Source organism: Jatropha curcas, chromosome 5, assembly GCF_041381405.1.
Source record: "Jatropha curcas cultivar XTBG-Jc1 chromosome 5, XTBG_Jcur_1.0, whole genome shotgun sequence".
NCBI classification, from domain to species: domain Eukaryota; kingdom Viridiplantae; phylum Streptophyta; class Magnoliopsida; order Malpighiales; family Euphorbiaceae; genus Jatropha; species Jatropha curcas.
In genome coordinates, this window is record NC_143155.1 from 21,779,203 (window position 1) to 21,851,291 (window position 72,089).

The 72,089-nt window shown below is 28.4% G+C and overlaps 6 protein-coding genes across 9 annotated transcripts in view; 3 read left to right on the top strand and 3 right to left on the bottom strand.

Moving 5' to 3' along the window:
• The window catches only part of LOC105650675 (NADH dehydrogenase ubiquinone 1 beta subcomplex subunit 10-B-like protein (Complex I subunit NDUFS6)), a 6,009-nt gene extending 4,468 nt beyond the window's left edge, over positions 1-1,541 (top strand). Inside the window, exon 3 of the mRNA XM_012237613.3 lies at positions 1,287-1,541. The gene's annotated coding sequence lies outside the window, so the exon portion shown is untranslated. The remainder of the gene's footprint in view (positions 1-1,286) is intronic.
• Positions 1,542-14,000: 12,459 nt separating this feature from the next.
• Positions 14,001-15,997, bottom strand: BBX16 (B-box type zinc finger protein with CCT domain-containing protein). The gene is made up of 2 exons (XM_012237612.4): positions 14,808-15,997; positions 14,001-14,473 (listed from the first exon to the last, which is right to left on the bottom strand). The coding sequence occupies exons 1-2, from the start codon at positions 15,876-15,878 to the stop codon at positions 14,249-14,251; spliced, it is 1,296 nt and encodes a 431-aa protein (XP_012093002.1). The 5' UTR covers positions 15,879-15,997; the 3' UTR covers positions 14,001-14,248.
• A 3,766-nt stretch (positions 15,998-19,763) lies between these two features.
• On the bottom strand, positions 19,764-24,323 carry LOC105650721 (lysM domain-containing GPI-anchored protein 1). 2 transcript variants are annotated; one of them, XM_020676705.2, is made up of 6 exons: positions 23,578-24,323; positions 21,754-21,868; positions 21,511-21,672; positions 20,461-20,492; positions 20,230-20,364; positions 19,764-20,032 (listed from the first exon to the last, which is right to left on the bottom strand). In XM_020676705.2, exons 1-6 carry the CDS (start codon positions 24,239-24,241, stop codon positions 20,019-20,021), a joined length of 1,122 nt encoding a protein of 373 aa, XP_020532364.1. In that variant the 5' UTR covers positions 24,242-24,323; the 3' UTR covers positions 19,764-20,018. The 2 variants fall into 2 exon arrangements, with proteins under 2 accessions (XP_020532364.1, XP_012093052.1); XM_012237662.3 differs by having other exon boundaries at positions 20,204-20,364.
• A 3,366-nt stretch (positions 24,324-27,689) lies between these two features.
• LOC105650672 (DNAse I-like superfamily protein) lies at positions 27,690-34,185 on the top strand. 3 transcript variants are annotated; one of them, XM_037636117.2, is made up of 14 exons: positions 27,690-28,101; positions 28,440-28,570; positions 29,685-29,750; positions 29,832-29,884; positions 30,278-30,359; positions 31,084-31,130; positions 31,399-31,486; positions 31,743-31,835; positions 31,949-31,990; positions 32,099-32,196; positions 32,597-32,729; positions 33,021-33,106; positions 33,190-33,274; positions 33,763-34,185. In XM_037636117.2, the coding sequence occupies exons 1-14, from the start codon at positions 27,780-27,782 to the stop codon at positions 33,829-33,831; spliced, it is 1,395 nt and encodes a 464-aa protein (XP_037492045.1). In that variant the 5' UTR covers positions 27,690-27,779; the 3' UTR covers positions 33,832-34,185. The 3 variants fall into 3 exon arrangements, with proteins under 3 accessions (XP_037492045.1, XP_012093000.1, XP_012093001.1); XM_012237610.4 differs by having other exon boundaries at positions 27,694-28,101; positions 28,407-28,570; XM_012237611.4 differs by having other exon boundaries at positions 27,694-28,101; positions 28,407-28,570; positions 31,949-31,981.
• Positions 34,186-37,127: 2,942 nt separating this feature from the next.
• On the bottom strand, positions 37,128-39,263 carry LOC105650671 (uncharacterized). Its single transcript, XM_012237609.4, has 3 exons — positions 39,107-39,263; positions 38,659-38,881; positions 37,128-38,515 (listed from the first exon to the last, which is right to left on the bottom strand). Exon 3 carries the CDS (start codon positions 38,303-38,305, stop codon positions 37,436-37,438), a length of 870 nt encoding a protein of 289 aa, XP_012092999.1. The 5' UTR covers positions 38,306-38,515; positions 38,659-38,881; positions 39,107-39,263; the 3' UTR covers positions 37,128-37,435.
• Positions 39,264-58,971: 19,708 nt separating this feature from the next.
• LOC105650670 (uncharacterized) lies at positions 58,972-60,563 on the top strand. The gene is made up of 2 exons (XM_012237608.4): positions 58,972-59,676; positions 60,257-60,563. Exon 1 carries the CDS (start codon positions 59,191-59,193, stop codon positions 59,581-59,583), a length of 393 nt encoding a protein of 130 aa, XP_012092998.1. The 5' UTR covers positions 58,972-59,190; the 3' UTR covers positions 59,584-59,676; positions 60,257-60,563.
• The last annotated feature ends 11,526 nt before the right edge of the window (positions 60,564-72,089 follow it).

Here is a 72,089-nt window from a genome sequence, read left to right on the forward strand (position 1 = left end):
GATCAAAAGCAAAGATGTGCACAATGGGAACTTTAGTTTCTAAATCAAAAAGTAACACCGTAAACACAGGTTAGGGCTTTGATTGAGTGAAGCGCCACGTTTCACTTTACCCCATAGAATAGTCAATTGAACCCAAGTAGTCATTAGGGTCCGACAAATACTATTTTATTATCTGATTTTGGCCAAATTAAAATTAGGGTACGATTTTCACAAAAGTTTGCAATTGAAGAGCTGAGGGATTAAGTTTATTTTAGGTTGTAATTGTTACAATTCGCAAAGTTTGGGTCTATTTGATAGTTAGGATGCTTTTAAATATTGATTTGATTTGTAGTAAACATAACTTTTGAGACAATAATTTTCACATTTTTCAACTATCTAATAAGTGTTTATTGATTTGATTTTGCAAGTTGAAGTGTTCAACAAAAATGATTTTATAAGTTGAAATGTTTAATAGGTGCAATTTTATAAATTGAAATGTGCAATAAGTCAAAATAAAAGTTTAAGATGCTATAAAGTAATGAAATTTAGGGGTGAATTGATAATGTATTCGGCCTATATTTGGGGGGGAAACATGAGTGTGAAATTTTTATGCGCCATAAATAGAAACTTAGGAGTCAGAGTTGTTCCAACAATGTTTAGTTTGGTAAAATTTTTATAGTGAAAAATCAAGTAATAAAAATTTTAACGAAATTATGTGGTGTGATGTTAATGTATGGTGGCAGTGGAGTATGTTTTTGTTAGCTTGTACTTGATGTTTTTTTAGAAAAAAAAGGTTGTGCAAATGCAGCAGCCTCGCTTGAATTGGATCCTATTAGTTAGGATTCGGAGAGGAATCTAATTATTTTCAAAATAGAAGTTGAATAAAAAATGTAGTTTTGGGAATCAAGAATAATAAGATTCTAATTCTATGATAGGGAGATAATAGTATATTAACTTGCTCTTCCTCCATCTCTGTCAAGGAGATGCATTCCACCTGGTATGTCATTTTCTGTGATAAATCATATTTTTATTATATTTTTGGAGTCATTTTCTTCTCATTGTTTTCGTTGTAATCATAATATATTGAGTTGATGCAGCCATTCGATGTGAAATGGCTTAAGAAATTGGTTTGTTATAATCATAGCAAGGAAATAGCTTAGATTAATGCGTGAACAGCATCATCTTGATTTTGAAATTGATTACTTGGCAAGTCTTATTAATTTTTCCCATTATAGTACTATTAAATGTGAAGAAATGATAATTTACATTTTAATAGAAGATGAAATAAGGTTTCATCCTTCTTGCAGGTGACTGAATTTTGGAGATTTATGCTGAAAGTGAGGGGCGCCTGAGGCATTCATGTGTATTAATTTAATGCGTTGAAGCTATTTTAGTGCTTTATATGAATTCCTGTAATCTACTGTTTTTTCTTCTCTTTCTTGCCATGCATGAAGGCCAGAAATAACTGCCTTTGGATCTTATTGGCTATCCAAATAATATCAGTGATTTGGACAGGGACAATGAAAGAAAGTAACTCAGATGATGAAATAAGTTTCGTGACATTGCCTCTTTTGTTCAATTGTGATAGATTATGATTTTGTAGTCTCGCTAAATTGCTTATTCAGCCCAAAGGATAAAGACACCTTGGAATTTTTCTATGATACGGAATTGGAGGGTCCCTGGTATTGTTAAGATTCCAAGCTTTCACATCTTTTCTGCTGCTAGCTTATCAACATTTGGCTTAGAGAATTAGTTAATTTCGTTATAATGGCATTTTCTGGGTATGAATATGTATTCATGGGCGGTGGAGGCGGTGGTGGCTTAAGAATTGGCCAGGTTGTCATATCCTCCTGTCATCTTCTAAGCTTGAATTTTGACTTATCTGCAACTAGATAATTGAGCATACAATTTGTTTTGGTGTTTACTTTCGAACTATAGGTTGATCGCTTAACCTTCTATGTTTCGATTGAGGATTTTCTGATAAAAAATTTGTGGAAATAAAATTTAGTCATTGATACAATGGACTGATATGATGACATTTGGTATATGGATTAAACTCATGGAAGATTGAAGAGTGTTACTTCACAAATATCCTCTAGTTCACATTGTATGTGGGATCTGGAGAACTCTGAAAATAACGAATTTTTGGTGAGTGATTTTTAACTCGCAGTACTGGAACTGAGTCTGCGAGAACTAACGTCAGGGTTTTGATTTCGGTACCTTTATTTTGAAACAGCTGAAACTATTGATTTTAGATTAGAATGTTTCTGAAATAAATTGGCAGAAGTTGCTGGGAATTTGTCAAAAATCGGTTGGTTTCAACAGCTTGATTTTCACGAATATATGTCAAATGATAAAAATATGTTTTTGAATAAATTTATGCCAACAAAATTTATTTTATAATTAATTTAAATAAAATTAAAAATTAAAATAATTTATTTCTCAAAATAAATTATTAATTTAATAGAAGTATGTTTTAAAAAAATTATAAAGTATACATCATTCTAGCATTAGCATATATATTGGCATTGTTTAGCAGCGTTGTTGTCAATTATTTTATCAGCTGTTAGCTAAATGCTTATTCGGGGGTTAGCCAAATAATTAATTGAAACATTAAACTCTATTTTAAAAGTTGGTGATGAACATGCTTGATGAGTATTTGGATATAAATTAGACATAATTTGTATAAAATTAATTGAATTATTATGTCTTTAAATATGAATAATTTGTTTTTATTTTTTTAAAAAAATTATTTAGTTTCAATAATTGTCTTTTCAAGCAATAGCGCGAAAATTCTCTCTTTTTTTTTTTTTTTTCACTTAAATAGCTTATTCATAAAACTTTTGCTTTTTAACTTTTTTTTTTAGTACGACTAAGTCGTAATTTATTAATTTTTTGCGCTTTATTGTGTATACTGTACTACACTACTCTTGTATGTTGATATTTTAATGCTTTTTTATATAATGGTTTAATTAATACATTTCACTACTAATTAAGGCGATTTGATTGATTTTGTGACTCACGCACGAGCCATAAATTTCGAAGTCTTTTGGAGAATTATCATTTCTATAAAAACAAAAAACAGTAACAATATTGGGAGACATGAAAAATGAAAACAGGATAAAAACTTGGAACGTAGTTTGATTGATATTTTAGCAAGTCACATGTCTGCCTCTTCACGTGGAAAATGGTGTATGGAATTTCATTTAGTAGTTGGTTTATAGACACAGCTCCAAGCTGCTTAATGACATCAAAGTAAATAATAATCATCATCAGGTAGGTAAGTCCATGTACAACAATTTACTCTTTTAAGTGCAAAAACAATACAGAAAGCGAACCGCTAAAAATATCTCATTCCAGGCAAGGAAACAATTGATCCTTGAAGGAGCTTTTTGTACTCTTTTATCCTGACTGAGCGAAAATTTTCACTATTCTTTCTTTGCAGGAGTAGCCCTCTCTCTTTTCCAATACATATGTCAGGAGCAAAACCAGAATTTATAGTTAAAATTTGTATGCAGTTGTTTACATATGGCTCATCGTCCACGATTCGCTTCTGCCTGCAAAAAAGACAAAAGGAAGAAAACAAAAAGAAAAGGCAAGTTAAACATTGAACATAAGCTACATAAAAATGAAGACTCACCCTTTTGATCATGGTTTTAAGATGATAAGATTAAAGCTGAGATAGAGAGAGAGAAAGGAGCTCCCTTCAGTCCAATGGGTGGGAAAAGCATAGGAGGAGTTGCTCCCATACCATGCACTTGGCCAAACTTGACATTAATTAACTTTTCCTTTATCAAATCTCAAGTATTGCCACAATGCATGAGATGGCAGCTCTATCCATGATCGTCCCTCCTTATTGGCTGAGGGGAGCTCTTTTACTTTTCTCTCTCTCTAGTCTCTAGTATGAAATATAATCTCACAAGAGATGTATATATAGAGAGAGAGAGAGTCACACAACCCCTATATATATTATATTATAATCCCTAGCCCTAGGATGAGACGTACTAAGGAATCTTTTTGGCTTCTTTTGGGTTTGAAGCTAGTCATATGAGGTTCATTATTGCTAGATTCATATTTCCTTGTATAACTATATGGGTTGCATAGATTCAGACACGGACACGGACGCGGACGCGGTAATTTTCAAGAAATAGGACACAGTATTCACATGACATGACATGTTATGCTAAAAATATATAATTTATTAAGAAATTAAATATATAAATAATTATCCATAATAAGTCATAAACATAAAATAAAAAACACTTAATATTCTACTTCAATATTATTAATTAATCCTTAACAATAACATCATAATTAAAGATCATCGATTTCACTTTTAGCTCATCTAAAGATAAATTGAAAATTTCAAGAATTACAACATCTTCGAAAGACTCAAATTAATCTCCTGCAACGTCTGACATTTTTATTTGTTTAATATAATATCATGGGCTTCTTCTTTATAAAAGTTGAAAGTTATTATGAACAAAAATCAGTTTTTAAATTTGGCTATAAAATTATAATTAAACCCTACATAATGATTTAGGGTTTTTTTCTTTTTATATATGTTGTAATTTTTTTTACTTTAAGTATATGTATTTATCTAATTTATATTTATGACCTCAATTTAAAAATTTTGTTAAAAAATTTATCTAAAAGTTTATAAAATTTCTATAAGTGTCTTTAAAGTGTCCAAGAAGTATTTTTGAAGTGCTGTAGAAGTGTTTGAAATTAATAAAATTAAAAAATAACTAGACATATTTCTTAAAGTGTCCGACAAATATCTAAAAGTGTCTATGTCTAATATGGATACGGTACCGGCACGCTTAACCTTTAAAAGTATCCATGAATAGTAGATAACTATAAAGCAATCAAAATTCACAAGTTCACAAAAACCACTACTGACAAAACCACCTTCATCAATCTATTACCTTTCTTCTTCAAAGTACAAATTAACTTCATCTTTACATCATATTGATACATTTTGCTGTTTATATTCAGTTACAATTAGAACAAATGGATCGTTTCAACCCATACTTCATCCAAAAAATTTTAGGGCGTTTTAAATTTTATAAAGGAGCTCTCACGGCACTAAAGTTCGAAATTGCCCTAATATGGCTACAAAAATAAAAAACACTGTGGGTAGTTTTTATTGTACTTTAAATTCAACTTTCTTCTTCTAATAATTTGAATTTCAATTTTAATTACAATAGTACCCTAACAAATAAAATGTCATTTTCGTTGAACCTATACTCTCTCGCTCATGTCCAGGTTAACCAAAAACTCAGTGTTTAACGCCTAAATAATATTAGTTAGAAATTAAAATTTAGAAAAAGTCAAGTAAAATAATATTAATCTCAAGGTATTTAAACCTAACTTTATTTCTATTTTTAGACATTCAATACATAGAATTCAACCGTCGATCGTTTAAGCCTATATATCTCTACGAACATGACAAACCTTTGGACCTTTTCAATGACAATAATCCATAGCATACTACTGATAATGCCTTTTTTTGATTGGTATTTATTAGGAAAGACATATTAATGAACTAGGTCAAATTATTTTTCCTTTTGGCCCTTTGATTTGTATGTTGCGAAAATTTGATCAAACGGTAATTATTCTTATTTTGGTTGATTACAATTGTCTCCTTGTTCCTCACTTAGATACTCAGTCTTATAAAATAAATAAATAATAATAATTAATTAATTAATTTCAACCAAAATAATAATAATAATAATAATTTAATCAATAAAGCTTTTTTTTTCCTTTTAAGTTTCTATTATGGTCAAAATGTACATAATACAATCTATTATAAAGTCATTTTCTTTAATAAAAAAATAATTTAAATTTTTCAATTTTTTATATTATTAAAAAGGGTTGAGGTAACCAATCAAGCTATATACCTATTAATCATGTAAATGTGCTTTTTATGTCATTCGAAGTGTTATTTTTAAAAAATTAAATTTATAAAATTTTAATCAGATATGATCTAACTGATTTTCTTATATTTTATATAAGATGTAGAAAGTGAAGGTCTCGTATTCAAATTATGTCCAACAGAAAAAAAAAAAAAAAAAACTAACATTAGTGAATGTTAATGTTTTCACAATCCATTTATTCTCCTAAAAAAATTAAAATAAAAATGAATTGAATTTATGAAATTTTAAATTTTCCTTATGAAGGCCAAATATATGGTGGATACTTAAATTTTTTTTTTTTTAGAAAAAAAATAGTAGCACCTCTAACTTTTAAGTTGATCTATACAATTTTTCAATTTATAAAATTAAACCTATAATTAAATATTCCAACTCATTAACTTGCATATTGAATACTTTTAATCAAAAAATTATATTTAATGAATATTTATGGAAATAATTAAAAAATATAAATATCATTATTCAACTATTTGTGTTAAAAGATGCCTAAAATGTGACGCTTATGAAACATTTACTTAGTAATTAAAAATTGTGTAAAATTATGTTCACAGGTGCAAATTTAGAAATTAAAACATACTATATAATTTTAATACTTGAAGAGTTTAATGGATTAATTTAAAAATTGAGGGTCCCGTTAAAATTTATTTTTCATAAAGTTATGTTTCATTTTATGTATTGATTTAATGGAATTGGAAAAAAGAAAAAGGAAAGAAAAGAAAAGAAGGAACTAATGTTTTAAGTTAATTTAAATTTACAAATGAATTGATGATTAATGTTAACAACTGAATAAAATAAATAAAATTTAGTGTACAAAATGTTATTAATTATTCATTATTTTATAATACTTACAATTCATTAGTTGAATTATTAAATATTTTACAATAATTAAAAAAAAAAAATAGAAGGTTGATTGCAAATTGTTTACAGCTAATCATAGCTACTAAAACAATAGATAGATAGTAACTCGTTGATTTAGTTTTTGCCTTTATAATATTATTGTAAGGACATATACAAAACTACAAATAAATCAATGAACAGAGATTTGCTGTACCACATTATTCCCATCTGATCATTTCTTGACTGACCTATTCAATGCAAACAGTTTTGGCAGCATTTTCGAATCTAGACCAGTACAAAAATTCATCAATTTTGAATATTTTACACGAAAAATCTTGTGCTACTGAAAATTTTGTCCGTGAATTTATACATTTTGTAATATATCACATCTTGCTATACGAATAATAATAGTTATTTTTAATGTTTTTTTTTTTTTACTTTTATATAAAGTATTAACTTGATTCATGGTTACAAGAATAATAATTTTTCACAGGTCTTAACTATACAATTAATGTTTAATTGATTTAATTTTATAGGTTGAATGTTCAATAGGAAAAATTTTAATTGAAGTGCTTTATAAATGTAGTTTGTATAAGTTGAAGTATTTAATAAGTTAAAATAAAGATTGAAAGTATTCTAATTTTTTTGTATAAAGTACATGAATGAATTTATAGTTAAAAATATTTTCTTTATCATCTTATATTTTTTATATATTTTTTAAACAAAGAATTCTAGGAAATGAGAATTAATTTGTATGCACTCAAATTTATTCTTTTATTCTTTTAAAGCATGCTGCATTTTTGATAAATTTTATGTGCAAAATTAAAATTTAAAATTTAAAATTACTATAATTTAAAAAATTTTATTTAAACATCACCTTCGGCGTAATCTCTTATCAAGGGAGTCTTGCAAAAACATATTGTTTTGAGTCTAAGTCGGAGAGATTATGGAGGTCTGCAAGTGCAATGCATGCAATTATCCATTTTAATTTAAAAGGAAGAGAAAGGACAAAATTCATAAATTCACCTAAGACCTTCTTACTTTAATTTTGTGGTAACTTCAATTTTACTTTTGACGCATTAAACACTTTAAATTATAAAATTATATTTATTAAACAGTTCAATTTTCAAAATAATTTTATTGAACATTTCAATTTGTAAAATTAGATCAATTAAGCATTGATTACAATTTATGAAAATTATTGTTAACAAAATTCATAACTACATATCAAGCCGATATTTTACATATAAAAGTTAAAAATTCTAAAAATTATTAATATTAGTATCAGAAGTGTATAATATTATCACAATTTACAAATTTAATTATATAATAAGTCATCATCAAAATTTAAGGTGTTATAAATTAAAATTGTAAAGTTCATGAGCAAATTTATATGTTCGGGCAAACAGAAGAGATGATGGGTGAGTTGAGTTGTTTGAGTCGCGAGGAATGACAACAATGTAATTTAGTATTTGTCTTGCATTTTGATTCTCTCTTTTGGGATTCTGATTCTCTCTTTTGGGATTTCTGATAAGTTTGATCGGAAAAATTTGTCTATTGTCCAACATTCAAATCAAAGTAGCCAAAGGAACAAGACAACCAAACCAACCTACAAATCATAAACCTAAATTTCTATTCAGTTCAATTCAATTTTAAGATCATTTCTAGAATCTCAGTTTGATTTTATTTTCTCCTAAAAGATTCAATCATTTTAATTTACAAAAATTTATATCAAATCGATTTAATTGATATGAATGTTCATCTTTAATCTATTTTTAAAAACTTTTAAATAAACTTTAAAAATTTTAGAATCTATAAATAAACTTTTAAAAACTCATAATATAGAAAATATAAGTCAAAAATTATAAATAAATAATCTATTTTTTATAATTATATTTTAATATGGTACACCTAGTTTCAAAGAATAGTTATCTTATATTTAGTTAATTAATTGATTTAACTAATAATATAATATAAAATTAGAATTTATTATATATTCTAAAAAATACCAAGCTATATTGTAGTGCATAAATATTTTTATATTTAGCGTGAAAGGTGAATGGTTTGAAAATTATTATAATAATTAAATAGTTATGACAGATGCTTGATATTTTTGTTATCACATTGAGCATATAATATTTGATCTAAATGATGAATAACTTAAACTTTAATAGTTATAAATTGATTTTTAAAGATGAATTCATTTGAAAATAATTTTTAATTATAATTATATCACTAATTTTTACTATAAAATTATCATGACTCTATTTTTAAATTTTTAAGAAGTAATTAAAAAATAAAAATCTCAAATTGAATACTTGATCCGGCTTTAAAAATATAGTTTTCTAATACTTCCTTGTTATAATTTTAGCAAATTGAGAGACGAATTTGGTTCAATATTAAAAAATTTTTTGAGAATAAATGGATATCAAGGCGAACCAATTTCAGTTCTGCGCTTCATCGATTGGTTCGAAACTTGAACCAGTCCGAACCTTTTTTTTTTTTTTTTTTTTAGTTTGACCAAGAACAATTATCTAGGATCACTACCAAATTGGCTGCTTCCAATCGGTTTCAGTTATTTCTAGCAAATTCTAGTTCAAAGATAGGAATTGAGAGCTCAAACTATCTGACTTCCGCCTAATTTGAAATCAAATTTTCTTGATCGATTCTAATCCGATTACAATTTCGAACTAAACCGTAACCATCTCTATAAACATTGACAATAAGTTCTTTCAAAATTGACTATTTATCCCTCTGTTAGAAGTGTTCCCGAAATGTTTGCGATCAAATAAATAGCTCTACGAACGAATGGATCGGATCGAATTGGAAAATGGAAAGATTTGTACAAATTATATCTTTCGTTACCATTTTGTGGAAAATCGTTAGGTATGAATATGTTAGATATATGTGACTCGATCAGTGAAATGGTATCTCTCTTCTCAAAAGCATGTTTTTTTTTTACCGCCGCACAAAGAAAAGAAAATATTTTATTGCAAATGAACAAGATATTAAGGAATTGTCCATACGTAAAATCGTAGTTCTTGATCATACCTTTTTTTTTCTTTATTTGATATTTTAATTTAATAACTTCTTATGTTCAAAGCGAGAAGAAATTTAGAACAAATTTCATTAGTAATTTTTGTTTATTTTAAGTTTTTCCAAAATATAGAATTTTTTAAATTTTATAATATTAGAGGAACTGGAATTAAAGCTAAAGCTATATTCAGGTCATTTATATAGTTACTATAGGTCAGGTCTTAATTTTTAAAATTTTGATATTATAATTTTTTTTTTCAAATATTAATGTTTTCAAGTTTTTTTTTTTTTTTTTTTTATTTCTAGTGGGTCCCTTGACTTGGGTTACTAATATCTAAATCCAACCCAAATCTTTTGGGTCTAAAATGGGTCTATCCATCCATTCTCAACTTTAAAAGTTTACCATAGTTTTTTTAACTGTTATATTGGGGTGAAACTACGATGAAGATTTTTTTAATTCATGTAAAAGTTTGTATTGACCTTTAGATTAACGCTATTTAAATATAAGCAGTAAATTTAAAAATATTTAAATAGTTTTTTACCTTTAAAAGAAGTTATGTTGATTTTTTAAAAAAGAAAAATTCAGTTGTATTTATTTGTTACGATTATTTTTGAGATTCAAAAAGATATATACTATATTAATTATTTTTAATAAAAAATCAAAGCATTAAATTAATGAAATAAATTAAAAATTTTAATAGCCGTACATAATTTTCTTTCACCATGTATTATATTTAGATTTAAATATTAATTTTATACATCTAATAAAAATTTCACTTAAAAAGTAAAAATAAAACTTTAAGATATCATCATACTTCAAAACAAATCAATTAAAAACTAACGAATAATCATTTTTTATTTTTTATTTTGTAACTTTTATAATGCTAAATTTGATTTTGATTTATGAAAAATTGTATAACTCTAAAATTTCAATTAACTTTGTAAATATATATATATATATAATTTAATCTATAAACTTTATTAAAATTTCTAAATCATAATATTCTATGGTATTTATATTTAATTTTTTTAATCAATTATCTTTAAAGTGAAATTGATTTTACATATTTTCATATGAGATTATATAATTAAAAAGTATTTGATAATCTCATTTTTAATTTTATACAAATCTCAATGGCATATTGTATATATAATTTTCTTTTTTTAAAATGAAGCATAAATTTAGAGTTACATATGTGCTTTCAAAGATAAATAAAACATTAAAAAATAATTTATAAAAGACATATTTAATGGGTAACCAGTTTTATAACAAAGAGGTGTCACTTGAATAGAGTTCTGTATCTATATAAAACTTGTTAAGCATGTACAATAATACGCCTTTTTTTCTATTATATTACAGGTCTCTCCTAATTTTGCTCCTGTCGTGTCAAACTCGTAAAGAAAAATGCTTCCAATGGAGATTTTCTTTATTTATAAGAAATTTTAAAACTTCAATATCTATAAATATACATTCAACCACACCACCATGCATGCATTTTATTTTACACAACAAATCAGTTACAATCCACGTGAACTTTGAAGATACTTTAAAAATGAAACACTCCACCCCTTGTATTAATCTAGTCCATCAATGTATGTAAATAATCTTTCACATCACATGGACTTTATATTGAATTATAAAAGCATAATACAACCCATTTTCCAATTAGAGTAATTACTAATTACCATCAAATAACTTTTCCTCCATTGTAATATTGAAAATGAGTTATTTGTACAGAAACCTGCCATATTAAAATACAAAACAACAAAAAATATTAGGACAACAAAAAAAAGAACACCGTTCTTCCAGAAGCTACATTTGCCGAAGTGGTGGTCCAAAAACAAAGGAACCGTTATTGTCCATTACGGTGACCCACTGACCATTATAAAATATGGTGCAAATTAATCACATATGTTATGGTTTGGACTTCATTTCATATATGAAAAGTCAACTTCTGTGGAAAAGCAAAAAGGTTTCGCTGTTTTTTTTTTTTTTTTTTTTTTTTTTTTTTTTTTTTTTCCTGTTTTAGAAGCAAATCAAATTGTGGGAAGTTCCTACACTTATTTGGGATTTTTCTCAATCTACGGTTTATATTATTATATTACATTTTAGTTCAAATTACGATATCTGTACAGTTAAAAATTCAAAATGTAGAAAAAGGCTTATAAAAAGAGACGATAATAATTTTCGAAAGAGATTAGTGTCGTATAAAAAGTTAAAGAATGTACTAGGGATATTGAAGGGGAAACGGAAAAAAAATAAAAAAACATTTGTGTTTCTGCGGATTATTTTCCAATATTACAACATATAATTATTTAACTAAGTTAATTAAGTATCTTTCTGATGGAGGAGGTAATTCTATTTACGAAATTTATTTTTCTCCTAAAAAAAAGCCCTCTTGCTGCTTGTTCTTTAATATTTATTTTAAACTAATAAATCAAGAAATTTCTTAAAGTTTGTAAAATTGAGATTTTAGATAATTTTACAATTCGGATAACTTTTTTGTACTTATATTGTTCGTTATTTAAAATTCAACCCTTAATTGTATATTCAGTTTTAATAAATACCACCTAAATTTTAAAAAACATATGTTAAAAATTTTCATATGAACTATGTGTTTAAAATGAATTTCATGTACTAACATGGAAAACATACATTTGTTTCTAAAACAAATATTCAACTGTGCCTGATATTAAAATTATAAATGCTTCGAAAAATTTCTATTTGAGCCTGATAGGCAACAAAACTTTTTAGGGATCGTTCCGTATTTTGACTAGAGTCAAAACACTATATCTATCAATTAGATTGTTGGGTAATTTAATATTTCTAATAACTATTAGAGATTAGAAAATGTTTCATCAAACGTTAAATCCTTAATATTTAGCCTTTTAAATTTATATTTTTTTACACTCTTATCCATTTGTTTTGTTTTCTCTATTCTTAAAACTTACAATTCTACTTGCAATAACACTCTTTTGAATTTGGTACTCTTCGTTATTTATTTAATTTTTCTTTTTCAAGTCTCAAAGGAATATAAGTCATTTTAATTATTTAATTATTTTATATCTATTGTCTTAAAACAAGGATAAGATCATGTTATCAAAATTAAATAACATTAAAAAAAATTGCTCGTCTTTTCATTTTAATTTTATAAGAAATAATCTTTTGTTATAGAAAAAAATTGAAATAAAAAATAAAAAAAATATGATAATAATTTAAACAAAACTTGTTTTTATATATATATCTCTTATTTTTTGACAATTATTCTTTCAGTTCTATGGCCATAATTTAAAATTTTAAGTTAACATTCTAATGTTCTTTCTTGTCATTTTAATTTTAAAAGTTAATCAAAAATCTATTTTTACTGAACTCTCTTGCTTTAAACTACTACATAAACACCTAACAGCTAACAACTAACATCTAACAGTTAAAAGCTACTACAACTAACAGCTAAAAGCTACTACAACAGCTAGTGTTGCCAAATAGACCCTTTATATCATGTTGTAAAAGTAATTTGAAATTAGTGTTTAACTATTTTTTTGAATTCTAATAATTGAAAATTATAAATTTTACTTAAAAATTAAAATTTAATGTTAATTCTTTCTTTCCAAACAACATTTAGTATCCTATGCTAGACCTGAATTGTTAATTTATTACTAAATTATGTGTTTCTTGTTATAATAAAGTTGAAAAGTAATTCAAAGAAATATCTGTTCTATATATAATTGAAATCAATTTTCCCAATAGAATAAGCATAAATTAAATATATATATAGGCTACATACAATTAATAAAGGATACCACAAGAACAAATGATTCATCAATTGCTTGAAGTAATTCAAAATATTTACACAAAGTATAGAAGACGAAAGAAAAGATTTAAGAATTATAAATTATATATTTAGTGAATCATAATAATACGTGATGTAATCAAAAACATTTCTAATGTAATCAAAAACATTATGCTTTGACTATATTACACTATATTTCATTACGGTTTATTAAATGTAGTTTAGAATATAGTTTATGTGAATTTGGCTAAGAATTAATGAACTAAAATCTTTTTTATGCTTTTAGCTTTACAATCTTAAGTAGAATAGAAAAAAATTAAACTTTTCCTAATTATATATTTTACATAGCAAAATTTCTTTTGGTTATGTCCAAAATTTCTCAATACAAATTTCTCAATACATTGACATATGCAATCATCTGTTTACAATTTAAGACAAAGAGATATTTATTGAACACAGAATAAGCATTCATTACATTACTGTCAGGAGATGGACAGCAGGAAGAAGGAGGAGGTAACTGCCTAAGTTACATCCCTTAGCTTAATTAATTGACCAAATAACTATATTAATTACTAGCCCTAAAAAATATCCATATATCCATGTTTGCAGAAACAAGAAGCAAACACTGGTATATGGTAGTTAAAACAGTTAACTTTTTTGTTGATGTAATTAAGGAAAAGTAGCTCCCATGAATGATGTCCTCTTAACAAACCTGCCTTGCAATCTAGGCCTTTTTTCTGCATTCAATTTTCTTACCTCGTACCTTATTTTCTTCGAAAACAACCGCGTCCTTCGCTTCTCTTTGTACCTTAGTACTCTTGCTTCTCTTCCTCCATTTCCTCCTCCATTGTGTCCTCTATATGGGTGATGATGACCATCCTTAGGGCATGTACCCTGCAAAAAAGAAAAAAGGAAGTAATTAAGTAGTAATCACTTTTAGAATTTTCTTTGTTGGATATAAGAATTCTTAACTGGAAAGAGGATTGTCAACTGTATTACGATTAAGGAAATAGAATAGTTAGAGTTTGAATCCCCGACTTCCTGCATTGCAAGTCATGCAGGAAGGAGAATTGCTAGGGTTTGAATCCTGATTTCCTATGGGGGATTTATACTAAAAAATTCTTAAAAGAAAAAGATAGTTGTTAATGTTTAAGTTTCAAAATTTATTACTGCGATAAGAAAGAGAATTGTTAGGATTTGAAGCATGACTAGAGAGAAAAAGACGTACCAAGCAGTCAGGCCAGCAATCATCAGGATTAAGCTCAGGTCGGGTTCCGGTAGTCCAGGGAGAGCCATGGCTAGCCCAAGCAGTGATAACAGCTTCATAATTTAGCCTCAAAGACACATCCCTTTTCATTTCTTTCTTATGTTGATCGCTACTCACCACTTTTACTGTTGTGTTAGTCACAGCGGGAAGTGCTACCTTCTCCTCCTCTTCTTCATCTCCGGTCACTAGCGATGACTGATCATAACTAAAACTCCAATCTTCTTTACCCATTTGATCAAAAGCTTGACCCAAATTGCAACCCCCCGCTACAATTTCTTCCATTTGTTGTTCATTTTTAACTTTCACTACTTTCTCCTCATCAAAATAAAATTTATTATTACTATAATAGTCACTTTCTTCTTGTTCCTGTTTTTTATTACAATACTCTAAGAACCCTAAATCATTGTTTCTATCAGGAGAATTATCGTCAAGTCCTGCTCCAAGTAAATTTTCAACATCTGCAGCAAACTCAGCAAGATCCATATCAGAAGGTAAATAATAATTATCCAAATTATCATCAGTACCCATATTTATTCTTTCTTGATCATTTCCAATGGCAATTTCATTTCCTTCTTCTTCATTATATAGATCATCCGCGCAAAGCTCTGCCTCGAAAGGATCAAACACTGGTACTCTATAGAGAAACTGATCTTCATCTTCATCAGCAGCAATACCATTTCCTTCTTCTTCATTACCAATTTCCGGAACAAGAGGAAGATTACTATTATTATTAAAGATTTTCTTATTGCTGTTGTTGTTGTGTCTAGGAGTTCTTGCTTTTCTGGTGAAGCCTTGATGCCATGCCGGAATATATTCATTAGAAACCGTTGGCTTGAAAGACGAAGACTCAAGCCGGACTCTTTCATGCCTTCGAGCTAATTGGTTTGCAGAATGGACCGATTCATCACAAGACTGGCAAAGAAAAGCGTCATCAGCTGCACAGAACCACCGCGCTCTCTTCCGTGAACAGCCCTCGCAAGCTCGAGCAGTCTTGCCGGAGAGGGCGTTTGCTGCTTTTCTTTCATTTATCATTGAAGAAGGAAAGAAACAAAGAAAGAAAGATTTTTTTTTTTTTTTTTTTTTTGTCTTTTGAAGTTAAGACTTTCAGAGTCAATGACCGTTGGAGGAAGTTGTTGGGTATTTATTTTTAGGGTAAATTGGTAGAATTATTGTTGATGTCCCTTGAAGAGTTGAAGTGGACATTGACCCTTACTTTGCTATAATAAGCTCATATGCACTTTTGGTGGGTTGCTAAAGAAGGGTCTGATTGCCCTTTTTGGGACCCATAAAATGCTCCATCTAAGTGTTCATTGGCTAAAGGTGTAAAGATAATCTCAATCTCCTGATTCTTATTGGTTGGGTGTCTAATGAAATGGATTTCAAGTGGAACAATGATAATGTCCAATGGTCCCATTTCCCTTTCTGGCTCCACTTGAAATTTGAGAAAGACTTATTTGTATGATATGTTCAATAATTCGTGATACAAATTTAAAGCTCCTGTTTGTGGTCCACTCAGGTACCTTTCAACACTCTCTCTTTCTCTCAACTAGAACAATACGTGAACTATGAGGCTAGTGAGGGCATGCCTTAGCTAAGCTGAGCTAAATAGGCTGTCAAAATTTGTGTTTCCTTTCCATAAGGTTTCAAATGCATTTGAGCCTTGAAACTTTAAAGGGTCCCAAATTAGTGTGCAAAATTCATTTTGGACCTCAAATTAGGTTTGAAGTTAATTTAAGCCAGTCATATAAACATTACATGGGTCCATGGAATATTAATTTGCACCTCAACTTTGTTTCTATTCCAGTTCGAGAATCTTGTTTTTATTATCAGTGGAGATACATTAAGTTTAATCTTAATGTATGGAAGATTAATGTGCAATATATAGATTTGGTATTGTAATGGCAATAGTGGTGGTAGAAGATGTGGCAGGTTGATGGAGGAATAGTGGTGGTTGGTGATCAAGGATTGACGTTGAAAGTCAAGGTATATATATATTTATATTAAGTATTGCATGAATTAATAATTAAGGCTTTTCGCCCCACTCTGTATATGTGTTTAGTGGGGTTCGAACCCGAAAGCTCTTTCCACATGTTCAGACTACATTGCCAACTCAGCTATAATCCATAGGTATACACAGTACTGTTTTAATTGTTATTACAAATTTGCTAACATCAAAACCCTAACAAAAAAAAAAAAATACTAATTTTAAAAATATAATTTTATTAATAACTATATTTTTATAAGATTCATACTTCCAAAAAAAAATAAATCTAAATCGACTATTAACTGATATGAAAAAACTCCAATTAATAACCATCACATGTTTAGAAATTTTATCAATTATCCGTTATTGATTAAAATTATAGCTATTAAATATGAATCAACTATCAACTGAATAAATCAATTCAAACAAATTGCCTGTAAAACAAGAACTCCCAATTTGTGATGCCAAAATATTTGGCTTCATTGAAATACATGAACAAAAGGTTCGTAAGACAAAAGTATGATAACTATGGGAAAAAGAAATGTCACTAAACCTAAACCTTATAAGGCCAAGTGTGGAACTACTTATAAGGTAGGGACCATGGCCCTCGATACTATTTCAAATTAAAATTTAAACTCTGAATTTTGCATAGATTTCCAAATAAATTTGTGCCAATAAAAAAAAAAAATCGATGATTAACTAGACCTGTTGTAAAAGGCCAATCTATTTAAGAGTGCATGCAAGACTTAAAATCTCCCAAATTTTAATTATTATGTTTTTGTTTTCAATCTTTATGCTTTAATTTTAAAACTTAAAATATTTATTTCATTAATTTTAGAGAATTCATCAAATAAAAAAAACATAAATTCACAAATGCGCAGAACATATTTTACACCAAAATCATTTTACTTCTATTGATATTGAATTCTTTATTATATTTTGTATTTGTTCAATGTGGAATTTATTTTCCAACTGAATTTTTCTCATTAAATATTTTATGAAAAAGTTAATTAAAAAATAACCAATAAAGTGTTGGTTAAAGTGGTTAGCAACCTCAATCTCAATAAAGATAAAGATAAAAGTTCGATATCTGAAAAAAGGAATTAAATCTTTTGATTATAAAAAAAAAGGAAAGAAAGTACACCTGAATATAATTGGAAAATATCCTCAAAGGAGATTTTTGAAAGATTAAAGTGTCTTCACTTGTAGAAAACTAGAGTAGGGTTAAGGTATGTTCACTTGTAGAAACTAGAATAGTTTTTTAGAAAAGTTTTTCAAAATAACTGGAAAACAAAATTTTGTATTCAAATCAGTGAATTTTTTATATTTCGAAAACTAAAAAACAGTTTTCCAAAATTTAACTAAGATTTGAAAAACAACTTTAAGTTGTTTTCTAAAATTTTCCTTTATAACAAAAATAATGTTTTCCACCTGTTTTTCACTTTTTAAAAATGACATTTCATAATTAAAATTATAATATCTAGAAACAATTTTTCTATAAAATATTTTCATTTGAAAAAATAAAAATATTTTATGTAAAATAAAATTTTATATTATGCTTTAATAAATAATTAATTTTATTATTATAAATACATTATATCCTTTATTTTTAAAAACTTTTACAAACAAAATTTCTAAATTTATTTTATAATATTTTATTTTTTAATTATGAAAATTATGAATAATATTTATAAAATTAAATTAAAATATATCTTTTATTATTATCAAGTGAACGTCATTTTCCATTCTATGTTTTCTAATTTTCATTTTCTAAGGAAACTATTTTATTAAAAAATAAAAACCAGAAAATTGTTTTCTGTAAGTAAATGCACGAAACGCACCCTAAAGTTTATTAAGTTTATCAAATCATATTGGAAATTTTCCATGATTTGAACCAATCATTCATTTATTAGAACAAAATTCACATATTCCATCTTCTAATTTGATAGAAATAACCCCTTAGACAATATTACATATTTCTTTTAATATATACTAACTAAAATTTTGTAAAAGAGAGGGGACTGCTGTATATGTCCTGTATACCTGAATGAAGTTATTATCAGCACGATGATGACTGTCTAAAATCTAACACAGATGGAGCTGTCACCCAATCATTCATAAACACTTGTTCCTCTCAATAAGATATTTCGGTGTAATTTATCCTTTAGAGTTCTTAAAAAACCAGTTAATTTGGTTTGAATACTGTTGTATAATATATATATGAATTTTTTTTAGGTAAATATATTACTTTTTACTTTAATATATTATCTAAATAAAAAATATTTTATAATAATATTCAGTAGTGCTGGTATTTAAATAAAGTCGTTCCAATAATAATAATTTCATATTTTGAATTTCTAATTCAAATTATATCTATATCAATTCAAGTTGAAAATCAATTTAGGCAAATAATTAAAAATAATGAAAAAATAAATGTCTTATCTAACACATGAGTTCATCACAAATATCCTAATTGAAAATCTAGTTAATTAAAGTGTGGTGTACAATTATTGATGTAATTAGTAACTTGGTGATTGGGTCTATGTCTTTGTGTAGGTCTATTTACATGTAAAATACTGTGCAGATAAGGTCAAAAATTAGTTAGACATCAACAGAATAACGACCCAAGGGTTGATATTTGATTATTTAATTTCAGGCAGGAGATAATTGTAGATATGGTAATGTTGCTTCTGCATGCCGTTTTTGATATTTGATATTTCAGATTGTTTGATTAGATGGGAAGTTGAAAGGTAGTGTTTGGAATTTTCATTTAGATACAACTTTTCAAAATCTAATGACACTTCAAAGTTACAACTCAATAAGTATATATTCGATATTTTTAGAATAAAATCCAATTTGTTTCTTAAATTATAATTAAAAAAAATTCAAAATCGACCTTTTGGTTTAATATAATACTTTAGCTCAATCATGAATTAATTTACCTCAATTTGTCCATTAATTCACACTCAAATAATGCAAAAAGTACGAAATATATTTAGCTTTGAAATATACTGCAACAATAAATTAGATACTTCCTTTCCAAAAAAAAAAAAAAAGATGCTGAATAAAAAAAAACTAACAGCTAGATAAGAAACTAATCCCCTTTAGGCCGGAGAGCGATTGTTTAAAAGCCCTCCTTAAGATTGGACCGACTCCACGATTCAATCCTGCGATCACTAGAATGGAATCTAGTCCGCTTCACCTATTAACCAAACTATTTTGGGTAAATAAAAAAATATATATTCAATTGCAGCAACAATTACCAATTACCATAAATCATTTCAACGAAAATAAATAAATAAAAAATTGTCATTTATAAAAAGAAAAAGCAATAGATCAAAATATGAAATGGCAATAAATAATGCAATGAAACCTGACTAATGAGCAAATATCCATCACCAGAAATATTAAAATTGTTATCATTCCAAGGAGTTGGATAAGGAGCTGAAGATGGTGATATTAATGGAGGTAATGCTATAGATGGCGCCAAAGGATCATTAAATGAGGGAGATGCCAATGGCGACATTGCTTTTCCTGTACAAAATACATGTATATGCAAGTTTTAGTTACTACTCACTTTCAGACAAGAGAAGTGAAACAATACATATATTCTGGGGAAGGACATTATACCTGGGCATAGGACATTAGAGGAAGTTACTAAACTGCAATTAAAAGAAGTAAAAATTAATTATTTGCATTAAAAAAAAATGTAAATTACATATTTTTCTCTGGCAATAGCTCTGCTGGCCAACAGTTTTTAACATAGCCTTTAGTATTTGCATAAATTAAAATACTATCTTTATTATTTATAGTGTTTGGTGAGGTAGCATTTATCTATTACTTACGCTCTGTTCGTCAACTTTAATTGTTCAAATAGATGTTAGCTATAATAGTAGCTATTAACTTTTTTTATTAGTGTTTTCATCAAATGTTAAAGGGAGCTACGTCTTATCCATCCTTCAACTTCTAAATGTTGGAGTAAATGTTATGTTGTCAAACAATATAAATAATAGAAATAGTGTTTTATTATTCAAAAAAATTAGCTGTTAATTGTTCTAGTAACTGTTAACTGTTTTACTAGCATTTCATCAAATATTAAAGTAATGTTTCATAATCCGTTTCCTTAAACTCTAAACGCTAGAATAAAAGCTAAAATACCTAACACTATAAATAATAGAAATAGTGTTTTTGACTTGGTCAAAACGGTAAAGTTCTGTTAAAAGTTAATGTCGAAAAAAGTATTAGAGTTTGATGAAACAAAACATCTAACAACTATTAGATCAATAAACAACTATTAAAATAATTAATTTTGTTCGACATGATTAATATAAAGATAAACAAATAAACTATTTTTATACTTAATATATCTTAGTTATGGATATTTACCAGGGATGGCCATAGGTATATTTTGAAATCAGAACCGAATCAGAATGGGTTTGAACAAAAAACCAAAACCAATCAGTTCTTGCTATTTCAATCTAGGGAAAAAAAATAGGAAAAAGAAAAAAGTTTAAAAACAGCTGAACTCATGCCAAAAATTGAAATTGACTAATTCTGAATCAATTTTAAATGGATTTAGAATGAGCATAAAATAAGATATTTTTCACAGGTCAAGAAAATATCACAGCCAAAATATATTATGAAAATAAATAAATATTATTGGCCTAATTAATTAATTACCTTTTGTAAATTTTGCCACCACAATGGCCACGATAAACGCAAGCACTGACATTGCAAGAAGTATCAGTATGCTTAATATATGTTTGGCCTATGAAAAGATTAGAACCTCTGCACTGTAAATGAGAACATTTTGTTCCAACGCCAGAAGCTAAACACTGCAAGCTAAAAAATATATAAACACCATCATAAGCTACTTAATTAAGTCTTGATTAATTATTAAAGATTAACCAATTAATTAAATACCTGAGATTGTTTGGCAAGCAAATGCATTTGACGCAATTGTTGGCTGTTAGAGCATAAGAACCATTTGGAACTATTAAACTCTCATTTCTCCATTCCAGATTTGCAGATGAACATGCTGAAATTAATAATTAAACATGGAGAATTAATATCTATTTTAAAAAAGAAAATAACAAAAAATACGGTCCAGAATTATTTTTTTTGTTCCCTTAAGTATCAAACAAACAAAATCCCCTTTTTCATTCTCAAAAAGACATTCATTGATTCATTATACCTTACAAAAAGACCAGTGGGATGTGGAGATTTGTAAGTGTGTGAAAATGGCACATCATGCAACAAATGTATGGCAGCAAGGGATGCTATTTCTTGTACAAGAATGGACATTTTGTGCATTGAGAAAAGGTTGGAGAAAAAGAATTTATAAAAAAGAATATTACTAAATAAATGTAGATTTTTTTCTTATGTCTCTGGTAATCTTCATCTTTCTTAGGATAAATATTGCTGCCCCATTTTCACTTACCTTTATTTTAAAACAGACACAAAAAAACAATGATAGTAATAATAATAGTAAGGGACCATGCATGTCTCTCTGATAAGGAAAGAAAGAATTATTGGTTTGACAGCTTTGTCACCTGTTGCATATTGGGAAAATTAACAGAAATAATAATTAATATATAAAAATCAGGATAATACTAATCCTTGCAGATTAATTTAATCATTATGATAATTATTTTTAGTTCATGAAGTAAATCTTATATTCTATATTTTAATTAGCGGCATTATAGACTCTAATGAGGCTGAACTAAAAGCAATTTTAGGGTTATAAAATTATTTTCTCAATCTCATCTCAATTCAAACCCTCATTATTAATTATTGAATTTGATTCAAAATTTGTTATATTTTGAATTTTAAATAAAGGAAAAAGACCTTCAAGATGGAGGTTGATGTTCAATAGATTTTATAGCATATGTGTTATTTATGTTCAGTTTAATTCTTATATAATATTTTGATCAGGTTTTTTTTTTTTTTTTTTTTTTTTTTTTTTTTTTTTTTTTAACTTAAGCTATCAGGTTAGGTTATATAAATGAATGGCCTAATGACTTGGGATATAATATTTGGATAAAATAAGTTTTCTTTGGACAATATAATTTAATTAAAAATTACTTTTACCGATAAAAAAAAATATTCTTAAGGTTCTAAATATTATAAATACATAATATCATATTAAAAGTTATATAACATATTAACTTATACCCAAATAAAATTTTAGCATTCAAAAGTCATAGATGATTTGTCCATTTTTAGTATATATATCAAAAGAATTTAATAAAATAATGAATGCTAAACTACTATATCAACTAGAATACATTTACTCGATCATTTCACTATAATTTTAAAAAATAAGTATCTAGTTAGTAATTACTTGAAATAATTAAATTTCTAAGCCAAATTAAAATATTATCCCATCAAATATACTCCATCGTCCATAAAAATGTAATTCAGTTTTTAAAGTGGTGTTAAAGAAAATAATTAATTTTTTTATATTATAATAAAATTTTTATTAGTTGACTAAATTACCTTTTATCCCACATCATTAATGTGACTATAGATGGTTTTAGAGAATTGTAAAAATATATTTTTTCAGAAACAGAAAATTGTAAAAATAGATTATATATATATATATATATATATATATATATATATATATATATATATTAATTACTCGTTATATTTTCAAAACGATTAATATTTGTAGACACGAATAATGTTTATAAATTTTTCCGAGAATAAAAAATTAAGAAGCATGCACAACCTAAAAGAACTAACCTGGAATTGGAATTGCAAGAATATCACCAGGATCGATCAAATCTTGGACAAGTCCATTAACAGTCTCCAAGTCTCTAACAGTAGATCCAAACTCCATTGCCAATCTTTCCAAACTCTCCCCTTTTTGCACAACATATGACATATAAACTGCCTCAACACCATTATTACTATTATTGAAGCAAGTACAAGGCAATGGTATCACTAATGGCTGCCCATTCACTAATGGGTTTTTCTCATTTATTTCATTAGTACTTATAATTTGCTCTGCACTAACTAAACCACCAAATCCTTCTGCTATAGAATCGATGGTGTCGGCTGCTCGGACAATGTAGGCAGTTGATAAGGATCGTCGGATTCCATCCACACAAGGACAAGAAATGGGTATTTTAAAAAATGATTTTGAATGGAAAATTAGGTTAGTTATTGATGGTGCTGTTGGGTTAATAGAGTTTGCTGCTAATATATCAGAAATGTTGACTTTGAAACGAAAGGCAATTTCAGGAATTTGTGTATCAAATGGTAGAATGTAAGAGAGAAGAGAAAGGCAAGAATCTGAAGAGCTACACGGTTCTATTACAGATTTTGTATGTGTTTTATGAAGGAAATTCGTGAGAATTATAATAAAAAGTAAAGAAATTAGTGGAAATTGTATTCGGTATTTCATTATTTTTGTCGGGGTTTCTGTACTTGATTTGATCACATAAAAGGTTTTTGTTGGCTTATCTTCTGATTTGTAGTTGTTGTTGTGTAGCTGTTAGGTGTGTGTTTGTTCAATATATGATTGATAGGAGAATGGGATTGGACCGGTGATGAGTTTGAATGGAAGGTATTGGCGGTGTGGTGGCTATAATGGCTATCCAACTTTTGTGTTGGCTTAAAAAGTTCAGCTAGGTTGCAATCGGTAAATTAGAGTATGTCTATCTTGCACGGTGGCTTTTGAGTTAACTTTCAGCGTTTTGATAAATTCTATCTCTGTTAATTACACTGATAATATACTTTTTGTAATAAATTTTTGAGATTAAAAGAACCTTTTTATAAAATGTTAAATACTTTAATAATGTTTGACTTTTAATTAAATTTTTATAACAATCATATATCAATTGTTTTTTTCTCCGAATTCAGCTAATTAAATAACTCATATTATTTTTTTATCATTTTAAATTAAATAATTATTTTTACCGAACATTTCTAATTTAAATTATTATATAAACAATTATGAGCTAACAGTTAACCTCTAATAGAACCAACTAAAAACTACTATTATAACTAACAACTATTAAAATAGTTGGTATTGCCGAATATATCCTTAATAAATATCATTAAAGTATATTACTAAATTGAAAATTCAGCAAATAATCTTTGTCGGTTCGTGGAAAACACTCATTGAAAAGACAATCAATAATACAATATTACAACTTAAATTTCATTTGATTAAGTCACTGAGAATAAAAGTTTGAAATTTGACTTAAATCTAATTAGTTAATTTTTTATTTATTAAATTTCAGTCCAAACTAAAATTTATAAATTCAATGAAATTTAATATTTTTGCCATGTAATTAATAGTGAAGAAATTACTTTCTTCCTATTTTGGCTGTAGTTATGACTAAATTAAGGTAAATTTTATCTGTTAAAAATTTATTTTCTAAAAAAGAAGTATATAATTCGGTCTTTTTCTCTTCTTTGCTAATGGCCAAATAACACTTTCTCATGTTTCTATTTCTCAACAACCACACAGCTATAAAAAGAAATCTTGCTACCATCATAACATAATTGTTCCCTACAAAAGTATGAATAAAAATAATAAATAATTAAGAGATATGTAGGGGTCGTGCAGACGACCTGAAAATATAGATGAAGAGGAGCTGTCAATTCAAACTTAAGACATATAGAGATATAGTAATGGTGGGGGTTTTACTTCGGGATAATCTACGTGAGTGGTCTATTTCGATTGGTGTCACTTCTGTGTTAGGAGCTGAACTATGGACTCTACTTGAAGGAATTAAACTTGCCCATTCAATAAGTTTTCTCAAATTCAAGTAGAGTGTTATCCGTCTACTACAGATTTAGGGCTTTGTATTCTTGATCATTTTTCTAATGGTCTTCTTCCTCGATTATTTCATGATACTTCTGAATAGCATATGCTAGATGGCAGAGATGTGCAAATCATCCGGCTGAATCGAAGAGAAAATTGAACTGAGTTATTTCAATTGGTTCAGTCAATCTGTTCAAGAGAAATTCATTTAGTCATTTTATTCGGTTGAAATCAAAATTATTGTTTACTTTGATTCAGTTATACAAAAATGAGCCAATTAGGGTTAAAACAAAATCAAAAAGCAATTACGAGAAAACCAGCTAAATTGAATAATTCAGTTCGGTTCAATTTTGCTCCTGAAAAATTTAGTTTTGAGGTTTTACCTTGATTTCGGATTTAGTTTGAACTGAACTAGTCGTTTGCCCACCGTTACTAGATGGTGTACTAGTTAATTTTTTTTTATTTGTTTGTTTACGAGATTGATTTTTATATAGCAACTAGAACAATTTCATAGGTTCTTCACATGTAGTTATTTTCTGCTTTTTTGTCCATATTTATTTTTATTTTTATTTTAATCATATTAAAATATAAACCAAATGCATTATTCATTAGTTAAAAGACAAAAATAAGCTACGTTAGCTCAATCAAATATGATCTAGTTGATCAAAATGAGAGTTTTAAGTTCAGAGTCTTTTATATCGCAAAAGTTTTCATCAATTTAGGAGTCAAGAATACATCTATTGTATTGCCCACGTATGAATCAAAACATAATTTTTTTTTCTTTGACATTATGAATCAAAACATAATACTCTTAAGTACTAGTATTTTTAAATAATAGAAAAATAGTTTATTATACAACCTGAATATGGATCATTTATCCAATTTCCCTCAATTTTTATTTTTATAGCCAATTTGCTCCATTAGTTTGCCTAAAATATCAAATCACCCATAACTTTGTGAAGTCAGTGTGGTGAAGAGTTTATCTCTTCGCAATAGGTGAGGCACACATTAAAGAAGCTAATTTCAGCATTCCAGCACAATAGGTTAGAACAAAGCCTCTATAGATAGGTTTACAATTACAATTCTATCCAAAATAAATGTCAAAAATTGATTTACCTTCATGAATCTACAACGGTAGAATCTTTTGCATTGGTTTATCTTACTCCAAGATACCCAACTAGAGATGAAAAGTAAGACGGGTATTTTAAAAAATCTGTCCCGCTCCGATCCATTTAATGATGATACGACTAGTTATAAATGAGTTTAGTATGGATACGAGTATTAAAATTTATCCGACGGATACAGGTAGGGTATTTGTATAAGTCTGTATGTACCTATATGTATAGGTCTCTATGTATCCATCCATTACCCATTATATTAAATGAGTTGGGTCATGGATAACCATGAGTGTAATAACATGTATTAGTAAAAGATGAATTTAAAAATAGTTCAGGTTTGAATAATTTAAAATTTGCGGATACCATATCTATTTAATAGGTACTTTATATGTGTTTGAGACAAATATTGGTGATAAAAATTTTAAATAGGTCCAAATGTGAGTAATTGAATGGATATTTAAATGGATTTGAGACGAATATAAATAATATAAACCAAAAGGATATAAACTATTACAAATTTGAGTAGTTCAAAATTTGAGGATGTTCTCTCCGCTTCAATCCCTACACCTAATGTAGAGCCTTCAAGCAACATTCACAATTTCTAGCACCTAAAATGGAGCCTTCAAACATCATTTACAATAACGAACCATCTCCTACATGTATTACTTTTCAATTAGTGATTTACAATCAAAACGGGTATTCATTTATGTATTTGGCGGTTGAAGGAGTTTAAGTTATTTTAACCATTGATATTAATAAAAAGATAATTTATAATTTCTTTTTTTCTTGTGTTGACCATGAGTGAAGTGCGTAGGTGATTCAGATCAAATTAAGGGTAAATTTGACTATTTTTGATAAACTAATGGAGTAAATTGTCCATAAAGTTGAAATCTGGGCAAATTGATTACGTGAGCCAAATTCGGGGAGCAAAATGAGCTATTTTCATGAATAATATTGCACGTGAAATTCTTTCTGTTTATAAACCCTCTAATGGCAGTCCGACGACCGCACCTCCCCGGCCCGCGCCATCTCCAACTGAAATTTGTGGAAACATGAGAGAAAGCAAACGGCTAGCCCCTCAGAAGAAACATTCCCGCGCCTCTGCACAAACGAAGCGCAAATATTTCGATGACAAACAGCAAAACGATCTCGAAACTGGTTCGAAGAGGCAAAAATTAGTCTACAGGACCAAAACCCTAACTCTTAAACCTCACAGTTCCCGTTCAAATTTGCCAGCTTTGAATAGGTTTGAACCAATTTACTCATCATCTTCTCGCAGTCGTAAACACAAGCATGATTGGAGCAGAAGTTCAAGTATTGCTGAGAGTAATCGCAAATGGGTGTTTTCTGGCGACGATTTCTCTGCTTATAGTGGTACAGACACTCACTTATACATTTCTTTTTACATAAACAAATTTGCGTCTGGTGTGAATTGGAAACATAAGAGGCATTTGCTGGAAACTGGGCGCTTTACTGGCAGCTAATTGATTGATTTTGATACGAATTATGAGCATGTTTTAGGTTTTATTTTATTATTATTTTTATTTTTTTACTTTGCTTGGGCCTATTGTCTAAATTGGAATCTAGTTAACAATACTGCTTACAGAATTTTGTGTAGTATGTTAATGATATTTATCAGTTTTGATCTACCTAAATTTATGTCTCTCTCGTTTTTTCAGATAGGATTGTTTTTGTGTCATACAATATACTAGGTGTTGAAAATGCATCAAAGCATCCAGATTTATATTTCAAAATCCCACCTGAGTGCTTGGAGTGGGATAGACGAAAGGAGCTCATTTGTAAGGAGATCAATCGTTATAATGCAGACATCCTATGTTTCCAGGCAGGTTTAGTTGGCTTTAATTTGCATTCCTTATTATCTCATTTTAGTGATGGACATTCTGAGTTTCTATGTGGAGTTGAAGGTTTCTTGGTGCTTATGAGCATTATTGTCCTGCTATTATCCTTTTAGAGGTTATTTGGATTGATGGAATGTGAAATCCATGGTTTTCACAAAATCTATAGAATGTAATGGTCTGTGAAATCCATAGAATCTTATATTCCACCGTTTGGTTTGAAAAACAAAATGACTGGATTTAAATGCTGTTTTTGGAATAAAATTGAATGGTTTAAATTCCATCCTTAATATAAAAAGATGGAATTAATGAAATTCCACCTCTGCTGTGGGATTTCTCTCTCTTCTAAAATGGTGGAATCAATCAATTTCATAGACTATGATTTATTTTTTCTCAATCAAACAAAGGAATCTGACAAATCCATAGGATGTTCAAATTTCATCAATCCAAGGACTTCTTAGGATTTTTTTAATTTTACATTTACAAAAAGATGTGAGTTTCCAATTTTTGTTGCATCAAGGAGCCCTGGGCAGTGGGTATGTGCATTATTGCCCATATTGTAAACCACATAGATACTTCTGCACCTGTTTATTTTATTTTAATTTCTGCCAGTTCATATAAGGCTGCGTGAAGGTCATGAATTTTTATGCATATAGTGTGTAAAAATATAGCTGGAAGTTTTTGCTTTGTATATAAACAAAAACTTTTGAAAATTATGCTTTACAAACTGGAAAGAGTGGTAATGCTTTAAAAATTCTTTGATGTAAATTCCACCTTATTTAAAGTTTGGAATGCAGACATGCTTTGCTTTCTAGATTACTCTCATTCCTTTGAAAATTGAAATATGATTTAATCCTCTGCACAGTTTGTCATTTCACTGAGGTTCATAAGTTTTTCAATTCCTACTTCCATTTTGTACGTCTAAAAATTCAAATTATCCTGCATTGTATTTATGTTTCTCCATATTGTTGCATTGATTGTCAAAAGTGGACTTTACCGTTGAAAGTTTGCTTTATTATCGTGGATCTATTAATATTCAAGCAGGCATAGGAAATGCTTACCGACATAGTTAAATTCTCATATCCATTCTTCTGGCTTTAGGAGGTTGATCGTTTCAATGATTTAGATTGCCTTCTTCAAAATGATGGCTTTAGAGGTCTTTACAAGGTATTGTGAAATTTCTAGTCCAGCAATTCTATATGAATTTATTTTGATTATCCTTGTTTTAATGATTACTGTTCTTTCCAGGCCCGCACAGGTGAAGCATATGATGGTTGCGCTATATTTTGGAGAGATACACTGTAAGGTTTCTGTGCTCAGAAGTTCAGAATGTTTATTGTATTATCATGATATTTCTAGTTGTAAAAGTTTATCGTCTTATTGCCTGTTACAAAATTGCTTTATAATAATTTTGTTGCCCTTGCCTGCAGTTTAGTAGGTTTAATGTGCACTTCCTAAGTATACTTCCTTTGTTAGGTTCAGTTATCCAAAGAAATGTGATGGATCCAGTAAATTGTTTTGACTGTGCATTTTTTTTTTCCTTGCCATAGAATGCATATTTCCATTTGCAGAATTAGGGTTTTTCCATCATGTTATTTGTTGTAAAAAATGTAATGCTGAATTGCTGATTTCTTTGTTCTATTTTCACTTCCACTCTTCATATTCAATTTTAGCAAGTCATTTTCTTAATACAGATTTACCCTTTTGCATGAAGAAAATATAGAGTTCCAGAATTTTGGCCTCCGTGACAATGTTGCTCAACTTTGTGTTTTAAAGGTATGCAGAATGTTGATTGTTTGCCATACAACTGTATTTTATATTTCCTTATTTTGAAGGCTTATGTACTTAAATAGTTAAAAAACTATTCGAGTAAGGTATCAATTCTTTAATTAAGTACTTCTGTTTTCTGTTGCCCGATTTGTTAGTGAATCTGATTTAAAAACCATAACTCGAGCACACAACTTGCAAAGTTCATAGGATTTGAAAAGGTGACATATGGGAACCCATTCAGGGTTTATTCATGCTCATCCATCTTAAGTTCTTCAGGATTAGAACACTTCTAAGATACTTCAATATCTCAAAGGATCATTTTCATTCCCGGTTCAAAGAACCAAGAAGATAAGAGAGATTCACTTGCTAGAAACAATCTAAGTTAATATCATTGAAACTGCCACTGTAGTAAGCTTCTTATTGGGCAAAATTCCCTTTTAGTTTCGAAAAGAATTATCCTGCATAACGTCCAGTCATAGTGAGACAAGTATTTCTTAATCCAGTACTTTATGTGCAAAATTATAAACTTATCTACAATAACTCAGCTTGTTGTACTTTTTGTGAAGGTTATAAGGTCATGCAACAACAGTTACATAACTTGCGTATATGTTTAGGTTTTGCCTGAAATTTTACATCTATAATTATTTCTGTGGGAAAAGTCATTTGTAATAGTTTATAATTTGCAATGCAATTTTAAACCTTTACTAATTTCCCCCATTAATTTTTGCAGATGAATGAAAATCAATCAGAATCTGACTTGTGTATGCAATCACTGAAGTAAGTTCAAATTTGTTGCATTACATATTTTTCTGTTGTCTTGGGAGTTGTGGACTCAGCATCTGAAATAGACCCAAAACAATAATAAGTATAAACAATGACTTCAAGGGAGAGAGAGGGAAAAAAAAAAAAAAAAAGAGTAAAGGGACTAAATCTGATCTTCTTTGTGTAAAACAAACAGCACACTAAGGCTTGATTATCTTGTTGTTTCTATTTCTGTATTCATGTAAGCAATTTGGCTGATGAGAACATCGAAACATATATACAGGGCAAAGTCTACCCCTGCTCGAAGATTAGTTGTGGGAAATGTGCATGTTCTTTTCAACCCAAAACGTGGAGACATCAAGCTGGGCCAGGTATTAACTCCTCTCATGTACACTGCTATTATCTTTCTGAAGTAGGCAAGTTCTCTTTTGGAGAAGTAGAATCTGAAGTGACAACTAATCTGTTTATGTCACTCCATGCATGTGAGTGCCTGCCTCTCAATTAGGGAAGAGGCTGGGTTTGGGCAGCAGGCTTGGAGGGTTCAGTATGCAAAATATTGATCTTACAATCTTGTTTTGTTCTGTCAAGCAATATATCTATTATCATATGTATTCCCCTCTGATGTAGGTTCGTCTATTTCTTGAGAGAGCTCACAAGTTATCACAAGAATGGGGCGGCATTCCTGTTATACTTGGTGGAGATCTAAATAGCCTTCCACAGGTAAGTTCTTATGCTGAAGTAATTAATTTGACAGTTGTAAATAGGTGGATGTTATTGTGATATTAATCTCAAATCAACCTTGTAACTTTATTTTTCTTTTGTCTTGTGGTTAGAGTGCTATTTATCAATTTCTGTCTCAGTCTGAGGTAATTTTGGTTGGTAACATCAAGCTTATGAATTTTCTTTTAGCATTCTTTTTAGCTTTGCATGGTCCTGATATCAATCCTTTTTTCCATTACTGCTATTTGTTGAACTTTTGGTAGTTGGACGTCCTAGTCCATGACCGCAGAAACATTTCTGGGCAGCTCGAACACCCACCTCAGAACAAATACTTCAGATCTCCAAATGATAATGTTAAGAGGTTACGGATTCTTATATATTCTTACGAAGTACTTTAATCATATATATTGGAATAACATCAATGTATAATGATTCAGTTGCAATCATTATTATATGTTGATTAGTAAAGTTTAATGGTCATGCAATTGATGCCTTAGCCTGGAGATAAAGATGAGATAGAGTAAATGTTAGGTTCAGCTTCATATCGAGTACCTTCCCCCAACTATATTAGGAAAAAAAAAAGGTACATCAATCATGAATCCTCTGTTGAAAGATTAAGAATGAGGCTATTTTAAGGCCACAGACAGGTGATGAAATGATAAACCATGGAGTTCTTATAACCTATTAAATGATAACATATATGGTGTCAAATTTAGGGTCGCTGTATAGCTCTATTTAATTATTGGTTTGTATGGATGCAGCAATAACATGTGCATCTCAAGGCGATCAATGCGTGTATGGAGTGATGATGAGTTGAGGCTTGCTACTGGTAGCAGAGGAGTAACTCACCTCCGTCACCAATTAAAGCTTTTTAGTGCATATATTGGGGTTCCTGTAAGTCTATTTTTATTTATCTAAACCTTTAGGGTAAGTACGATTAGGTTTGCAACTTCTTTAGGAATGTGTAGTTAACTTACTCAATAAGTATGGATGCAATGTCTAACATGTGAGTCACCGAGTATAATAATATCTTAAAGCAATATTTGTGATACTGAATAGATCAAATATAGGTCTATCCTTTTCTCATATTTATTTGCATCAATTTAAGAATATTTTTAATCATTTAAAATTAGTTATACGGTTTTCTCATCTTTTATCAAAAAATAATGTTGTTAAATTCTTCAGGGGACCCACAGATCGAGAGATAGTTGTGGAGAACCATTGGCAACCTCATACCACTCACAGTTTATGGGAACTGTTGATTATATTTGGTAATTGATTTAGATTAGAAATGAGCAGAATACATATTGTTTGCATATATAACTTAGGATACTGATTTCTTTAATTGTCACAGGCACACAGAGGAACTTCTTCCTGTAAGAGTTCTCGAAACCTTACCTATGGATATTTTGCGAAGAAGTGCAGGTCTTCCTAATGAGGTGCCTTTTCATTTTTGTAAATGGATGTTTTATCTGTCTCATTGAAGTATTATTTTTGCTCTTTATTGGTTCATGCTCCTATGATATGCATTACTGTTTTCCCGTGAGGGTGATGAACATCAATTTAGCCATTGCATTATGCTGCAACTGCCGCCACTACTAATAATAAGGGTAAACAAGCTGATAATTTAAACAACTGGATATGATTTTTCAAATTATGTACGCATGAAAAAAACCTCTGCAACCTGTTGTTGATGCTACATCTTTGAATTTGGCCATCATTAAACCTCTTCTTCTTCTTATTTATCTTTAAAATACATACAGGGGTCATTCAAATTTATTAAAGTCAACTTCTTCCTTCATCTTGAAATATCTTCTGTCCAATTTAAGTTACTCATATTTACAATATAGATATTATGCTACAAACTATCTTTTACTATATTCTAGATGCTTTACATTCCTTGAGCAATTTCTTTTTCATCTTGCAGAAATTAGGAAGCGATCATCTTGCCCTTGTATGTGAATTAGCTTTTGTAGATGATGACAGTAGGACTTGAGTCTTGAATGAAATTCAAAGCCTTCACAGTGCCTCAGACATTATGAAAAACTTTGCTTCCTTTGAGCAATATTCATTTCCAAACAGCCAGTATTACTGGAGCGCCAAATATTTGACTGCAACAGCTACGTGATTGAAGATCAAGCGTCAATTTGGAAAGGAAAAAAGGTTTTCTCGTAAATCCCAAAGAGTAGCTACAAGTAAAATTTTTTCATTATTTTACTGGATATATGAACATCCAAAATAATTGAGACATTTACAATTATTATTATATTATATTCTTGGTAATGAGCTGACTACAATAATTCATTCTCTCTTTGCAATAATGCAAAGGCTCATTATACTTAAATCAAAATCTAAATGTCTCTGCACTGTAAATCTCTTTCTTCTGCATCTACCTATAAGAAAAGAAAAATCTTTCAGTTGTCAGCAAGGTCATTTCTGCGAGCTAGCATGAAAGCAGAAAGGTACACTTAGCTCTGGGTTGAGGCTGTAGTGTGGTCAGCCATTACACCTAATCTCTTTAATTAAATATCACTAGTCATATAATCTCTGTTGTCATAATGCATAAATTTGCTCTTAAATTATTATTAATTCTCCTAATGGCCCCCTGAACTTTGTAAGATTTCTATCGTGACCTTATAATGCCCCTCAGAATAATGGAAAAAAAGATGTATATTATGCACGTGTTGATGCAGATTTAATAATAATATATGTATTTAATTCTAATCCACCTAGATTAAAAATTGCTGACTGTATAATATACCTTTTTTTTTTTTTCCTTTTATTTTGGCTTCTTGAAGAACTCTTCTATTCCTTCTATCTGCTACACAATGGTCCTTTGCTTTACTTTTCCGGAAGAGTAAAAATAACATGGATCAAAGAATTCTTTTGCAGGAAATTCTTAGCAAAATAATTGATCCCAACGTTCTTAAAAAGTTCTTTATTTTTAGAAAAAAAATGATAAAATTACTAAAGGCAAGAAAAGAAGCATAAAACTTAAGAAAAGAAAACAGGAAAATGAAATTGAATAAATTATCTTTTATCATAACAAGATTGGTTGATTTTGCAGATTCAAAAGAAATCAAAGAAAAACTCATTATTATCATCAAAAAACCTCTTAAAATAAAAGAAATAATAATAAAAAAAAAATCTTATTAGATTCAATGGAATAACATAACCCACAATAAACCAATAAAGAGAAACAATCAATATGATTCTGATCCAAGAACAAGATCTATACCAGCTTCGTGATTAAAAAAGAATAACACAGAAAAAAATCATGAAAATTTTAAAAATATTAAGACCAAATCCTAGCTTTTCTGTTTGTAACAAGCTTCTTAATTCCTTACAGATTTCGCTTTATTCTAGTTGGAGAAACACAATGAAGTTGAGAGTGGAAGGGAGATTAATATTGTCTCTCAGATCGATTTAGGAGAGAGAAATTGGGTAGAACAAAGCTTTTAATGCCTCTTCAAAAGTTAGTCATTGCTTATGCCACATTAGACACTTATGTGGCTGATAAAATGAGCCCCCATGTTCTGAACCGCTGATTGAATCCAACTGAATAAAGCGAATTTGTTAGTAGAATGTCACGATAGAAATTCCGCAAAATTCAGGGAGCCACTTGGAGAATCAGCGATAGTTCAAGGGCAGATTATGCATTAGGCAAATATCTGTTATACATTATTATCACATGGAAAAGTCAGCTACAAAAACAATAGAGATCATGTTACACTGAAGAAAAGTAGGACGATAATGAATAAAAAAAGATTCAAAAATCAGACTGCCTTTTGGTTGAAGAAAAGTGGGGCAAAAGAGAATTGTGGTTGGAGGATACCCTCAAAAGTCAAATTTGGTGTTGCAGAAACTATTTTTGAAAAGTTAATAGTTGTTAAATGTTTGCCATACATTTTGTCAAAATTTATTAGCTGACAGGAAAAAAGACTTGCTCTTGACTGTTCTTTGTTGCTGTCGAGACCCAGCTTTTTGTCAAATTTATGTTTACCGTAAGACTATGGGAGACTGTGTCCAAAAACAGAGGACCAGTTATAATCTACAGTACAGGATGGAGAAGGGAGGATTGATTACAGAAAATTGAGACGTTGATTTTTGGGAGCGGTGGTGGGCTCGGCGGCTTCTATACATATTTATAGATTACCTTTAACGTATATGTTTTCCGCATCTGTCGTGTTATTAACTCGTATGCAATTCCAAGCATTAACAATTGCAAATCTGAATCCTCGTCTCTTAAATATATTTTTTTTCTTTTTTTTTTTAATTTTTTATAATTATATATATATAATTATATATATATATATGAAATTCATTTTAAAATCACTTATAATTAACTTTTTCAATATAATTTTCTTTTCAACTATTATATATGAAGTAATGTTGGGTTCCTAGTATCCAACATTTCTAAAAAATGATTGCACAAGTGCAAATAGCATAAGTTTGAATTATAGGTCCTTCAATTATGCTTCTTTTTTAAAACAAAGTCCCTACTTTTTGAATAGAGGGACCTATGTGTTAGTTTCACAATAATTTAAATGCTCAGTCATTTCTTGAAAATAAAAAAAAATCTATTTGTTAGGTTTAAGAATTTGAAACCTTTTTCTAAAAACAAAATAATAAACTAAGTTTAAATATTGAAATTTTATACAACATCCTCTTTTACAAATTAAATAATAAAATATTTTTCTTTTCAACCTCTTTATTTCAATGCAAATAATTTATTTTTCAAAAAATATATTTGGTCCAAAGTCTAGCAGACTAGAATGTCTTTGCGTACATATTACGGGCCCAAAAATCCAAAGGCAATCCCATTGTTAACTGGAATATCAATATGACAGAAAACAAACCAAATTAGTGAATTTAAAAAAAAAAAATGAACGGATAATGTGAGATTGGTTGTAGCATAGACATTGGGCATATTAAAAGCAAATATAAGCCCTATTACTTGCAAAACAAGTGAGATCAGCCGCCAAATCATTATATTATTTTCAATTATAGAAAAGTTTGCTTCAATGACTCATCTAATAAAAACATTGTTGCACAAATAGATGCCCACAGTGACCCATACAGCCCCACTCCACTGTCCCACTTTTTTTTTTTTTTAATCAAAAGCTTTAAAGTCTATATATCATTCCTTCACAGGAAAAAAAAATTTAAAAAAAAAAAAAAAAAAGGAAAAGCAACAGACAACAAAAGGAGAAAAGAAAATATGCCACCTTCCAAGATCTTTCCCCTTCCAATTCCAAAATCCAAACCATCAAATAAAACAAAACAATGACATCAAGAAACAAACTAGGACTTCAAATCCTTGTCTATATATATGAATATTCATATCCCCAATAACAACAATGTATAGCTCTATTGTTGCAATCAAAGCTAACAAAGTTTACATATACTATAAATAAATTACTCATAAGCTTAGCACTATAGAGAGTTGCAAAAATCTTGGATAATGCACAAAAACCACTAAGAGAATCCCAAGAACTCTCTTTTCTATCTTCCTAACAAGGACAAAAAGAACAACTCCAATAATATTATATCTCTTCACCAAAATTCTATAATCCCTCAATTCCTAACTGCAAAAATTATCATAGGCATGTAAAATTTAAAGTTTCCTCAACAAAAGCAAGAGCCTCAAGTTCAATATTAGGAAGATCCATTACCTCATCTATAGCAAAATCTACCATCTCTCCACTTTCTGCCACAGAAATATCTTGTGTATAAAAAAAGTTACCAAAATCGTTCTCAAACAGCGAGCAGTAATCAGAACCAAGCAGTTCTTGACTAGCAGAAGGGGAAAGCACAGGCTCTTCCCATAAATCTGAAATCTGTAACTCTTGAAATTTATCCTCCACATTGCTTGAACTTTCAAGCCCATGAACAAGTGAAGTAGTTGTAGTGGAGACATCAAGCACAGAAGATGGTGATGGATGAGAAAAGAAATCACTCGATTCTTCAACTGCATCGATTTTCGAAGGAATTGACAAATTCTTTAGTTTGTTCTTTGCCGTTTTGCTGTCAAACTCCTCTTTCTTTTTCCTATAAGCAGCTGCAGCCTCTTCTGCAGTCGTGTAAGTACCAAGCCATACTCGAACCTTTCGAAATGGATCTCGAATCTCTGCGGAATATTTCCCCCATGGCCTTCTTCGAACCCCTCTGTAACTACAGGATGATATTCTAGTCTTAGTTTTAAATTTGTCTCCATTACTAGTTTCTCCTGGACAATTCTCACTTCTTGATTCATTCGGCAACATTGAGAGATTGATTTCTTTTACAAAACGCTTAGCACCGATTGGATTAATGTGTGCTTCATCTTCATCGCTTGAAGAGTCTGTGGCATCAGGATCATGGCAAATTATGCGAACTTTTCTTGTGGCAATCATTTCCTTTGGTTTTTTCTTCTTCTCTTTGTCAAAACTCAAACTTTGATCCAAAATTGGCCTTCTAAGGCCTGGCATTTTATGAAATTGAAATTTATAGAGAGATTTCTCACTCTAATCTCAAAAAGGAAATAAATAATAATTGGGGAAATTTAAAAAAAAAAAAAAAAGAAAGTAAATCTTTGATAAGCTTGGGTTTCAAGGAAAACCCAAAACCCTTAAACCCCTAAAACCCAAAATTGAAAATAGTAAATTTTGCTCACACAATCTTCAATACAAGAACAATTCCTACACAAAAACATAAAAATATGTCAAAATTAGGACTTCATATAAAAACCCAAATCTATATTTAATGTTTCACATAAAAATTGATATTTACAAATGTTGGCTGCCGATGAAAACCAAATAAGGGAAAAACAAAACCCACGTACCGTTTTGATCTTAATCGTATAAAAATGATCAAGAAAGTCTGTTTCTTGCTATTTTGAAGTGAACAAGATTGCTTGCCAAAGATTAAAACGAGGCATAAAATGGTGCAGAGAGAGTGAACAGAGACCCAGAGCTTCCTTAGAGCTCTAGTCGACCGATCAAAACCAGACGACATAAATCCTCTGTTTCTCTCTCTCTCTCTCTCCTCTGTTTTTCTCAGAGAATCTGAAACAGACAGCAAACAACAAAATTAAAACATAAATCCCAAAAATAGAAATACAAGCATAAAAAAATTACTATCAAATAAATAAATATTTAATTAGAAGATTCTTTTCCTGAAGAAAATAAACAACATATCCCTACAATCAAGAAACAGAATATATAAAAAAATGAAGCAAAAAAAAGGAGAGAGAAATAAAAATGAAAATCAAAATGGAATTTATTTCCTACCCAAATTGCTAAGTATCACTGGTTCGCTTACTTAACTCTCTCTCCCTATCTCTTCTTTCTTGGTATGGTACAGAGCGGAGAAATGCTCTGCTCTGCTCCGTTTCTCGAGGGAGAGAGAGACAAAGAAGAGAGTGTGCAAACTGAACTATAATAAGAACCCTTCGAGTGGGGTCTTTTGAAGCCCCGTCTGCGCCGAGTGGGACCACCTCACCTTCCAAACGCAGTCCAATTTGTTCCGTTACTCTCTAGATAGATTTTACCTTTTTAGAAAAAATAAATATTTACATAAATAATAAATAAATTGATAAAACCTGTATGGCTGGTGGTGTATGTTAGGTGCTGCGGAAATGTTGATCCGTTCTAAAAAATTGTCCCTGATTTTTCATCCCGATAAAAATTCAATATTAATTTTATAATCTCGTCTCGAATCTCATCTCAAAAGTATTTATGGAACGAGATTGATTTTTACTTAAAATTAATTTGTACCAATTTAAGTTCTGTTACCAATTTAAGTTCTGTCACATCCCATCTTGTCCCGAAAATTCTTGTCCTGTTTTTTCTTTAAAATTTTAGTCGTCTTTTTTGTATGAATTTCAAATTATGGCCCTAAAAATCATTTCATCTTTTTCACTTTAGTTTTTTTTATGATACCAATTACTACTAAAGTAATAATAATATGAAAAACTAATGTGCATTTTTTTAATATAAAATAAATCAAATAACAAATATAATTTTCAACATAGATTTCCTCTGTTATTCTATAGTATATGTTCAGTAATTTTTTTAAAAAAAATTTCTATTAAATAAAAAATGTAAAGATTAATCCATATAAGAGAAAATAGTAAGTTCAATTAATCTATTGTTGTATTATTGATTATACTTAATGCTATCATTATTTATTTTTCAAATGATATTCAAGATTAAATTAGGTAGTGTGAATTTTAAATCAGCTTAAAGACAAAAAACAATAATGAGTTAAAATTTGTAAAATACATATAAAGTTAAATTGTATATAATTTTTACATTATTTTATTTTATTTTATTATATTTAACACTTTTATTAACTACAAAATAACTACTTAAAAATCTTCTATTATAACTTTAGTAATAGATCATCAATGATTGAATTAATTATTTAATTTATTATTTTTTTAAACTCAAACTTATATAAATGAATTTTATTTGATTGTAATTGATGAAGATAGTTTTTTTTTTTTTTTTTTTGATGAAAGATAATTTAATAAGACTACAAAAAATCCCGATTGACTTTCGATCCAACCCATTCCGTCATGTTCCATAAACCCGAATTTCTGTCTCTTTCCGTTCCAAAAAATGGGATGGAATAGGACGGGACTACATATCTAATGGAACGGGATTGAAACTCCATTTTTATGTCCCGATACTTTAGGATGAGCCTGAAAATTATGAATTTTCACCCCAATCCGACCCATGCACGCCCTTAATGACTGAGATCAAATTGGAGTGGGTACACATCAATTTTACTTTATAAATATTAAATATCTAAACTCGTTTAAAATTAAAAAAACTTTTACAACTTATATCCTTATTCAACTTCACTAAGTCCATTCAATATAAGATAAAATTAGCAAACATCATTAGCTTTTACACACACGCATATACGAGAATTCAGCTAATAAAATAATTAATGTTTTTATTTTTAGCATTTTAAGTTAAATAGTTTTTTTCTGGATATTTTTAATTTAAACTATTATATAACCAACTACCAGCTAAAAGCTAATAGTTAACAGTTAAAAGCTAACAGAACAACTAACAACTAATATTGCATAACAAACCCGATATATGCTTTCACGAGTAAAGAAAACCACATAAAAATTTCTTCCAAAGAAGATGGTGAAGTTTCAATTTCTCTGTCTAATCAAAGGTGATGATATAATTTGGAATCAAGAAAATAAGACTATGAGTAGTATTTTTTTTTTCTTTTCTCTCTCTTTTATTTTATTTATTTAATTATGATGATAAAATTTTCCACGTAAAAGTTTTATTTTCCTTCTCAATCAGTTCAATTTTGTTAGTTGAAGAACATTTGAGTTAAAATAATACAAAATTAATCTTGAGATAAAATTTTAACATTAATTTAATTTATCCTTGTATTACGTGTTGCATACAGTGATAAAATTTCACTATTTCAATCAACTACAGATAAAAACTATAGTGGCATTATTTTTCCTTTCAAATCTATTATATGAATAACTCACTCATAATTAGAATAAAATTTTACCTCTAGATTATACATTTAAATCATATTATTTATGTTTTGTACACTCTTTAATTTTTTTAGCAATTTACTCATATATATGTTAAGCCTTAAATAACAAAATCACATACTAAATAATTGTGCAAAGCGCGGAAAACCATATAGTCATAAATAAATTAAAATAAGAAAATATAAAAAATTCAAGTCATTTTAACAACATCTACGTATGAATTAATTTTTTTTTAATAACATCCATTCATAAATTTAAAATATATTATAATATCATTGCTATATAAAGTGAAAATTCATAAAAAAAAAATGACACGATAGTCTTTCAATTGTTCTCTTGATTTAATCTTTCATATTCAATTAAATTTTCAAAATTTATTAATAAGACAACCTGAAAAAACAATTCATTATATATACTTTTTAATTTATATAGTAGGTTTTGTCAGGTAGCAGGTATCCATAACTTTAAATCACATCCAATTCAAATCTACCAAATATCCATATTTATTCTAATCACATTTAATTAAGACGCAAGCCCACTATAAATAAATTTTTTGAATTTAAATACCTGCGAAAATTCGCTCCTTTCCATCCTTAGGTTTGGCGTCAATTTGAGATGGAACTACCGGTTCTTATCCTCTTAAAGATAGCAGGTACCTACAACTTTAAATCACATCCAATTCAAATCCACCGTAAATAATAACTATAATATCCATATTTGTTCTAATCACATTGAATTAAGATGCAAACCTACTGTAAATAGATTTTTTGAATTTGAATACCTGCAAAAAATTCGCCCTCTTCCATCCTTAGGTGTAGCCAATCCCGTGGACCTGAGATGGAACTACCAGTTCTTATCCTCCTAAAGATATTGGAATTTGTTCGATTCCAATTTTAGTATCATTAGGTCGATTCTACGCTTTTTTTTTTTTTTGTTCGGTTCTAATTTTGGCATCATTACGTCGATTCTAAGCTTTTTTTTTTTTTTGTTTATTTGTTGTTCAGTTTCAATTTTGGCATCATTAGGTCGAATCTAAGTTTTTTGTTTATTTGTTTAAATGATAGAAAATTGATGAATTCTGATTGAAAATTGTTAAGCTCTTAGAATTTAAGGTGTAGTCAATTGTGAATTAACCCGTCCTTGGGTAAATTTGGAGGATATATACTGGATCTGGGATTATTGTGTTAGGATAAGAATTATGACTCCTATATTACTTGTTAATTTGAGTTTAATTAGGAGTCTAATATTATTATTTTAATATATTTTATTATTATATGTTAACAGTAGTCCTCCTAATTTATTTGGTCATTTTATGTCCAAATGTAGTGTTTATGTCTTTTTACTATCTATTATTATTATTATTTATTTATATTAGATCTTTATTGTGTTGCTTTATGAAGGCTTTTATTTCAAGGAGGCGTTGGTCTTAGAAGGGGGCATCTGAAGAGTCACCTCATTTAATGAGGGACACTTCAGTGCCTTGCTTGGCCTATATAAGGCCTCTATCTCCCTTCATTTGTCTCACTTTCCATTTCTCAACCACCAGAGTGTCTCTCTCTAAGGCCCCATCTGTGTGTAACTATTAAGTTTGCCTTTCTCATCTTCGCCATAAAACTTTAGCCACAAAGTCTGCAAGTACGTGCACCTTCATTGCGGTACGAGGAGCGTACCTGATATCAAATTCTCTCAATCTTCCATTCCACCAGTCTACCAGAAGTTTCAGCTCGGTGCAAGATCTTTTTGAGGGGATGGTTAGTTCGAACGATTATAGTGTGAGATTGGAAGTAGTGGCGCAGCTGATTCGCCGAAGTCCGGATGGCGAATGCTAGTTTTTCAATATTTGGATATTGCAACTCAAAACTCCTAAAGACTTTGCTAATATAATAAACAGGTTACTGTTCGCCCTCTTCTTGTCTAATCAACATTGAAGCCACAGAATTTTCAATAGCAACTAAATACAAGTATAGGGGCTCGACTTTTTTGGGTCTGCTTAAAAGAGGAGCAGAAAATAAAAAGTCCTCAATCTTTTAAAGGCGAGCTTACATTTGTCATCCTACTGAAAACCCTTTAGTTGTTTTAGGGTTTGGTGAAATGACATACACCTCTTGGCCGAGCAGGAAATAAATCGCCCTAAGGCTATAATCCGACATTGAACTGTTGGACTTCATGGATGCTGGTGGGTGCCTGCATTTCCAGAATTGCTTTAATCTTTTCACCTCACGCCTCAACCCTCCTTTGTGATATTATGAAACTCAGGAACTTCCCTGCTTTAACTCTGAATGTGCTTTTCTCTAGGTTGAGCTTCATATTAAACCTGTTCAAGATTTCAAACACTTTTTGTAGGTCTCTAAGATGGTCAGTAGCTCGGATGCTTTTTATTATCATACAATCTACATATACTTCTATGGTTCGCCAATCTAGTCCTGAAACATGCTATTCACCAACTTTTGGTATGTGGCTCTCGCGTTTTTTAGTCCGAACGGCATGACTTGATAACAATAGATTCCCCTATCAGTGACAAAGCTCATCTTTTCCTCATTTAGTTCGTTCATTCTTTCCTAATGGTACCCCACCACTTTATCTACAAAACTAGACACTTCATATCTGACTGTTGAATTTACCAGCTGATTTATATTGGGCAGAGGGTACGAATATTTGGGACATGTCTTGTTCAGATCGACAAAGTCAACACATAACCTCCATTTTGCATTGGACCTCGGTACCAAAACTACATTCGCCAGCCATTATAGATAGTTCACCTCCCTTATAAACCTTGCATTCAACAGTTTATCTACTTCAGTTACTATGAACTATTTTCTTTCTGGATCATGGTTCCCCTTTTTTTGTTTTATTAGTTTAAAGCTTGGGTCAATGCTGAGCTTGTCGGATATGGTATCAGGATCAATGCCAACTATGTCCTCCGTGGTCCAAGCGAATCTGTTAACATTATCTTCTAAAACTGCCTTCATATTATCCTGTACCTCTCTCGGTAGGTTGCCTCCCAGCATCAAGTTCTTCTTGGCTTCACCTCCCCTGTAATCAGCTCGCACACAGGTGTTGGGCTAGAATCTACATTATATCTGTGGATATCAAAGGTGTGGTGTTCGGATGGCTTTGTAGGCGGTTCGCCTTCTGGTATCCACATGATTGGTAGGGCAAGAGGCAACCCTTTCAGTGTTATCATGTATGCTTCCCGAGCTACCTTATGGTCTCCCCTAATAACCACGACCTCACCTATATCAAAGTAAAACTTCATGGTGAAATACCTAATACATATGGCCGCTTCTAGTTCATACAGGGCTGGTCTGCCTAGTATAGCATTGAATAGGAAGTGAATGTCTGCCACCATAAACTCTAATTTGAGTTTCCTCGACGAGACTTCAGTTTCGAGCCTAGGGTTATGTCTATGGACCAAGACACATGCACAGGTTTTCCCGCTAGGCCGATTAAAGGGGTGCGGACAGGTTTAAGCCTTGCCTGGTCTAGTTTCAAAGCCTTGAATACCTCCATAGTTAACAAGTTCATTGCACTACCTTCGTCCACCAATGCTCTTTTTACTAGAAAATTTTCCAAAATTCCCTCAATTACTAGGGCATCATTGTGTGGGGCATGTAAAAACTCACCATCGTATTCAGAGAATGACATGGGTGGCCTGGTGTTCGGCTTTTGCTAAGTTAAAATGGAATAAATCTCTCTGGCTCTTCTTTTTCTGGCTGAATTGCTATTGCTCCCCGATGAGCCACCAAATATGGTGTAGATTATGCCTAAGCTGTGACATTCTTTTAGCTACTTGTCCTTCTATTCACCTTCCCTCCACGCTCTTCCAACAAATTTCTTCAATTCGCCTCTTTGTACAAGTCATTCTATCTTTTTCTTCAATTGTCAATAAGCCTCGATCTCGTGACCTACATCCTATGGAACTTGCAATACTTGCTCTTATCTCAATGACTTGAGGTATCTTCCTTCATCTTTCTAGGATAATAGAACTGAATTTGATCGCCCTATTCTCTTATCCAAGATAATATTTTCAAGTGTGGTTTATTCAAAGGGGTAAATTCTAGAACTTGTTGTGGCTTGCCATCTTTTGAGTATGGAGTTCGAACAGAATAACTAGTTCGTAGGAGCCGAATAGGTAACCTCCTTTGGGCGATCGACTCCTCACTGGAGATGGATGTCTCTTGTGTTTATGCCTTTCTTCTTTGGGCAATCTATGCTGTTGAGCTTCATAGGCTTCGTCTAATTTTATGTATTTGTGGGCTCGCGCCATAAGTTCTGCGAAAGTCAAGGGAGGGTCTATACTCAAACTTTCAAATAATATGTTGTACTTGCAATTTTTTGCCTGGGCGCTAACGGCTACCTCATCATTCAAGTTCTCCACTTGCATCGTGATTCTTTGAAATTTGGATACACACTGCCTTAGGGTCTCTCCCTTCTTTCTTTTTAAATCCACCAAGTCAGACGAAAATTTCTTGGATGGCACACATGTTATGAAACGGGCTCGGAATGCTATGGCCAACTGAGAGAAGGAATGAATGGATCCTGTCTTAAGTGTTTGATACCACTATTAGGCCATCCCTTTTAAGGTAGTTGGAAAGACCTTACACATTAAATCCTTTGAATTGGTTTGCAAATACATTATAGTTTAAAAAGTCGCTAGATGGCTCCTTGGATCGGTAGATCCATCATAGGATTGGAAAGTAGGAAGCTTGAACTTTGGTGGAAAGGCTGCGATAAAAATCTCAGCTGATAAGGGTGAGTCCTATCGGAGTCCATACTCTCATGTTTCTCATGTCTCTCTACACTCCTGAACTAGTTCTTTGATAACATCCTGGAGATTCGCTACATCCACCATTGGTTGGGTTCGACTTAGTTCTTGGCTGTTGGGGATAGTCATACTAGGATTCACCTCTGATTCTGCCTCATGATATCGATCAAGTACTGAGTGATTTCAGTGTTTAGGCGAAGTTGGGGTAGGCTATGCTCTTGGTGAGGAGGATTCATTGCCCTAGGAGATGGGATTGGATCGCCACTAGGCTAAGGTTCTCCAAGAGGGGTTTCATTATGGTGGTTAATTGGGAATAAGTTTGGGCTAAAGCAGCTGCTACCTAAGGATCAGTGGCTGATGGGAGGACGAACATGGATTGTTGGTTGGCCTCACCATGGGTGTTGTCTTGGCCTTCAAGGTTGAGGCGCTCAGTGGGATCAATGGCCATGGGAATCAAAAAAAAGTGTGGGGATTTTAGAGTTGAAGGTGTATTCCATACTCACTGCACCAATTGTTAAGCTCTCGGAATTTGAGATGTGGTCAATTGTGAATTAACCCTTCCTTGGAAAAATTTGAAGTATATATATTGGATCTAGGGTCATTGAGTTAGGATAAGAATTATGACTCCTATATTACTTGTTAATTTGAGTTTATTTAGGAGTCTAATATTATTATTTTAGTATATTTTATTATTATATATTAACAAAAATTATATTTAAGATCAAGACCAAGTCAAACTTGATTGATGTCGATTATGATTTTTCATTTTGCTTCTATTTCAAAATTGATCCACAGTGCCTAATTCAATGGTATTAATTTCTGTCAAAACTGATCCAAAAACAATGCTTAATTCAATAATATTAATTTCTATAATATCCTAGACCTAATAAGATATTTGTATAACATCCAATAACAATTCATATTATTATTACTTTAACAAGCGACTAGTATCATAAAAAAATTAAAAATAAAAAGGATGAAATGATTTTTGTGGACGTGAAAAAATGAACGAAAATACTCGAATTTTGAGATGGGACGGGATGAGACCAAACTTGGTTCAAAGCAAAGCGGTTTTTGTCAAAGAATCGGTCTCGTCCCGTAATTACTTTCAAGACAGGACTATTAAGTTAATATTGTTTCTTTTAAACGAAAAATTTATGATAATTTTCAGAAATAATTCGGGTTGTCTCGGTCACCGTACACACTACACACCCCTAATCACAACACTTGAAAACTAATTTTTATATACGTTAATCGAGTTCAAAAATATCTAACAACAAGTATAAAATGAAAGAAAAAAGAAAATGGAAAGAGAAAAATATTGAAAATGTGGAAATAGGTTTAGGTTGGCATGATGCCACAAATTAAACAACATTAAAAATGACACGTTTCGTTGTTCTCCAAACAAGTTAAGAAAAAAAAAAAAAAAAAAAAAGAAAACATTTGAGTATTATAATAATTGTTTATATGAATCATATCCCAACCATAGTATTTGGAATATATCGAAGTGTAGAAAATCTTTCCTTATATAAAAAAGATTGCTAAATGTTTAATGCAGCCATTGAGGGCAAGCCAAATTTATAAACACTAAAACGTTGACTAATATGCTTTACAGGGACTCAACTTCTTATATCCTCCACCTAAAATATACCTACATCTCCAAAATATGTGCTACTTAATATTTTTCATCATTTTATTTTTCAAAAATTATTATAATGTCTCTATTTTTTTTTCTTTAAATTTACTATCTAATTTTTGCACAAAAAGTAAATAATTTCTATCTAGTCAGACTAACAGTAAAGAGCTAAATTTTTAGATGAGATAATGAATAAAGTGCTAATTAGAATATAATTTAGGTATCCGGAGACAATTTATCATATTCTTTATAATAAAGAAATTTGTCTTTGGAAAAAAAATTTTGAGAGAAAAAGTTTTTTAATATATATCTTTATATTACTCTTATTAAATAATAACAAATAAAAAGAAATTTACTAGAAATCTTGTGTCCTAGATTTTTTTTTAATGAAATAATTAAAAGCTTACCAAAAAGTGTTCATTGGGAATTTGGGATAATAAGTAACCTCAAGTAGGGTGAGAACATAAATCCGATATCTTGAAAAGCTTACTTATTGAGAGAACTAAAAACTTTAACACTCAAGCAGCTTCAATAATTATTAGGTCATTACACTAATTTTGTAAGCCTACAACCATTTCTATTATAATTATCTATTTTTATTTATTCAATTCAATTTTTAGACACTAATCAAGTGTGGTCTGGTTTTATTCAAAAGTGAATGTTATTTTTGGTCTGGTTGATCTTCCTATTTCTTATAGAAGATGTAGAGAGTGAGAGATCTCGAGTTTTGAGTCCTCTCCCTCACAACAGTCATCATCAATTTGGTGAATGTTATTCAAAAGAGAAGTATGTCCCCTACTCTATAGTCCACAAAATTATTTCGCTCCATTGAGCCTCCCATATATAAAAAAATTTCGATTATAATCAAGTAGTGCACACATGCAACCCTAGCTACTAGCAAACGCATGGTATATGAAATATGATGTTTATATAAAGAGTAGACTTTTTACAATGAAATAAAAATTGAATTGAGTTAAAACCAAAAAGTAAATGAATTAATTCAATTTAATTTAATTTAGTTCTATACACTATAAAGAAAACTTTAATTTATTATGTTAATAGATCACCCCTGATCATAATTTCAAATTCAAAATTTCTAGGCGCAGCTTTTATTTTTTTCATGAAAATTATTGAATCTATAATTTTGAGAAGATTGTTATATATATATATATATATATATATATATATATATAACAATCTTCTCAAAATTATATTTGATTAAGGTTTTTTTTTTTTTTATCAAACACTTTTCATATATATTTCCTTTAATTTTGGTTTTAAATTATTGTTCTTTTGCAACAGAGGATTTCAAATTCTAAAATGCTAGCTGGGACACAATGAACTTATAGCTTTTTCTTTTTTTTTTTTTTTTTCTTTTTCAAGATTTGAAAAGGGTTAAAGCAAAGATTATTGAATAATAACTCCATAACTGTTTTAGACTTAGAAGTGCAAATTGTAAATTTTGATTCAGCAAGGTGGTTATATCTTCAAAACTTCAAACTGTCTATATATATTGCTGACATGGCATGCTTCAAAAACATCAAATACAAACCACATACAGCTTTCTACAAACATTAATGGTGGATAATATATTTTCTTTTGATCAAAGCCATTAATGGAGATATTATATTTTCTGTTCTCCATATGTTTCCCCTCTTATAAAATAAGTTTCAACTTTACTTCATCCATCTCATAATTTTTGTTCTTGTTTAACTTGCACACAAACATCATAATTTTCTTTTTCAAAGATTTTTTAGAAAATTAGTATTAAATGAAGGGTAAAATAATCAATTTACTCAATAATTTATTATAATATGGACAAATTTAATGATTTTTTCAAGAAACGTAACATTTCAAATGTGACAAGTATTAAATAGCAGAGGTAGTATCAATTAAAATTAAATCATCCATATTAAATTGTTCTAGATTAAATGTTAATATTTTTAATTTTATTTATAAAAATTTAATTAATAATGATGTAATAGTTCTGTCAGCATATTAATTAACAAAAAAAGTATATTAAATAATATTAAACTAGTAAACTTTAAATATTATTCACTTCTAAAAATAACACAATAATTTGAGAAGGATCGTTAAATGAAAGTATTACAAAAATTATAAGATGGAAGGAGTATTAGATTTTTTTGAAGAAAAACATTATAACATATTTTGTGATGATTTTGAAATATCTCGTTCTATTTTTTTTTTTTTTTCATTCCCTCGCTTTTCTTCAAATAAGAATTTCATATATTTGATTTTTCAATAACTTAATTGTTTGTAATCAGTACTTACAGTTAAACATCATTACATTTATTTTTGTTCTCATTAGATTTTAAAATTTTCATCACTTACCATAAGAGAGCAAAGAAAATATGGATAATAGGCCCAACTTTATTGTCAGTCTAAGCTTAGGCCCACTTAACTAGAAAGCCTATTGGGCCATTACCGTCTAAGCTAGAAAAAGAAAGAAAATCCTTACGGTATAGCATGCTTGAAAACAAATGTAAATAAGTTGATCTCATGTAATTTTTTCATCTAATTCGTAAATTTGATGGTTTAGTAAGATTTAAGCATAATATTTTGAGTTTGATTTCATTTTTCTTAGATTTAAATTTGTCTTTATTTAAGGTTATTAATAGTGTTTTAACACATTCGATAAATTAAATTTAAGGTTATTTAATAAACCTCAAAAATGGGAGAAAAGCATATTGGAGATCAAGTAATATTGATATTGTCGAATTACAGGACAAGATCGATGTGATCACATGCATTATCTACTTAACAAATGTGAGTTAGAATGGCAATTCGACAAATATATATATATATATATATATATATATATATATATATATATATATATATATATATATATATATATATATATATATATTAAAAAATATAAAATATAAAAAACATTAAAATATTAAATATAATATATATATAACTTAAGAAAAGGTCAATAACTTAAAAAAGAACTTTTTTTTAAAAAAAAAGGATAACAAATTAAAAAAAAAAAAAAAAGGTCATGGATTTAAATCTTATAATCCATAACTTTTTAATCCAAAAAAACTTTTTTTTAAAATAAAAGAAAAAAGAACAAGAAATAGCTAATATATAATCTAAAGAACATTAGAGCCCTAACATCCTGAACTATCAATATGGTGTGTCGATAGTTAATATAATTAATTTTAGTTATTTGTTTTCTTAATAATTACAATATAAAAATGGTAATATTATTCTAAAAATAATAAAATATATTGTATTATATAAATATTTTTGGCTGAATATATAAATTTATTTTTAAAGTTTGTAACTTTAATTTTATTGCACCCTAAACTTTGTGGATAATTTATGATAATTTGAACTTGTAAATTTTGGTAATATTAAACACTTTTCCACGCTAATATCAATAATTTTAGAATTTTTTGTTGTTATCTATAAAATATTAACTTGATATGTAGTTAACATGACATTTGTAATAATAACTTTTATAAATTTCAACTTTTTAATGAGTGCTTAATTGCTTTAATTTTATAAGTTAAATTGTTCAATAAAATAATTTTAAGAATTGAAGTGTTTAATATGTATAATTTTCTAAGTTGAACTATCTGATGAGTGAAAGTAAAAATAATTAAAAAAAGTTCAGAGGTGAATTTATGTATTCTAACAAATGTTTTTCTACTTAGTGTGCATGATTGATAATCTCAAAATTGTTATAATATTTCAATTTCAAGGGTGGACAAAATCCAGTTTTCGAAACCAGAAACGTTGGTTCCGAATTGGTGGGAACCGGATATGGAATCGGATCGAAATAAAATCAAAATTGGTCCAAATCGGTTCGAATTTGGTTCCACCAGTTTTAGAACCGTGAACCGACGGTTTCAATTCCGATCGAAACCGTCCAAAACCGGCCGGGGAACCGACCGGAACTGTTGATTTTAAAACCGTTAAGAAACCGAAATCGAAACCGTTCGATTCCAAACCGTAATCGGAACCATTTATTTTTGGTTCAGTTAATGGTTCCGGAACCGTGACCACGTCTATTTAATTTTATAACTTATATTTTAAATATTTAAAACTATTATTTGAATATAAAATGTTTGATTTGAGTGTTGAATAATATAAACATTAGTAAGTATAACTTGATATTTGGTAATAGATTATTTGCAAGATATTTTAAGCACTTATAATTATTTCATTAATTTTTTGTCATGAAAATTTTTATGATTATATTTTTTATTTTCATAAATAATTATAAATAAAATAAAACTTAAAAATCCATTTCACTGAATTAGTCGGATCTAACTACGATCTAACATAAGAATCTAAATTTATAAAGTACAAGGAAAAAATAATCTCGAAATTTTTTATTACTAAATTTAAGTAAAATTAAGAATACTATTAATTTATTAATTGTTGAAAAATATTAAATTAAAAATAATAACATGGTCACTTAAAAAAAAAAAAACTAAATGACATCATTTTAATAATAACATGGCCATGAGTCACCAAGTGGAGTGAGTGGCATAAATATTATGTCATGTCAACGCAATTAGATACTTCAAACTAATATTATATTTTTTATTTTTTATATAAATAGTTTATTATTAGATTTTTTTATATTCTATATTTGTATGCAGATTTTTATTAATAAAATTTATATTTTGATTGCCTCTTAAGAAAAATGAAAGTGTTCTTTTACGTTGTATAATTACGCAATAAATCTAGATATAATATATCAGAATACTCTCAACTTTAGAAGTTTTTGCAAGTTGACTATATTTTAACATTTCTCTCCATTTCAACTTTAATGTTTGAAATAAAAAATTGCTGATTTAATATTTTTGAACTCACTAAAACATCCTATGCATGACGTAAAAATTAAATTAATAAAATATAAAATTTCAATTATGTATTTTAGTTTGCATATTATCTATATGTTAAAAATAAAAAATTTTAATTATTGTAATTGTGGAATAATAATAGCTAATTATTTTTATTTTAATGAAAAATAAATAAATTTTTAATTATTTTAATTATATGTTTCAAATATCATATTTTTAAATTTATAAGTATGCCACTTACTATACTTGAATACAAATTGAGATTCAAAATACGTCTAAAATTTTACTTTTCATATTAATTTTTTTATTTATTCACCATTAAGATATATTATATTTAAAATCTCCGAAGGGTGAAATGGAATGACAAAAATCTCTTCTCTTTTAACCCGGAGGTCTCGAGTTTGAGCCATGAATTTAAAATCCCTTGAAATGCTCGGAAGGGAGCGCTTTGCTCCCCTTTGTGGGCCTATTCGGCGCAACTCCGAATTAATCAGGCCAGTAAATTTTGAACACCTAATTGTTAAAGAAAAACAAAAAAGTATATCTGAAAAAAATTCTTTTTTATTTGATGTATTCTTCCTTAATTGTATATTACTATAAAATTGAAAATTGAAATAAAATTGATTAAAATTTTAAATAGTAAAATTATAAAATTTATAAAATTTGAAATATTACGATACATTACCTCCATAAATGATTAGTCAATTACTACTATATTATGATTAGAAGGTTTGCGGTTGATACCACTGACGTCATGTTGGACTTTTTTAATAGTTGCGTCCATCCAATTGGCCCCTACCCAAAAGTTTTTCTACCTGTGATCACAGCAAGCTTTATAAAATGGACCCACGGATTCTTGAAATTTTAAATTTCGTAAAAGCCATTTGTCATCTTGGTGGGCCACGTGTCACTTCCTCACGAATTAAGGTGCACTCCCCAACTCTATATGGTCCCCACCATCCACTGCTTGATCAACGGTTCAAAACAATGTCACTCTGCCACTAAGAAATAATATTGCGTGGTTCCTGTCCAACTGCTTTGATATGATCAAACACAGTAACTACCATTGATCTTAATCATACCTTGCAATCAAATCCTTTGGACCCACTTCATTATTATATTTTTTTCTTAATTTTTACTCTAGCTACTTAATGCACATTCTAATTTAATTAATTTTTATACTCATTTTAGCCACTTTCATCGGCATTTAGACTTTACAATAACACATAATTTTTAATTTCTTTTTATAATTGAAACACTTTTCTGGTAAATAACAAGAATAATAATATAATATTATTTTTTAATTAATATAAAGAAAATGAGAAGGTTAAATTTTGATTTTTTTTATTAATTTTATTTAAAATTATAAATATATACTTAATTATATACACGAAGCTTTTAGATGCCTCTTAAAGAATAACTATTACATTAATATAAATAAATTCCAGAAAAATGATAAAGCCTTTTAGAATTTAATTATATCAGTTTATTTGTTTTTGTAAGGAATTTTCATTATTTATATTTATTTTATATATGTTATTTTTTAAATTAAATATTCTAAGCGGACCTCCTTATTGAATTTTTTGGTTACATCGCAGTTTTGGTTCTTGAAAATAAATTGACATCGAACTATAATTTGATTTTCTTTGTTGTGTGGAACAGAAATTGAAATGCTAAGTCTCATCAGAAATCAAACAAAAGAGAACTAAAATTTTCAATTCAATTATTTTCTGAGCTATTGGAGTATGTTTAATTCTGCGCACCCCTCATTAGACCCATAAGAGGACTTCCATTTCTATTAAAGTTCCATCTTCTCTCTTGGGAATTTTATTGTTTTAAGAAATTTTGTATTTTAGTTGAATAAATTTTGAAATATTAAAACTTATTTTATCTTTATGTGCTCAATTTAACTAACTAAAAAAATTTAAATTGATTCTATATTATGGAATCATACCCAAACATCAAAATATGCAATTTTTTTTTTTCAAATTTTAAGATTCCCAATGTCTGTAAAGTGCACCGACCAGCTCTGATGGTTTGGTTTGCGTGGTCCCAATCCCATTCTTAATCCTTTGCTGAGAATGTTGACCAGCCACGCAACGCAAGGTATCTTTTGTAACTTGTAACGTATCTCAATCGGATGATATTTTCAGAGCAAAAATTTTTAACGCGAGAGCAAAATATTTTTTAAGTCAAAATTGCCCTCTCCTAGTTTTCTATCTCCGTCTCAATCTCATCTTTACGAATTAGTTTATTCAATTCTTTATTCTTCATCAGAACTTTTGATTTCTCTCAAATACAACTCAGAGCAAAACAAAGAATTCACGCGGCAAGGGACAGGCTTATGTGATGGAGACAAAAATTAGAAAATGTCTCGTCTTTGTCACAGTAGCAATGATGGGTCCTTGGAGTTGACTCCAAGTAGTTTTGTTAAGATTAATTTAAAATAATATTATTAAAAATATTTTGAAATTTCAAATTTTTTTTAGCGTATATTTTTTTTTAGAATTTAATATTTTTGTTATTAAAATTAATGATTTTTAAAAGTATTTTTAAGTCTTATTTGATTCACTTGTAAACCTATAAATAGGCACATTATTTTGTTAATTTAATGAAGTACAAAACATTATTAATCATCTTGTGTATTTCCATTTTTTCTTCCAAAATTTCAATATGGTATCAGAGCCTAGGACCCGAACCTACGATGGAAAGTTTCCGTGTTGATGAAAATTATCAGCTATTGCTGTTAAAATGAAAGCTTAATTACAAGCTTATGACTTACGGAGCATGATGAAACAGAAAAAGAAATCCCTCCATTGCCATCCAACCCAACTATGGTTCAAATTAAGAATCTTAGCGAAGAAAAAGCCAAAAAATTCAAAGCAAAAACCTGTCTTCTTTCTTGTGTTTCGGATATAATTTTCACAAATATTATGACTTGTGAAACAGCAAAGGAGATATGAGACTTATTAAAAAAATGAGTATCAAGGCGACGAGCAGACGAAATTGATGCAAGTTTAGAATTTGAGATGCAAAAAATGAAAACATCTGGAGGTGTCAAAGAATATGTTAACAATCTCATGTCCATTGTTAATAAAATTAGATTACTTAGTGAAGAGTTTCCTGAAAGAATGGTGGTTGAAAAAATTCTAATAAGTCTACCCGAAAAATTTGAGTTCAAAATTTTTTCTCTTGAAGACACAAAAAATCTTTCTGAAATTTTCGTTGGTGAACTAACTAATGCACTATAAGCTGTGGAGCAACGAAGAGCATTTAGAGAAAATAATACTATAGAGGCTGCTTTTGTTGCCAAGACAGCGTTCAAATTTTTATCAAAAAGAGGAAAATTTCCACCATGTGGCATATGCAAGAAAGATAATCATGATAAAAATGATTGTTGGCATAAAGGTAAACCTCAATGTTTTAATTGTAAGAAATTTTGTGCAAGAGGAAGGAACTCTTCTTTGAGTATTGGAGAGATGTGCTTCAAGAGAATATTGGAGATATGTGCTTCAAGATAACATTAGAGAGATGTGCTCCAAAATAAAGAAAGCGATGAGAGATGCATCAATATTTGGTGAGAAGTGCATCAAAATGATGAGTCGGAGAGAGGTGCTTCAACAAAATTAAGTGAAGAGAGGTGCTTCAAGTGCTAGATTAAAAATTTTTTATTGTTAATTATTGTAATAAAAAATATTATGTTTGAATTAAGAGAGAATATTAGGATTCATTCAAAATAATATTATTAAAAATATTTTGAGATTTCAATTTTATTTAGTGCAGATTTTCTACATAGAATTTGATTTTTGTTATTAGGATTAATGATTTTTATGAGTATCTTTAGGTCTTATTTGATTCACTTGTATGCTTATAAATAGGCACATTCTTTTGTCAATTTAATAAAATGCAAAACATTATTAATCATCTTGTGCATTTCCATTTTTCCTTCCAAAATTTCAACAAGTTTTGGTCTTAGTGTTCTATCACATCAGTATATGCATTATGGGATTTGGCGAAGGAAATTGCTAAGAAGGATGATAATGTCTATACGGTGAATGAGGACGGAGATGAGATTGATTTGAGATTTGGAAGAAAACCCATTGCAGATATGAGATTTAAATGGAGATCAAAACATGACTTGAGATAGAAAACAAAGAAGCAAAGGGCAATTTTGTCTTAAAATATTTTAGTCTGAAATTATTATCATCTTGATATTGTTGACACTTGTAAATTTCATTTATTTTAACCTCTTATTTAGAATAAATGAATTCCACAAAATTTTATGAAATTTTTTTATAAATTAAAATTTTAGTCTTTTAAATGAGAAAAAAAAATTGAATATTTATATTATACAAATCCAATACTAGAGATTTGAATATGATAAAATCAAATTCTATTAAAATCGACTGGAATTTCCAAATGAATTTTACAAAATTAAAGTTATCCATCCTTCTAATGTCTATAATAAATATGTCAAAAATATTTTAAGAAATAAAAGAAAATTAATTTTAAATTTTAAATTTATTTTAAATATAAAAATTCATGTACAAATAAATTTTGCTTAGAAATTATTTATAAATAAATTTCACATTTTAAATATGTTATGCCAACAGAAGGTAATAGAATTTTATTATTTATATTGAATTTTACAGCATTGAATTCCTATAAAAGTGAAATCTTTATTTCTTTTTTATTTTAAATATAAAAATTTAAATTTCCAAATGAATTCTAAAAATTTTGTAGAATACATTTATTTTGAACATGTGTTAAATCAAGTTATTTTAGTAAAAGTACGATAGCTTGTGACAATATACCAGAAATACAATCTCACTGAAAAAAAGGCTAAATGCATATATATACTTTTTAAAAAAAAATTGTGACATCTCGAACTTTACCGAAAGATGTACTGTATCCTTAAAGTTATGAATTTCAGTAATATTACACATCTCTTCATACTAATAATAATTCATACTAATAATAATAGTTTTTAATGTTTTTGGCTTTTAAACATAAAATAAGTTGGAATATTCAATATTTTTTTTTTTAAATTGAAATATTCATTAGATATAATTTTAGAAATTAAGAGTATCACAATGTCTAAACTATAAGGGTATACTGTGCATTTAGCCTTTTAAACAATTCTGAAACTTTTTCACTCCCTGTTTTTCTTTTTTTAATTATATAATTTTTTTTTTCCTTTTGATACGGTGGAAATCTATAGTTTCTTGAAGACTCAAATAACTAAGATTTATATGACTCAACAACTATTTAATTACTCGGTTATAATTAATCATAGTTCTAGATATTTTAGAGATATTTTATGTCATTTATAATATGAAATATTATTAATACATTTTACTTCTCAAAAACTAAAAAAATTAACCAAATTATACTATTTTTTGTGAAATTACTTTCCTAAAATTCTATTTTCTAGGAAGTAAATTTCCAGCAAAGTAAGTCAATTCGAACCAAATGAAGTGTTAGAATTTTTAGGTTTTTTAATTTGATACAATAGAATCAAATCGAAAAAAAAAATGATTTACAATTTGAAAATCAAAACCAAACTAAATTTTAAAAAAAAGCTAAATCAAATTGAATTAATCTGATTTGGTTCAGTTGATTTTATAATTTGTCCACTCAAAATAAATAATCAAATGATTATTTTGTTAATGGTTAGTGATGACAATTTTACCCGGACCGATTTTAGTGGAATCGGATGGTGATAGACGGATTTGGAATAATATTTTTATTATTTGTATCGGGTTCGACTCAAAGATAGGTATCCATTGTCTAGTACTCATTTAGTTAACATTTTATAAATATTTAAAATAATTATTTTTAAAATAAAATTATATGTATTTTTTACCATAATTAATGCCCTAATTCTATTTAATAGTATATTATATTGTTTATTAAGTTAAAATAATAATTTTATAGTTTTTATTTATTTTTATTTTTAAAAAATAAAAAAACAAAAATATTTTAATGCTAAATGCTAATTATAATCGGAAACGAATATTAAAAATAAATTTTTATATCTGGGTTCGGATTTGGACAGTGCTTCGGGTAATCGACCCATTGCCATCCCTATCAGCGGTGAGAGAATCCAAGGCAAAGGAATCATATCGGGGCAATGGTCCACGTCCACCTTATCTTTCGACACACGCTACGCGCCATATGATGTGCGTGCGACATAAACATTTTCGTCATTCCGAAAGCATCGCGTAATTTCCTTTCGCATATCGCCATGCAGGTGACGCAAGCTCACCTACTCTAAATGACGTCACACACGAGTGTCTATCCAACGGCTGGAAATCGACGAATGCCCCTTCCCAACCGCCCCATAAAAATAACAATACCACTACCAGCCCGTACAAAAAACATTCACTCTCTATAATTCAAATCAATGTTATAAATTAAATCTTTAAAAAATAATAAAAAAAAAGAATAATTAAACATTGACGAACTCGGTCTTTCTTTTAATTATTTAATTACAACTTTTCGTTTCATTTAATTTTCCATATGTTGATTGTTGAAAGTACTATTTAGAAGCAGTACAGGAGATCTTGGTTGTGCTCTCGCCGGTGCCGGAGATGGATGGTAAAGGGAAAGAGAAAAGGAGGAGGATTGACAAAGAATCCGATGAAGCTAAGAGTAAAAAGGTTAGACATGGAGATAATAAGGAGGAGGCGACGGACGAGGAAGTTGAGGAATTCTTTGCGATTCTAAGGAGTATGCAAGTAGCTGTCAAGTACTTCGAGAAAGGAAAACGAGAAGGCTGGCGTGCTGCCGTCGAAGCTGAAGTGGTTGCGGTGGTTGGTGGTTCCAAAGAAGATGAAGACGATGATCATCAGATTAAAAAGAAGAAAGGATCGCCAGCAAAGATAAATCCGATTGTGGAGGAGGAGGAGATGGCGGTTTTGGATTTGAACGCCTTGCCGGCGGTGGAAAGTAGTGAGATATGTATAACTGAATCGCATGATTAAACGTGGTTGAGATCTAGGAAGCTGCCGTCGCGTGCGGTAGTGGAGGAGCAGCTCGTGAGTTCTGCCGGTGCCACGGGTTTGACATGAGCGCAGGTGTTTCTTTTCGTTCAATTTCTTTTTTTTTTTTTTCTTTAATTTATCTGTTTAATTAACGATTCGGCTAATATATTAATATAATAATTGTTGCTTATAATATAGCATTACGTAGTTAATGTCTCTTAATATAGAATTAACAACAATGAATTCCATGTTTTACATGTAATTTATTTATTATATATGTTTAGGTGTCTATTTCATTGATATTGATTTTTTTAATACTAATTAAAAGTTTGGAGTTTTAATTTAATTATTTAAATTAAATTTTGGAGTGGAGCAGTTTTTTAGACTTTATGATCTAATAATCAGTAATCAACATGTCTCTGTTAAGAGTCTTGCAAGCATTATAGAGTTAATAATTTGCAAGAATTATATTTAGTTATTATTGCAAATTATTATTAATTTGGAAGATTTAATATTTAATATTTAATTTAATAATTTGTATTTTGCTTCTTATCGTTGTTTATATTTTAGTGATGTGTTTTCTATTTTTTTGTTGTTTTTCATTAGTTAGTTTTTTTGTTTTTGACTTTTTTTTTTTTTTTTTTGGTTATGCATGTCAATATATGGTGTTCAGAGGCAGATATATGCGTTGGGGAAAAAAAAAAAGAACAATTTCAATATCATTGTAGAGAAATTTCTGAAAGGGGTTCAAGCCCAAGGTTAACAACCTCTCGCTATAATACTTGCTTTAAAAAAATAATAATAAATAAATATTATGATGTCGAAGTGTACATTATAAGATGAATTGGAGAAGACATAGATTAGACCTAGTCTGTGATGACAAAGAAATAAAGTTTTGTATGGATTATTCTTAGATAGAAAAGAAAATTGATAGTGTTTACCATGATATGACATTGCTTTTGGAGTTTTGTTTTTTAAAATATTTCTTTGTTCTTTCTTTCTTTTCTAAAAAGATGTTTGTTGAATTGAAGGCCTATTTTACTTTTCAAAAATAAAAGGGAAATTTATTATTTAGTCCCTCAGGTTTTACAAAATTAACTAACTAATCCAAAATTTTTTCAAAATATCTAGCTAGTCCTTCAGATTTAACTCTATCTAATTAAAAGGTCCTTCCGTCCGAAAAGTTGATTTTTTTCCGTTAATTATAGACTAAAAGACTAAAACACCCCTCCCTAGCTGACGTGGACCATAAGGAAAAATTATTATCTAGTTCCTCAGGTTTTACATAATTATATAACTAATCTCAAGTTTTGCACAAATATCTAACTAGTCCCTCAGGTTTAACTCCGTCTAATTGAAAGGTCCTTCCGTTCAAAAAGTTAATTTTTTTCCGTTAATTAAAGACTAAAAGACTAAAACACCTCTCCCTAGCTGACGTGGACCAGTATGAAGCGATAAGGGAGGGAATTGTATAAACTAAAAGACTAAATAATAATTTTTCCTATAAAGTCGATGGAGACATAATCATTTTTCTCTCTTAAATGTACGGTTTAGTTTTAGATTATGAATATTTGCAAATCGAAAACCATTAAATATAATTATGTCTCTAAAATATTACTATCGTCATTCTATAATATTCGTCACATTTAGAATTTCATGTTTTTTAAAAAAATTATTAAATTTGTATAAATTATAATAAATTATTGAATAAATTTTGACAATATTACTCTTAATTTAATATTAATCTCTAAGAAAATCATTAAATTGAAGTAATAATTATTAATCATACACAAAGGGTAAATATGAAAAAAATATTTATTACTCCTTAAAACCGCAAATATAACAAGTATTTTAGACTAAATTAGACAAATATTTTAGAACAAACTATTTTCTCAAATCTGACAAGTATTATGGAACAAAGACAGTATTAAAAAAAGGATAAAAAAATTAATTTGATGTTCTAATTAAATATTATTAAATTTAAGTGCATCATGAAAGTAAATACCTCTTCAAAAAAGTAAATATCTCATTTTTCTTTTTACCCCGAATTATCATCATAGTTTCTTTTTTAGAAAAAAAGTAATAAACATAATTTTCTATTTTATTCATATTTAATATGCAAATTTTATCAAGAAACATTACTATTATCATTGATAAAATCTAAAAAAAAAAAAAAACAAAGTATTCCATCTATTCATAAATACTTTTAATGTTTTTATGGTAATTAAGTAAATAAATTTATTCTTATAAATTATAACAGAATATTAATTAATTTTATTACGTAACCTTAAGTAAGAGAGGAGATGTTATATGATTTTGGAAAATTATAAAAATAATTATTAAATTTAATATAAATAAGGATAAATTTGAAAAAAAAAATTACTCATTAATATTCTAAAAAAAAAAGATATTTGCGGAGAAAACACCAGCTCTAAAATAATAGTTATTTATAGATAAAAAAAGTAATTATTATTGCCACCTATATTATTATAATTTCATAACTTTGAATATGAATATTAATATTTAATGTAAGGTTATCTGTGCAAAAGATAAACTAGGTATATCATTATGGCATAGAAGGAACAAAAGGGAAACAAACTAGGTATATTATTATCGCTTCATACTGGTCCACGTCAGCTAGGGAGGGGTGTTTTAGTCTACAATTAACGGAAAAAAACTAACTTTTCGGACGGAAGGACCTTTCAATTAGACGAAGTTAAACCTGAGGGACTAGTTAGATATTTGCGCAAAACTTGGGATTAGTTAAATAATTATGTAAAACCTGAGGGACTAGATAATAATTTTCTCTTATGGTTCACGTCAGCTAGGGAGGGGTGTTTTAGTCTTTTAGTCTATAATTAACGGAAAAAAATCAACTTTTTGGACGGAAGGACCTTTTAATTAGACGGAGTTAAACCTGAGGGACTAGCTAGATATTTTGGCAAAACCTTGGATTAGTTGGTTAATTTTGTAAAACCTGAGGGACTAAATAATAAATTACCCAAAATAAAATAATATATACAAAAATATGCTAGTTAACTTTGAATCTTGCAGTGTCATTCATATCTAATGTAAGTAGTTTGGATCAAAAGGAAATTTGGAAAGCAAATTATGTGGCTTATAGACTAATACACATGTGCAAATGGCTAGTTTTCCATTTTTGACTTTATTAAAAACAAGTCAATAAGTAATAAAAGAAAAATAATTGGTCTTGTCTTGGAAAAATTACACCTCAAAAGCTAAGTGTTGAAATTTGAGAGCTCAATATGAAATTTGACAAATCCTTTTTTTTTTTTTTTTTTTTGAGACCAAGATTTTCATGTAAGAATTATTTTTTTTTAATAAATGATTAGAAATACTATTTTTTAAATTTAAAAAAATATATTTTTAATTGATTTAATATATGGATGACATGACGGGTAACGACGGGTAACATAAAGGAAGTGTGCAAGTTTTTTAGCTTTGATATTTTTACCTTTAAATATCAACAAAATTCGAATTTTGAATTTCAGAAATTTATGCACAAAAGGATATATGTTAGCGACTTCATTATGTTCTGCCCTGCCCTCCTTTCAAACCAAACACAAAACACGTCTTTCCTTTTCTCTTCCTTCAAGAGAGAAATACTTCCTTTCTGCTCTCCTTCTTTCCTTTCTTTCTTCAAACCTATTCCATCCTTCCAAACAAAGTGTAAGATAATGTCATTAGGCTTATAATCGCATATTAGAGTGTTTACCACGTGATATAATAGTCACGATCCTGTATTCAAAATACCGTCCAATTCTCACAATTTCTTCTCATTTTAATTGATTATGACGTATAAAAAAGAACAATGGAGAATTTTGTTCTTCCCACCCACGAGTATAGGGACAGAGAGCACCAACTTAAAAAGTGAAAGGACAGGCATATCTTATAATATTATATTGCCACGTAGACCATTATTCTCAAAAACTAACACCTACCACCTTCTTTCGCCGAAGGTATAAATTGCCACTTAGCTTTATTACTTTAGATGAGTGACATCTTTAATACCATGGCTGACCTATTCTCGTAGTCATCACGTGGAATGTCTGAAAGGAATAATATATTGGGCTACACAATAAATATAATTTTTTTAATAATTTTTATTAATTTAGTGGTAATATTTGTGATAAAAAAAATACTCGAATTCAGAATATTGTACTCTCCACAATTTTTACAAAATGTAGAAAGACTAACTAAATTATAATTGAAAATAATATTGCACGGTTCTTTATATTGATAATGGTATTTTTTTATAATTTTTATCTTTTATATCCGAAATATTAATTTAATATATAAACTTTTTTATGGTATTAATAAATTCTTTTTTAAATTTTTTCGTATACAATAATTTATACCTTTTTAAAGCAATATTTTCTTTTCTTTTCTATTTTTTTTTTTAATGATTGCGCTCTTAATTTTGTTATTTGTGTGGACATTAAGGCCATGCTAATTATATGAAATAGAATGAAAAATAGAATATCAATTCCTCATTCAATTGTTCACTCGCATAAGGCATAAGCAAAGAAAATGAATAGGAATAAGAAGGGAATAGATATTAATGAAAAAAATTACTATGAAAGGTATTGAAACGTTAGGAAACCAAATATGAGCTTATAAAAAGTGGAATTTTGTGCTTATGAAAATTATCTGAGTAATCAAAAATGAAAAGAAGGCCTCAAATTTTATGAACAGAGTCGAGTTTGTTGATTCTCGCATACGCATATATCATCTGTGCTACATTAAATTTTTTTTAACAGATATTAAAATAGATAAAGCATAGGTTTTTTCTTGTTATGAAACCAAATATGTCTTATTTTTCCTTTTAAATTATCAAATATGTTCTTCTCGCAGCCAACTAAAAGAATGGAACCATATTAAACATAGGAATAGAAGTGCATTTTCGCACTATTCCTACGTTGGTCATTTCACTTTAATTTGTCTACCAACATAGTTAGGAATGAATGCTATATCGCTAAAGTAATAAAGCATAAGAATAAATTTATGCGTTAAACCAAAACATCAAATATATTAGTTTTGAAATATTTCTTTTATTAGCAAGTGTGCTCTAAATTATCTATTAATGCTTAATTCTCAAGTTAGGTTATGGTACTTTCCTAATAAATTCCAACGGTTCTAATATAAATGCCTATGCGAATATGATGTATGATAGATTATTAAAAGTTGTACTCGACATTAATTAGGTATCAACTTCAAACTATATATATCCAAGAACTACTTATAGGTGATGATATTGATTAGTGATGTGAGATGGGTCATAAAAAGGGATTCTAATTCTTATTGAAATACTATTTAGGTATTGACTTTAGAGGAACCTTATCTAAAAATTACCTGTAGATGATTGGAATTGGATTATTGATTTGAGATGATCCAAATTTTTATTTGTTTTTAAATATTTTGTTTATATTAAGGATAATATCTCGTCCTGCGTTAAAAAGCGACTATATTAAATATTCTCTTTAAAATATGAAGCGGATGACTTGATTTTACAATCAACGGGTTGGAGTTTAACACGTTTCAACTATTAAATCATGATATATTAGATATTTATTCCTAAAATTTAGGGTAATAAGCACAATAAAGGGTGACATGATGTACATAAATAATTTTTAAATTTAAATTAATTTTTTAAGAAAAAAAATAATATTTATGTGATTTGATCCGATTAGATTTCAAATTTATAATTTCACTCTGAAATTTTCCAAATTCACCTCTCAATGATTTGATTTCACTTGAAATGACATAATGTTTAATGAGAAGGCTCGTAACCTTGATATTACCAAATAAAAAATTGACCCGAAAGAGCTAAATCTTAAAATAATTATTTAAAAAAAATAAAAATTTCTAATACTTATTTATTTTTCTAATATCTAAATTTCTATTTTCGCAAATAATTTCAATAGCAATAGAAAGGATCCCTTAATCTTATATGCAATTTGCTTTACATTTGATAGCTTTAACAATATAAGATGAATTGCTTTTGTTTGACTAAATAAACTAAATCCAGGCTTAGAACTTCTAATTTTGAGTTTTAGTTTGATTTGAGTTTAACTTTGGGCCTTTAATGATTGGGCCGAGATTAATTATTTTGGACCTAAGTTGAAATTTTAATTCGGCCCTTACGTTTATCATTAAATTATGGTCACGATGGAGAATTAGAAATAGAAAGGAAATTAATTAGGAATAGAAATTCCTGAGAATCAAACCATCGAAGATGTTGAATTAAGCAAAATAATCAGTAAAATGTACTTATTTTAAATTTTTTATTTTCGCTTTTGAATCAAACCATCTCTTATTTTTATTAAAATGGAGGTAAAATTTTTTAAAAAAATTACCATGAGTAGGTACTAATTTTCTAATTCACCATTTCTTTGGTAAAACATAATTTTTCCTAAAAAAAAAAAAATTAATGAAAACAACTTATGAATGATTTATTTGAATTGAATTCTGAATACTTTAATAACTCATTTCCACTTATATAGGAGGTAATTTTATTTTTTCATCTAATATTTTTTATATATATATTTGGAAAGACCAATGTAGGCTATACAATTGGGGTCAGCCTTCCTTTTGAATAACATTTACTAAATTTGTGATAATTTTGTAGTGGAGAGAACTCGAACTCGAGATTTTTACTCTTCACATTTTCGACAGGACGTGGGAAGACCAACCAACCCATACTTAATTAGCTTTCATTTAATAACTTATATATCTTATTAAATTAATATCAAAAATAAAATTTGACTTAAAAATTTAAACGAGCAACTTATTGATTCAGCTATAAACAAATTTATTTAATTATTATTTAAACAAGAAGCTGAATATCCAATAAACTATTAATAAGATGAAACAAACGGTCTCTATAGATGAGGTAATATGAAAGAAATTCATAAAAAATCATAATAAAATCGACCGATGACTTAGATAAAACAGTTGGATCTTCAAAGTTGCTAACTATATAAATTATTTAAATCTCTCATACTTGGCATGATTATATAGAGAATTGTTGTTTACAATGAATTCAAAAACCATTAATTCTATTAAAGAAACAAATCACAATGTCGGACTCTGATAGATATTATATATATATATTATGCATAAAATGATATATATTATGCTAATATATATGAAATTTATCTATTAAAGAAACAAATCACACTGTCAGACTCTGATAGATATTATATATATATTATGCATAAAATGATATATATTATGCTAATATATATGAAATTTATCTAAAATTATAAAAGATAAAATGTCATATATCGGACACACCTGATAATTTCTCCTCATATTATGATTTATAAATGGAAAATATCAATTTTTTTCCACTAAAAGTTGAATTTGAGATGCACCCTTAATGGTAGTAAGTGTCTCATCGCGACGAAATATTTTATATATTTCAAAATAGTGGCAAGAAATTTATGGCCATCAATTTAAATAATATCTCCCTCAAAACCATTGAAGAGCCACAAATAATTGATTAATTATTTTTTAATTTTATAATATTTGAAAGGCAAGCTAAGCATCGTCTGCATCATTAATACCGTCAAATAAAAATCCACTACTTCCTAAAGAGACCACTCATAAGCTTTATTAAAAATTATTAATTACTATTTTAATTGGATTAATTTATAATTATGCCAAAGACAACAATAATTCATGTTGGATCTCATTCGATTTAGTCAATAATGCATATTGAAATGTGTTAATTAATTTAAGTGATGCAGTGACAATTGACAAGACAATCTATAATATTATTTAATTCATTTTAAAAAAAATAATATTGTTTAATTAATAAATAATTAGACACCTAAAGTTAAGGAAAGTAAGTACGACTTATTGTCATTTTATGCGTCATTGATAGTGATCATGATGAGATGGGAAATAATAATTAATGCTATTGTTTAATTATTTTTTGTACCCTTTGATTTAGTTATTAAAATTAAGGTTTGATGTTTTTTTTTTTTTCACCAGTGAAATTAATTTATTTTACTATAATAAAATATATTAAAAAAAATTCAATTTATTTAAAAAATCTAACTCGAGTCAAGGCTCTGCAATACACTCAAAATTAATTTGGTAAAATTAAGTGAAAAAATTTGATAAATATTCCTGAACAGAACAAAACCAGAAGGTTTGATTGTTTTAGGTTATATCATAATATCAATTAATTTATAATTGATACAGCAAAGATAAAATAATCTAACACTTAATAGATTTCATAGACAATTAAAAATATAAATACATTGCATATGCCGAATCTTGCTCTGATTTGTAAAATTATTTTATTTGGCACTTTATTTTTTTAAAATTAAATCAATTAAATACTTGATAGTTAAAAAATGTGAATTATTTAAAAAATTAAACATATCTCAAATCAATATTTTGTATTAAAATTAAAAATACTAAAACTAATATTGCTAGTGTCAAAAGGTGTGAAATATTATCAAAATTCACATAGTATAATAAATCTCTCCACGACGTTAGGATATTATAAGATTTTTTTTTCCCAAGAACTAAGGGTGAAGTTACGTATTTGTCCTCTTATCTTTACTAATTTGGTATCCGTATATTCAGTGATTGGACATCGGCCTAGTCGAAGAGGGTTGTGGCTCAACAAATCATTTTTTGTTTCAATTTTCAGTATAAATTTTTTTTAAAAATATATATTTCAATTTTATCTCCCATAATTAAATAAAATTATTTTTTGGCCTCCTTAACTATTCTTTATTGAATTGTTATTAAAAAAAAATATTTCCATACATCCAGAATGAGTTGTCTGTAGGAGTGTGTATGATCTAATCAAGATGAGAATTATCTAATTTTCAAGCTCATTCCAAAATATTTGGAACACAAAAAATAAGAGTTTCAATCTTGTCCTAATAGATATGTAGTCTTATTCCATTTTCTGGGACAAGACGAGATGAAAATTTGAGTCAATAGAATACGTCATAATGAGTCGGATTGAAAATTGATAGGATTTCTCATAATCTTACTGAATTATTTTTTCACCAAAAATATAAAATTATTATATTCATCAATTAAAATCATACAAAATTTATCGGTACAATCTTGAATTATAAAAAAAAAAAATAATGAATTCCTATCATGATGATTTATTATTAAAATCATAATAAAACATTTGTTAGTTTTTACTTTGTAGTTAATAAGATAATTAAATATAATAAAATAAAATAATTAAAACACTATGTATAATTTAACTTTACATGTAATTTATGAATTTTAATTTTATTTTTGTTACTATTGCCTTTAAACTCATTAGAGTTTGACACTTATTTGATTAATCCCGAATATCATATAAAAAATAAACAATGATAACATTAAACATAACCAATAATTTAGTAATCAAATTAATTACAGTTTTTTTTTTCCCTTATATGGCGTAATCTTTTTTTTTTAATAGAAAAAATTTATTCATAAATATTTTTTAAGACATAGTAAAATAATAAAGAAACAATCTATTTTGAAAAATATGTTTAATTATCACACTCAAATTATATTTTTTTCCATATTGCTATTATCTTAACAAGTAATTAAAATATCTGCTAGGGTATTTCAATGGCAAAAAAGTACTTGCGTAATTGATCACCATGACTTAAATCACGGATTCGATCCTCCGCAATGCAAGCTCTCCGGATTAATCCCTTTGCTTCATATGGTGAATGAGATTTATCGTGCATCTGCCTTTGAGGACAAGCAAGATTAGTCAAATTTATCGTGAACAGTTAAAATAGATAGATACGGACTTGGATATCTTTAAAAAAAATTATATGTAAATATCTTTACTAATTTGGTATCCACGTTGAATTGTTATTAAGAAAATACTTACATAAATCCTGTACTGACACGAAATGGATTTTAGGCCAGTTTATCATTAAATAATAGAATGAATATATGTTGTCTTTTATTCCTAAAATTCAATAATATTTTGAAATCTGACGAGAATATAAATAAAAAAAACCCAAAATACATGCTCTCTGTCTTTCTCTATAGTATTTCTTTTTTCTCTAGTTTTTTAAATTCTAATTTTAGTTTGGGGCTGCTGCTGTTTCCCTTACCTCATACTTTCAATTTTTTTTTTCGTTTCACCTTCTTTCACTTTAATAAATTTAGATCTGTTTTCTCTACAACAGATCAGTCTTTTTGGTTTTATTATTATTGGTTGTCTCCGTATTTGGAGTTTTTTTGTCCCTTCTTTGTGAGGGTTTAGTACTGAACAAAACTATAATATTTGATTTTATTTGGTTAGAGACTTTGGATCTTGATTTGCAGATGCGGATCTTTGATCGATAGAGCCTGATAATGAGATATGTTCTTCCAATGATACTACTGACGCATAGCAGCGCAAACTCATCTGTATCCGTCATATGTTTTCAAATAATTGAAAAAATAATCCAATTATAGAAAATCTAGATGAGTTATTATTTTGACGTCCAAATCAATTAAAAGACTAGTTATTGTTATGAAGATTTATATATTCTGTCAAGATAAACTCCAACTGAAAATATCTAATATTATATTTTTTTTTATTTTAGTTTTATTTAAAAAAATATTATATTTTTTTAATTTTAGTTTTATTTAAAAGGATATGTATTCCTTTATTTCGTTAAAAGATCAGCGAACTCTATTAACTACTAATAGTAAGGTTCTATGTCTGATCTATTAGCTTATTTATAATTCTTAATATTATTATTAATGAATTTTATTTAAAAAAAATAAATAATAATTTGAAATTTAATAAATAAACCATACCATGTCAAATTGGGAGAATTGAATAATGAAATAATTAATGGAGATAAATCAATATTGAAAATTTTTTTGACCAATCTCTTTTTGGCACTTGAAGACACGTAATGTAACACAAACCTTTTTTTATAAATATTCAATGACACCCATAAACTATAGTTAATTAGCAAAGTTGCTTAGTCTAAACAATCTAATTAAGCTTTTTATTAGTGCTTGAATTGGATGCCAAGATATAGATAATATACTATTAATTAATTGTTGCAAATTTTAGCCTTTTAAGATAATATAAATTTTTCCCCAAATGATACGTCTTTTACTTTAATTTTTAGGTCAAATTTATTTATTATTTTTTTTTCCAAAACATTTTTTTTTATATCTATTATTGGCTATAACAGTTTTTACAAGCTTTTGTGTAGAATATCTATCACTTTGGCACGTCACACTAATTAATAGATATTATATGATATGATATTCTCTAATCAAGAAGTGTTGACTGTTCGAATTCAGAAAAAATAATTCTAAATTATTCTAGATTTGATTCTGTCCTACCCTCCTCATTTCTATATATAAAATTATATATGTTAAATATTTTAATTTATAAAATTAAATTAATTGAATATTTATAAATAGTTAAAAAAATAAAAAAAATTATTGTTTTCAAAGATGTACTACTAAATAACCATACAATAAAATCAATATTTTATATATGAAGTAAAAAATTTTAAAATTTATTACTAATCATATATCAAATAATATTTTGTACATAAAAATAAAAAAAATTTAAAAATTATTATTATGATTATAAAAATAAATGCAATTTTATCAAAATTCGTGGTGTTAAAGTAAAATAATCGCGGATAAATACTATTTTAAGATTATATCAGTCCAAATTAGGGGAAAAAAAGCTCTTATCCTTATCATCATATCTTATTTTTAGACCATAACTTAAGATCTCTATCCATACCAACCTATGCTATTAGACAGTATTATAACTTAATTTATTCTTAAAAAAATGTCTTTATATTATTTTCATTTCCAATAAAAATTTATGTGATTTTAATGTTAATCATTTTTTAATGTTAAAATATTTAATCAATTTTTTTAGAGGGAAATTACCCACGTAAGCCATACACACTCATAACTATGCTATTTGATTTTATTTTTGAATATGTATATAATATAGTAATATTCTTTTCTTTGGAGACATGACATGAAATTTGAATTATTGCTGTGACAAAATAGGTGACATGTTTGTTGTGCATACTTAGCATAAAGCTAATTTCCTTTATTCCAATTGGGTATCTAATCTTTTTTGAAATATATATATATCTATAATCTCTTTCATGAAGCTTCTTATACCTTTCCCAGCGGTCATAATTGTATTCAAATCCCACTTTTGCACGTCAATGTTACCAATAAATGAAATGAAATGAAATCTACCATTTCTTTCCAATTCCTCATATCATTTCCAAATTTCGCTATTTTAAACTTTATTTTAAAGCAACTTAACCAAATGAGAAAATGTAATCCCCATTATACCCTTTCAACTTCTTGTTCAAGTGATAAGAAATATTCGCATTTTCTTATCTTTATATAAGGCATAATAAATTTTTTATATAATATATATAAAATATCATTATTGAGTTATATATATATATATATATATATATTTTTTTATTCCAGTTCATAATCTA

Excerpts from the sequence above, each read along its gene's own strand:
- LOC105650721 (XM_012237662.3), bottom strand. The coding sequence starts at position 24,241 with ATGAAATACCGAATACAATTTCCACTAATTTCTTTACTTTTTATTATA. Across the intron at positions 20,493-21,510 it reads GGTGGCAAAATTTACAAAAG|TTTAGTAACTTCCTCTAATG; the intron begins GTAATTAATTAA and ends TTTTAATTGCAG. Across the intron at positions 20,365-20,460 it reads CTCTAATGTCCTATGCCCAG|GAAAAGCAATGTCGCCATTG; the intron begins GTATAATGTCCT and ends TATTTTGTACAG.
- BBX16 (XM_012237612.4), bottom strand. The coding sequence starts at position 15,878 with ATGATAAATGAAAGAAAAGCAGCAAACGCCCTCTCCGGCAAGACTGCT. Across the intron at positions 14,474-14,807 it reads ATTGCTGGCCTGACTGCTTG|GGTACATGCCCTAAGGATGG; the intron begins GTACGTCTTTTT and ends TCTTTTTTGCAG.
- LOC105650671 (XM_012237609.4), bottom strand. The coding sequence starts at position 38,305 with ATGCCAGGCCTTAGAAGGCCAATTTTGGATCAAAGTTTGAGTTTTGAC.
- LOC105650670 (XM_012237608.4), top strand. The coding sequence starts at position 59,191 with ATGGATGGTAAAGGGAAAGAGAAAAGGAGGAGGATTGACAAAGAATCC.
- LOC105650672 (XM_012237610.4), top strand. The coding sequence starts at position 27,780 with ATGAGAGAAAGCAAACGGCTAGCCCCTCAGAAGAAACATTCCCGCGCC. Across the intron at positions 28,571-29,684 it reads CAGACATCCTATGTTTCCAG|GAGGTTGATCGTTTCAATGA; the intron begins GCAGGTTTAGTT and ends TTCTGGCTTTAG. Across the intron at positions 33,107-33,189 it reads GGAACTGTTGATTATATTTG|GCACACAGAGGAACTTCTTC; the intron begins GTAATTGATTTA and ends TAATTGTCACAG.